We start from the raw sequence: 70,064 nt of genomic DNA, 5'->3' as shown, positions 1-70,064 counted from the left end.
CCCAAAATAGATGCACAACCACTGAACCTGTGGTTGGGTTTAAGCTCATCCCTCTCTCCATGGAAAGAGTCACATTTATTATACATAGAACTTAGAGGCATGGAAGTGGGGGGCAAAAAAAAAAAATGGGTCTAGCTAGTTAAATCTGCCAATACCAGGAGGCTTTCCTTTGTAATCTACATCATGCCTTGGCTCGGGTAAAGGTTTTTCATAGTCACAAGCATCAACTTCTATAAGCTTCCTCGTTTTTATTTGGATTTTAACCTTCAAAATGCACAAGGTATAGGTTAGCAAGAAAATGTGATATGTGATTAGGCACATTAACTAAGATACACATAGTAGCTTCTTAACTACGTTTACCTTCTAAAATCTTAATTTGCATAGAATTAATTCTGGTCTTATTTGGAGATAGAATAATTATTTTCCTTTCTGTTTTCAGTAAAATCTTATTCTAATATCAGATTATCAGTTTACCTCAATAATACATCACAATTACTATGATGAAAATCAAGGAGTTCTTTTATTTAGTTATGAAATGTTTCAAATGCTTCTGAAAATTCCTGCACTCATTAGACCATTTGTATCTACTAGCATTGCACGGGTAATTTTCTTTATTATTGATCATCTTTAAATACTTTGTTGACAACCCTATTGATAGGATAATGCATTGGATTATACTTTTGAAATGTGAGACTAAATTTAAATGTAAACTAAAGTACAAACATTTCATTTGTTGATAAACTTCTCATGACTCAAATTTTTTTTGTTTTTATTAATTGTTTCTTTGGCAATTACACGAACAGAACCAAAAATACCGGTTTCCACTAAATCAAAGTTGCACCATAATTTCTAATAAGATTGCTATTGTTATAACTTGAATAATGAAAATTATGCTTACCACCAAACCAAGAGGAAACACTAGCAAACCTATTTCTATTTTCAATTTGATTTCACAATCAATCACTTGCCAAACATATTTATATATTAGTGCAAAATCATAGTAATAGTAAGAGTAACTATTTGAGGGAATCAAATATTCCTTGATATTCATTACAATTGTCATTCATAGGCTCAAATCGTCAAGGACCTCAGGCAAAGAAGATTGCAAGACTACCTGAGTGGCTCTTGAATTAGACATTGAAATGTATTTTGAAGTAGCCAGTCTTTTTCTTTTTCTTTTTTTTTTTTTGTTCAAAATTTCAAATCCCTCCCAATTGTTTAAAATATAAATGTTAGTCAAGGAAAGTGTGGGGTCCAATAATTGATGGGTCAGGCCCACTTGCTGATGGAGAGTTCAAAGGCCTAAGCCGAAAAAGGTCATGGCCCGAGCTCAAGAATAATAAGGCCCAATTGGCCCGGAGAAGCAGCCGAGGACAGTGCAGTCCTCGGCTGACCCAAAGATCCACCAAGAAGAGGGGCAAAACGGTAAAGGGACATGCTTGAAGGGAAATCTAAAATATCTAGGAAAGGCTGCCTTTACCATCTTCCCCATGCATATCTCTGCGCCTAACAGAGCCTTATCCTTTAACTTTATTAACCACTCCCAACAACTTTGGGTTGGGATTGACAGGATAAGTATCAGTCTTGGAAATGTCGACCCTACACGTGGACGAAGGAAAATGAACGCAGACTAGTATAAAAGAAAAAATAAATAATATAGAGGGGGGGCTGGGACGACTGGCCAGAAAAGAAAAGGCTCCCAGTCTACCTCCAGAAGAAAAAGGCTCCCAGTCTACCTCCAGAAGAAAAGGGCTCCCAGTCTACCTCCAGAAGAAAGGCTCCAAGGATGAAAGCGCTTAAATCACATATGAACACCACCAGAACCACCACTGGGTAACTAAGGCCTAGCCTTTCGAATCCACTCTCTACAAATGATATTGTTTGGGTCCTTTCACGTGCGAACCCAACTCTACTGTGGTTCGTCACGAAACGTGTCCCTACAATTGGCGCCGTCTGTGGGAAAGGCTTGCGCGTTAGCTCGAGCGGTGGTGAAGTTGAGCTTCTGTCGAACAAGGGTCTATGAGGGTGCCTTTATGACCGGCGACACATTGTTGCTATTCCAACATAAGTTCCCACTAGGGGCTACGTCTCACAGTGTCAATGGCATGGGCAAGTCTAGGGGCTTCAAACATCAGGCTGGCTTCCCCCACCTTGTTCGAGGAGCTAAACCTTCGGAAGATAAATAAATAAAGAACAATACAAGTTTTGGACAGAACCAAGGCCTTGTATGGTCCTCGGACCCAAGCCTCTGGGGAAACCAACAACTTACAAAGACAATACAAGTTTTGGACAGAACCAAGGCCTTGTATGGTCCTCGGACCCAAGCCTCTGGGGAAACCAACTACTTACAAAGACAATACAAGTTTTGGACAGAATCAAGGCCTTGTATGGTCCTCGAACCCAAGCCTCTGGGGAAACCAACTACTTACAAAGAGAATACAAGTTTTGGACAGAACCAAGGCCTTGCATGGTCCTCGGACCCAAGCCTCTGGGGAAACCAACTACTTACAAAGACAATACAAGTTTTGGACAGAACCAAGGCCTTGTATGGTCCTCGGACCCAAGCCTCTGGGGAAACCAACTACTTACAAAGACAATACAAGTTTTGGACAGAACCAAGGCCTTGTATGGTCCTCGGACCCAAGCCTCTGGGGAAACCAACTACTTACAAAGACAATACAAGTTTTGGACAGAACCAAGGCCTTGTATGGTCCTCGGACCCAAGCCTCTGGGGAAACCAACTACTTAAAAAGACAATACAAGTTTTGGACAGAACCAAGGCCTTGTATGGTCCTCGGATCCAAGCCTCTGGGGAAACCAACTACTTACAAAGACAATACAAGTTTTGGACAGAACCAAGGCCTTGTATGGTCCTCGAACCCAAACCTCTGGGAAAACCAACTACTTACAAAGACAATACAAGTTTTGGACAGAATCAAGGCCTTGTATGGTCCTCGGACCCAAGCCTCTGGGGAAACCAACTACTTACAAAGACAATACAAGTTTTGGACAGAACCAAGGCCTTGTATGGTCCTCGGACCCAAGCCTCTGGGGAAACCAACTACTTACAAAGACAATACGAGTTTTGGACAGAACTAAGGCCTTGTATGGTCCTCGGACCCAAGCCTCTGGGGAAACCAACTACTTATAAAGGAAAAACTATGTTACATGGATTCTCTAGTTTGCCCTCGGATCCTCAACACTAAAGGGACCAGTACGGAATGGAGTAACGTGTTTCCAAAAGCATAATCGAAGTCATGCAATGCTCGGTCACTCCCTCGGTGAATTATTTAGAATTTGTCGTTCTCAGACAGTGTTCTCGCACTTATTACAGAACGTTCAACCGTTATCTCGGTTAGTTTCCTAAGTTTAACTTACTATGAGGTATTATTATTATGCCTGATAGTGTCGGTAAATTAGAATTAGTTGGATTGTGTTTCAAGAGTTCTTGCTTTAAATACCGCCGAGGAGAAACACACATGGAGCACACCCATTCACAAAGTAGTGTTGTCAAAGGAACAGTATTCAAAACAAGCAAAGAAATTTCCATTTTTTTTTACTAAAACAAAGAAATAGTACAGCGTACAATGAAAAGCTGGAATCAGTTTGTGTCAAAGCTCACTACATAACCAAAAAGAAATGAAGATACAAGAGAATAAGATAAAGCCGAGGAAGTAGATCAGAGGAGAGGTTGGCTACAGCTCCAAGACCTTGTTCTTCCTCAATGCTTTCTCATGCCCACAACTCAAACAGCAAAAGAGACCCAACTTGAGCCTGACACCGCTGAAGGAAAGGTGCAGGGAGTTGGAAGTTGAGGGGCTTTCTCTAAATATTTGCCCGCCACAAGGCAGAGGCGCTGATGACGGAGAATCTTTCTTCTGACACACCAAAATTCTGGCATGAACAGAACCTGCTTCGGATTTTGACTAAAAGGGGGAGAGACATCCTTTCCCCTCGATCGAAATGGAGTATTCTCTTGAACTTATGCTTCCTGTGCCCATACCTCACTATTTTGAGTCTCATGAGGGCACGGCGCTTCCGTGGCGGAGAGAGTTCCTTCTTCCCAACCCTCGCCTCAAACATGTTGTGCTAAGGGAGGACAGCACTGAGTATAGGAGCTGTGATTTGGGAGAAAACTAAAGAATTGGTGCGAAGGTGAAGTAACTTGCTCTCCCATTTATTTAAAGAGATAAGGTGGTGGCATTTAATTCTCGCAGCGTCCCAAGGAACGCTACAGACAAGATGGCTTTGGCTCAATCTCCAACGCCACCTGCAACCAGGGGATTAAAGGAGTCTCTGGAAGGTGCACCTCGAACATTGGGACGCCAAAAAGTACTGCGTAACCAAAAACTACATAAATACCCTTTAAGTTGTGGGCCAAGTGAATTCGCGGCCCAGGCCTGTTCTGCATGGGGGCCCAGGGGCAATGGCCCACGCCGAGGAATAACCGTTGCCGAGGAAAACTTCCTGCTCGGCACCTCGTGAAATATCTGAGGAAAGGGAGAAACTGAACCCAAAAAGTTTTGGACAGAGCCTAGGACTTGCATGGTCCTCGGACTCAAGCCTATGGGGAAACCAAGTACTGAGAAAAAATCTAAGTTTTAGACAGAACCCAGGCGTTACGAAGTCCTCGGACTCAAGCCTTTTGGGAAACCGACTACTCGAATGGGGAAGATTCTCGGCTCAAATACTGTAAAGGTTAAAGCCAGTGTGTCAAGAAGATGGCGAAACGACCCAACTTTCATTAACCTAAGGAAACTGTCCATTTGGCGAGTGACATGTCCTCGGATAGTTACTTCCTACACCGTATCGAGCACTTAGTCCTCATCTTGGCTAATTTTAAGGTGAGTTTCGTTCCTCACTGGTCGCCTTTGCTATTTTAAATAATTTTATTAAAGTTATGGTGACACCTTTTTATTAGCAAACATTTTAGCCTTAGTTATCATTGATTCAAATGCTATATTATGGTGCCGAGCAGCGTTTGTAAACTCGTAAAAACATAAAAACATAACATGCGAAATAAGGTAACATCAACTTTTATTAATATGAAAAATTATTACAACGTACAAAGAAGGGCTTAAACAAGCCTATACAAAAGATGAACTGCCAAAGCAACAATAGCATCCGCAATACAGATAAGTAAACAGTCAGGTGTCTTTTAAACTCGCCTTCAAAGTCTCTCCAATCTCTGCCTCAGTACTGCTCATATCAGGAGAAGAACCTTCTTAGGAAAAAGATGAAGGAGAAGGAAGAAGAATTGAAACACATGGAAGCACTTCAGCAAGCTCTTGTCATCAAGGAGCGCAAAGGAAGAAGAGGATGGAGGAGATGAATGAGGAAGATGGAGGACATGAGCAGAAGATGGAGGACATGAATGAGGAAGATGGAGGACATGAGTAAAAGAAGGAGGAGAAGAAGAGGGAAGAGATGAAAAGAAAGAAAAATGAGCAAAAGAGGGAGAAGGAAAAGCACCAGGATGGATCTGGTGGTGGAAAGAAGAAGAAAGAGAGGCAGAAGGAGGCGCCAGTGAACGAAGAGAGGAAGAAGCAGGGGCACTTAGTCCCTGCCCCAGTCTTGACTCCTAACACACTGGAGCCATGTTAGATATGCTCATGGCAGAGCAGAGGGTGGTGATAATGGATGTCTTTGACTCGGTCACACCGAAAGTGAGATATGACGAGTCCCTGCTTCGGATTTTAGCTAAAAGGAAGGGGAGACAAATCTTGAGTCTCCGCCATCCTTGCCCTGACCGAGCCATCTCGAACTTTATTAGGACATGGTGTTTTTGGGAATGAAGTGGTTTGTTCATGGCTGACTACTGTGGTGAACTTTCTATCGAATAAGGTATAACCAAAGAGAAGAAGTGGACTCTGGGAGGAATCTGAGGGACTCAGGTATGAGAAAGTAAGCTTTTATCTTCTCTCTTTATATAGGGGACGAGGAAAAGAGTACGTAATACGTTCAGATCTCCAAGGAAATCTGCAAACATGAATGCGTCCATTTCATTCCCCCACGCCATCAAAAACCGTTGAATCTGGGAGGCCTCGTAAAGGGAAGACATTAAAGACGCGCTTCAGATAACCAAACGGTATAAACGCATCGTGCGCAAATCAAGGGAAACGTCTTGTAGGCCGGTACATTCCCTGGGCAGGTGAAGAGTCGCCAGCACCAGTCAAGGGATGAATTAAATGAGCCATAATAAAGGCTCGGTATTACCAAAACCCCCCTCTCCAACCATGATGTCGGACAGCAGGGTTTTGAGGGGCTATTGTGGGGTCCAATAATTGATGGGCCAGGCCCACTTGCTGATGGAGAGTTCAAAGGCCTAAGCCGAAAAAGGTCATAGCCCGAGCTCAAGAATAATAAGGCCCAATTGGCCCGGAGAAGCAGCCGAGGACAGTGCAGTCCTCGGCTGACCCAAAGATCCACCAAGAAGAGGGGCAAAACGGTAAAGGGACATGCTTGAAGGGAAATCTAAAATATCTAGGAAAAGCTGCCTTTACCATCTTCCCCATGCATATCTCTGCACCTAACAGAGCCTTATCCTTTAACTTTATTAACCACTCCCAACAACTTTGGGTTGGGATTGACAGGATAAGTATCAGTCTTGGAAATGTCGACCCTACACGTGGACGAAGGAAAATGAACGCAGACTAGTATAAAAGAAAAAATAAATAATATAGAGGGGGGGCTGGGACGACTGGCCAGAAAAGAAAAGGCTCCCAGTCTACCTCCAGAAGAAAAAGGCTCCCAGTCTACCTCCAGAAGAAAAGGGCTCCCAGTCTACCTCCAGAAGAAAGGCTCCAAGGATGAAAGCGCTTAAATCACATATGAACACCACCAGAACCACCACTGGGTAACTAAGGCCTAGCCTTTCGAATCCACTCTCTACAAATGATATTGTTTGGGTCCTTTCACGTGCGAACCCAACTCTACTGTGGTTCGTCGCGAAACGTGTCCCTACAGAAAGAATATATGTTAAAGAATATCTCCACGCCCAATCTTTTTAGTTGTGGTTACTTATTAATTATACATGTTATTCTTTAAAGTTAACTCGGTTTTATATATATAAGATATCATAGATATTAGATATGCATTAGGATCCTGATTTATGGATCTCTTGGTTTGAGAAATAAAAATAGGATAGAACCATTTCTTCTAGTTCTATTTCAAATATGATAAATTTTGGTTGATTGTACATTTCATTATATACATTATAGCTCTATGATTAAGAGTGAAATTATGTGGCAATGCTTATTATACCAAATAGGACTTCATAGTTTATACAGCAGACTTGTATTTTGCATGCATGCAATTAACTTAGTTTGTAGGATTCACACCACCCATGAAGCCTTTGACTCCGCCTAGCTACAGGAGAGTAAAAAAGATAATATTAGTTACCTAAGCTGAATATTCTTTTTTTTTTAATAATGAATATTTACATATTTGAGTAGCACACAATGTGAACTTGTTGACCTGAAGGCATATAAATAAAGAGGATGATGAAGATGAGAACAAAAATTCTGATCTTAGAACTCATGGTGGATGTTTTGGTATTTAGTGTTAGAATGAATCTGATAGATAAGGGAAGTCTGCTTTCATTATAGGTATGACGTGATGAATTCATGAAAATTTTCATGGTGCAGTCTAATCAAAAGCTTTGTAGAATGAGAAAATGATGCAAAAGCAGTACCCATTAGCAATTATCCACACAAAGTCAACTAAACAAACTTATTGTAACATTGAAACCTAAATTGACTTTTATTTTATTAAAAGCAACTCTTAATTTGGATGGAAGTTGAAAGTTCAAATAATGTGTAAAACACCTATGAACATTTAGAACCCCAATTTACAAATTACCAACACAAGCTTATAAACAAACAATGTATGTGCGGAATATGAAAATAAGCTAAAATAGAATTGGTAAAACAATCTAAACCGAAATTAATCACAATCACAGCAGTAATTAAAAGGTAAAGATTAAGGGAAGAGAGATGCAAATACAAAGACAACACAGCAATGTGTTATCGAAAAAGAAACCGAAGTCCTCGGCGAAAAACCTCTCCTCCGCCGCCCTCCAAGCGGTCAATAATCCACTAGAGAATAAAGTTGGAATACATGAATAGCAGAAGATCCTCTAAGCCTAATCTACTCAGTGCACCTAAGCCCTCTAAGCTTCTTGCTCCAACATGGTTACACCAAACCTTGTCTTCTCTAGCTTACTGGATCTCACAATCACCCATTGCATCAACCAAAATGAATTGGTCCCTTCCGAACTGCTTTCCAAGTACCAAAATACCCTCTCACAGATATGGGTATGGTGAGATAAGGATTTGGCTAATGTACCTCTCAATAATGTATCAATGGAAAGGGTGAGAGTAGAGGAATTTGGAGAATCAAATGATGAAAATTGTGGATGAGTCAATCTTGTTTTTCTCTAGGGTTTCTCTCTCAAAATTTTCTCTGGAAGCTCTCTACATTTCGTGGGTATAAGGGTATTTATAGTAGGGTGTGTATGGAATGCGAAAAGTCAATTACAACCAAACAGGATGTTCTGGCGACTCGATCTCACGACTGGAACGAGTTGCAAGTTTGAGTCGCGAGCTAACTGCCTAACCAGACTGGAAGTTTTGTCTTATAGTGCAACAGCTGGCGTGACCTTTCAACTCCCCTGCATGCTTTACACGTGTGCCAGCTTTGGCGACTTGCCAGTTGCGAGATCCAATTGCGAGGCTCTTCTTAAGTGCACACTCTTGAGCTTTTCTTCATACTCTCTCACACACTACCCTTACATGATTCCCACCTAAATACAGGGTTTTTAAATGATGAATTACAAACAAATTTGACACGGAATAAAGCCAACTAATGATTGAATAAATTTAACCTTACAGAAGTATAATAGTCAATGCTTGCATGGCCTAAGCTTTGCATATTATATGCATACACGTCTCACAACTCAACCATATCTTAGCTTTAAATCACAATACAGAGTCAAGAGAATCATTATCATAAACATGAGCTATTGGCACAATGCAAGTTTCAATCCATCTTTAATTGCTAATTGCATGGTGCTTTCATGTTTGAACATATTAGTACTATTACTGTGAATGTAATGAAATGTGGTATCAAATCTGAAAGCATGAAATCAGAGATGATGGATATTACATTTTAAAATTTTATTACGTACATCAAATTCAATAGTCTAATCTCACATATATAATATTACTCTAGTATGTATCTGTTGGTTTAATTTTTTAGACCACAAAAACACCGGTTAACCAATATTAAGGCTAAGTTATTAATTAATTCAATGATACACTGCCTCTAATTAACATGAAATAACTAATATTGTGCAATCAAAAATAAATAGCAATGGAGAAAAATAAACAAACAATTAATATGATGACCCCAAGGAAATTCAATAGAACAACATTTCCAAAGTAAAAATCACTAGGAGGGTTTGACCTTACCAACTCCAAAGTAAACAAATCCATTAATTGAATCAAGGTTTATACAAGATAAAATTACCCAACACTAAATTGACTAGTAGTACTTATTGACATTACCTAATATAGCTCTAAATCCATGAACTTCTTCAGTTATGGGAGTTTGTAGTACGCAAACCTCCATCCATGACTTTAAGTACCCACTGGAAGATTCTAGTCTAGCACTCACTCTTCTAGATTTTGAGCAACTACACACAACGGTTCTTAATAAAGCTTCAATCTTGAACATTGTAGTGACTTTTGCGAGCAGGAGACACAAAACCTTGATATCTACAATTAGAAGCTCTCTCAAAAGTCTCATTTACTTGCTCTAGGATTTTCTTATATATCATAAGCTTGGATGCACAAAACCCTAGCGACTTTATGGGCTAAATGGACTAAATTTATGTTTTTTTTTCTATTTCATGTTAATCAATCCAATCTAAGCTCGATCGATTGGAAGCTTCTCTTTTCAATCAATCAACAGTTGTCGAAAGCTATTGAACTTCAAAAACTGGGAAATTGAAAAGTGGAAAGTGGGTTGCTGTCATGTCTATAAAAACTCACTTCTAAAACAAATACAAGACACATTTTATTCATGGTTTGCCAACCTAATTTCTAAACTCAATAGTATCTATATATTTGGTTTTTATTATAGAAAAAGTTTAAGCAATCATTAGAGCATTAGTATCGGTAATGCTAAAAAGTCATATTACTATTTTTAGCACTACCAATACTTAAAAGCATACTACAATAGTGGTGCCATAACAAAAATTTTTAAGCTTCTTGCTACAGTGCACAGCCATCTATAAGCTGTGCACTGTAGCAAAAAAGTTAAAGCAAAAAATTGTATTTTATTATACTCCCACTCTCTCTTTCTCCCTTGCATGCTCTCATCTTCTTCTTCTTCTTTTTTCTTTCTTTTTTTCTTTTCCTCTTTCTCTCTTGCACGCTTTTTTTTTTTTTTTTTTCTTGCCTCTTTCTCCCTTGCATGCTATTTTTCAGCTAATGACTCTCTGCTCTCTTCAGTTTTCAGATTTATCGTGTTGGGTTGTTTTATGGGTTTTGCAAATTGGAATTTTGTGAATTTTTTTGAATTTTTTTTTGCAAATTTATGTGTCAAGTGTGTTCAGATGGGAAGAAAAATAGAAGGCCAAACTCACTATAGTAGTAGTTGTGATGGTTGTTTATTGTAGTAGATATATTATTTTATTGTGTTGAAAGCTAAAATAAAACCACTAATGTTGGGTGTTTTATAAAATGAGAAGGTAAAATAAATAAAGTAGTTTATGTGGTGCCAAATAATTAAATTTATAGATCCACCAATGTGGATGCTCATATAGATTAATATACCATTCAAAGTGATGTCAATAGATAAGTAAAGCATCTTTATTATTATTTATTGGGCATGTGAAAACCTTATTAAAACCCTTTAATAGCAAACACATCACATGCACAACGATTAGCCCTTCAAATTGGGTGTGATGTATTTGTCCAAGTGATGTGTGTTATTGGAGGGGACTGACGACATTAGCTTGAGAGTCTAGACACTTTATATATATATATATATATATGAATTTTTTTTGTTAATTTGACGGAGAAATACCAAAGAAGAGGATAAAGTGCTCTTAAAAAACAAGGAGAGGCAGAGGGGGCATTGTAAGTTTGTAACCTACTAAACTAGGGAGACATTACATCTGTCAGTCTAATACTAATGGAGGGAAAGTACAACTTTTCCTAGATTTCTCACCTAAATCAAAGACACTAAAAGCTTAAGCCAACATAACTTTTTTCAATTAATTGGAGAAGAAAAATAGTTTGGAAACTCTGAAACTACTTAATGCAACTGTTAAGTGACTTAAATACAAGCCCTACATCTTCCTAGACATCTTGAGGTTGCTAGTTCACTGAACAATAGATGTTTAGCAAAACCCTGTCATTTTGTTTGAAAAACTTTAACGATTATATCAGATGGCATACATCTTTCTTGTTTTGTGTCAAACTATAAATCAAAACATCACAAATTAAGCTAATCTTAGCTTTCCCTTCAAGAGGCCATGCTACAAAATGATAAAGCATGCTGGATAAGTGCAACATCCGATAGTCAAACACTAGGTAAGTGCACATGATGTTTGCTGTTCATTTTGCAAGCTTACATAGTCCTTACAGCAGTATTTTTCCTACCTTTGATTCTCCTTTTTTATCTTTTTCTAATGTCCTATTGTATGGTAAGGAACAAAGCTCACCTCTTACATATGGGAGGGCTTCAAGAGAATAACAATGTTTGGCTCCAAGCATATTACACGGCAATTTATAAAACTATTTATATATATTATCTATACAAGTCACGTGACTCATTAACAAAGTTATGTAACTAAAACTACACATAAATTGTCTCTTTAATCGTCAAATCATGGGTTAAAGTAACATAAACTCCAAACATGTTCAGAGCCAAACTTTTTCCTCAAGAGAATGGAATTGAAGACTCATCCACCCTCTTAACTTTGTTGGCTTTTAAATCATACTCTAGGGACTGTGCAGTCACATCATCACACAAAAATCACAGAACCTTATACAAAGTTGACCATCCAACTTTCCCATTTCTTTCCTTAAAAAAAATGTTAACGAATCCAGCTTAATACACCACTGAGCCTCCTATATGTACTAGGCGCAACACTATCACCTTTAGTGGCTATAAGCAGCGCAAGTTATTGTGGGCTGTCCCATTCGGGATAATTTAACTGTGCAAGGGAATTAATTTTAATTCAAAAAATCTAGGACTCAGCTAGCTGAGCTTGTCAAGCTTTTTGTTCTTGCTATGGAGATAGATGATCACGCAGACCCTGTGAAACTTTGTAGACCGACTTTACTCAATTAGGAAAGTTTATTTTCATTGGCTTATTGGGCTTAAAAAAAAAGTTTGACAGAAGTATAGATGTACCTAAAATTGAAAAATAAAACTTTAAAGTAGTTTATACATAAGCTAAACAAGCAGAAACCTGACTGAAGAATTAGCCATTATCTGAGAACTTTTATATGATGTAGTTGAGAAAGAATATAAAGGTTGTACTCTACACATGGAAATTGGAAGGCATGCCCAACTTCCTATCCATTGAAAATGCTAGGTGACCTAACTAAGGTCACATAAAATGAGTTTCTGTCCGAAACGCAACATACATCTTGATGGGAAAAGGCAAATATGCCTTGATGATTTAGAAAATGTTGTGCAATCTAATCAGTCTTCATGATATTCTATAATTGGTCAAGTGCTGTGCTATGTACCTATCACATCTATCAAGTTGAAGTATGCCACCACAAGGTAGTATGTAGCCTGTGTTCATGGCTGAATGTGATGCTGTTACAGAGTTCAGACATACATGATCACATATTCACATTCATTGGAAAAAGTAACAAAGATAATTTAGATCAGCATGCTTTGTCTGTATGTCTTGATTATGAACCCTAAGCTTATCTGCAATAGGTTGTGTAATACCATTATATATATGATATATGTAATCAAAAGGGTATAAGACCTCAAAGTTCTAAAGGCCAAGAGTAGTGTCATTTCTGTGAGACCAAAGGGTAGATTATTGCTCTGAAAAGGACCAACTGGGGAAGTGGAGTATTATTTGGTTGAATTACTACTAGCAAATTGACATTACACTCAGTCAAATCTGCCTTAGATATTAAACTCATTTTATACCAAAAAGGCACAAAACTTTCAGATATGGTAAAAGGAAAAAATACTCCAAGATTGGTTAAAGGGTAACTAAAATTCACAGCCCTTAGTAGAAGTGAATCCTTCTTAATTGGTTTCTCCAACCGTCTACATGAAATGAGCTGAAACAGAATTGCATGCCAGGAGAACACAAAACTTTTTATCCTAGAAGTTATTTTCCTTAGTAGCAATATTCAATTAACTGGATAACACATTTCAGGATTGTTTGTCATTCAACTTGACAGCATCACATTATTGAAAGTAACAAAGATTACCACAAATTGTACCCAAGAAGCATAAGTTGACAATAATTAGCCCACCGTTTTAAAAATATGGGAAGGCAATGTATTATGATACACTAAAATAACTCTTTCAGAAAAAGAAAAAAAAAAGGGGAAAAAATAATTAAAAAATTAGGCATTACTACACATTTCACAACAGGAGATCAGAGAGGTCATCGAATTATGTATAAGGTATTCACATCAATTGTTGGTAAAAATATTTTCTTTTTCTGCCTTGATGGTGCAAACAGATGAAGCCGTTCAAGAATATGCAAAAGCCAAACCAACTTTCGTAGCATCCAACATAGAAGACAGGTTTATATCACCTCCTGAACTTAGGTTGGCACGAAAAATATTGGCATCAGACATTTGCCTCACAAAACGAGAAAAACGAACCCAGTTCTGATATTCAAACATGTTTTTGTCCATCCTCATAAAGTTAAATGAGAAGGAGGGCTTCTCTAGACCATTTGAATAAAACTTCGACATCTTTAGCACCTGTTGAAACGAATCATCATCCAAACTGGTTGCAAAGTTTTCACCTTCTAGGGATATATCACAAACCCTAGCAGCCAATAGAAGCTGTCTTAGAAAACCTTCTGGGCTACCGGCCGGGTTCATCTGTCTTTCTAACTCATCTTGCATTTCAAAACATGTGCAGCACATGGCAAACCCATACCTACCAAACATGCGAGCAATTGGTAGATATCCATCTCTAGTTGAAGTATTGTAATAGCCAGCTGTTAACTCTGATGGATGGGATTCTGTACCATAATGCCAATGGATACCAGCCACTTTTGCTGATGTATTAACTTCAGTACCCCTGAAAACAGTTTCAGCTTCCCTACATATCCTGTCTCCATGTAGCAGCAGCATTCCCGAGTACCATTCAAGAAAAAATTGACCATATGGTCTGGTCCAAGACCCATCATTGCTTCTGAAAAACTCAGTGTGTTCAGGATTTTGCATTAAGTTACCTGCACCTATGGGACCCCCATCTCCCCATTCACGCATCCCTATCTCTCGAGCACAAGCATTCAAAGATGCAAGCATATACTAGCAGGAGCAATTTGAGAAAAAGAAAAAGAAGCAGGGGAATCAAATCAATACAACAGATGAAAAAATAATAGAAAAAATTACATTTTAAAGCCTATGAGTTTAGGAGTTTGACAAAATAAACCCTATAGTTTCAAAAGTAACACATTACACGTGAGGTTCTAAATTAACAAATTAAACCTAAATCCTTTTAAGTGGAATGGCATTGGGTTTATGAGCCGAGTGTATAATTTGTTACTTTTTCAAACCTCAAGGTTTAATTTATTACTTTTGAAACTATAGGGTTAAAAGTGTAAGATTTTCAAACTAATATTAAAGAACAACTGTGTAAAGAAAGACCAAGCTTGTAAATAAAGCTGAAGTTTCTACCTACCTTATCATAGCACTGAAACTCTCCAAGTTCACGTGAGCGCCAAGCCCATGTTAGCTTCTGTGTAGGGCATGAAGGGTATCTTAGTTCACCAGCAGGACCCATCCCAACTTGAATTCCCTGAAAAATGAACAGCCAATACATTGAGCACCTAATTTAATATCAAGGGGCATCTATGACTATGCCAAACTTCACGGCATCATCTTACTGTTATGACAACCCCAAGAAATGGCCTAAATGTGTCTCTGAAGTTCCTCATAAAATCTGTATATGCTTGGATTGGCGATCGCCCCCGCAAAACAGGAAGAATATCACATCCAAGTGAAATATATTCCATGTTCCTTCTTCCAAATCTGTCAGAATACGCTAAATCTGGATCTTTGTCAATCGCTTGAAGCACCCATAGAGGAAGAGGAATCCTATAATTTTATATGGACAACTTTCAGAGTTAGCAACCACAAACAACAGCTTTTGAATAAAAACATCAACAAAGACCCAACATAAAACTTAAAGCAGATTAACTCCTATTTCAGACTAAACATCAAATAGGATCAACCGCAAAATATTACATGGAAAAATGACTAACTAGATTTATAATTTTGACACCTACTGTCAAATAGAAGTCATGCTTTAAGGATTTCCTCTCACTCTAAAAGACTAACAACAAAAACATGGAGACGTCAAATAAAAAACTATTTGCATTTATAGCGGCATTAAATTTTGAACATGCATAGAGAAATCTCCAATTACCAAATTAGATTAACCAAAAGTAAAACTGTAAAAGCCAAAAAGTTCCATATCGACGATATGCCCCCATAACCAGCAATATTTATCTCATGCATTGGATATATGCATTTATCCTCTAATAATGTGTGGGCTCCACAACAGTGAGAGACCCACGCACCATGAGAGTGTAAAATGCATATATCCGATGCATGAGATACTTTTTCCGTAACAAGAGGTAAGACAGCCCTTCAAATATTTTTAAGTATTTACATCATCCAGCTTGACAGCTAAATCAATGCATCTGGGTTCTTAAATTAACACAACACCTCAAAAGTCTCTAGTAATAAAAGCAATCAGTGTCCGGCAGGCCTTAAACGTGTCATTTGATTTCACGAAAATTAAAAAGCAGTGCAGAAAGTAAGAACCACACTAGGAAATTGTTTATATATCAGAAATCAGCATGATCCCATGTATTACTCCAGCAAGCCATCCAATACAAAAAAAATTATGACAGGTCCTGTTAATGGATGCCCTTATGGACCATTAAGGTAGAATTTTATTAGCTTTTGCTATTTTCCAATACAGGTAGGAACCTTTTGAAGCTTCCTTAATGAGTGCAGGCACCCATTTACAAACGCCAAATATGGCATAAGCTCAAAAAGTCATGGGGAAAAAATTACTTTTTGTATTAGCTGTACTACCAGGTATCTAATACTAATTTTCTGGATTTTTAGAATATCCAGAACGACCCACAATTCGAAACCTTCATGAGAACCACTATATCTAAATTAGTTCTCAAATCTCAACAATGTATATTTCTCAGGCATTCTCTCCTTGGAATCATTCGATGCAGAAGAAAATAACTTACAAAGATTAAGTTTTTAAACATTTAAAGCACACATTAATCAATGGGGGCACATTGCAATAATAAATTCATAATCGAAACACGAAAAATAAATTTTAATTACAAAAAAAATAAAATAAAATAAAAAATATCAGAGAGAGTTTAGACTGACCAGTGAGGATCGTCAGGCCCAGTGGCACACTGATGAAAGGCCATGACAGCACGGACCTTCAAACCGCACCGTTTCGCTAAGGCAACGAGATCCAAATACCCTTGCCAATTGTAAACCCTAGGTTCATCTCTCTCCACTAGTCCCCACCAGACCTCGACGACGACGCCTTCGACACCGGCGGCTGATAGAGCTTTGAACGACTGCGCCATGACCTTGAGACGCCGGACTTGGCCGCCGGTACTAACGGAGTCGACTGGGAGAGTGACGAACACCGGCGCTCCTAGCCTCCGGCGTTGTGGCGAGGAGAATTTGTGGTAGAGCTCATACTGGATGTGTTCGCTTCCGCCTCCGTTGTCCGGAGAGAAGGAGCCGCCGGCGCCGGAGGGTTTGGAGGAGTTGAGACGCGCAGAGATGGCGAGTCGACGAGCTAGGGGAGGGTGAGGTTGGAGTCGGCGAGTGAAGGAAATGGAAAAAGGGGAACGAGTGGGGGAGCGAGTTGACTCGGTCCGAGTGCAGCAGAAGGAAGCTGAGAAGCTTGGCGTTGAAGGAGATGCGATCGCCATTCAATGAATTTCACTGTTGGTTAGGGCTCTTTCCAAATATAAATAAATTTCGTATTTGTCACAAACATGAGAGAGGAAATGACTCAATGAGGAATGAGGATACAGTGGAAGAAAGGGAGAGAGAGAAACTGGGATCACGATTCGATTGGAAGATCTGGGACTTTTTTTTTTTGTGTATGTGGTGGGGTCCATGGAATTTTACGGTCTGGATTAGATGATTAAGTGTGGGGAGATGGGTTAAAGAGCCGTACAAGCAAAGCTGGATGCTTCGAGGATTGACTTTGACAGATGCAAATGCAATGGCCAATGAATTGTGCGTTTGACTCTGTTTTTGTTTAATTTGATCTCTCGAAGTGAAAAAGAGTGCCAATGAGAATGATTGTGAATCTATAAATGATTTATATATATATATAATTCAATAGTTAGAATAAATGGATTAAACTTTAAACAATTTCATTAAAAACATTAAAAAATATCAATTAAACAAGAAGCATCTTTTTAATGGTTATTATTACTATTTAGAAGGAACTACACTATTGGTTCTTGAAATTTGTCTTATGTGCGCAATTAGTCCCTTAAGTTTGAAACGAACATAATTGATCTCTCAAATTATAAAACTGAGTTGTATTAATCATTTTACTAACTAGCATTAGTGATGTTACTTACATAGCTAACAAAATAATAACTTGACATTTCTTTTTAATGATATAGCATATTTTTAATTAAGAAATTAAAAAATTTAGTTTCCACGTTAGATGAAATTTAAATAATATTGACCCATTAAAAACAAATTTGATTTTTGTTTAACAAAGACACGACAGCGAGAGAGAGAGCGAGAAGGGGAAGAGAGAGATTGACAGCCACAAGAGAGAAAAGGGGAGGGAGTGAAGAAAAACCCAAGCCTAGCCGCCGTCAATGGAGACCCAATCCTTAGCTGCCACTGGCAATAGCCCAAGCCTTAGCTATCGCCGGCGACAGCCCTACTTCTCTCGCACAACCACTGAACCATTGCCGCCTCCCTGCTTCTCTCAAACAATTGGCTTATTTGCTTTATAGAATTGGCTTATTTGTAGGAAACCAAATAGAGGAAAGAATTGGCTTATTTGCTTTATTGAGGGCATTTAGGGTCTTGTTGCTGAACATTTTTGTCATTAATCATCTAGGAATAAGTAGCTCTTGATTTCCCGAAGTCCTAGGAGCTATGTGTTCAAACTCGTGCTTATTCATAAGCTGTTGACAAAATCAGATTATTATTTCTTTTTTGGGTTTAATATGATCACTTTGCTTAGTAGTTGATGGTGTCATGTTTAAAATTCGTAATTTTGTAATTAATTAGATGAGTTGGGATGTGGTGGATAGTGTGCATTACTTACATTCTTTAATTCTTATCCTCCTTTCTCTTCTTGCAGTAACTTGTATTTTGTCTCTCCAGATTTCATAACAACCCAAATTAATTAAGGGTGGGATTTTTTTATGGGGGTGCATAAGGGAGGGATTTTTTATTTGGTCCACAAGGGAGGGATTTAGGTGTGAAAGGAATTGCTGTTGGTTTATAATTTCTCTTTCTCTATTCTGAAACAATTCAGTTTTGTGTTCTGGGATTCAAGCATAAATGGTAAGGGTATAAGGTTGTGTTGATGCCACTTGGGAAGTTGGAGAGAAGAGGGGGGGGGGAGTCTATGAAAATGCTTTGTCGGTTCCATTAGGAATTAGTATATTACTCAAACTATTTAAGTTGTCTTGTTTTCTATGGCCCAATGAGCTCATTCATAGATAAATAAATTATTTTCTTCAATGTCCTCAGGATCTTTACCCCAATACTGACCTACATGTTTTACCATCTAGTATAGTTACACGGTATAATTCTAAGGATGATATGCTACATACCAATTTGTAAGTAATTGCACTACGGGTTGAAGATTGTATTCCACTTGTGTTTTGTCTGAGATCAACTAAGCCAGGTGTAGTAAAATTAACTTTTATTCTTAAATGTAAGCATGAGTGCAACTTAATTATCATTCAATACAGCAAAAGTTGCTCTCATTTTGGTAATGGAGGCTTCACATTCGGGTTCAAGTTTTAACTATCTCCACCTCCACTAATTCTTGCAATCCCCTTGGGCACCGGATTTCTCCCTTTACTGCTGTCTCATCTATCGTAGCCTTTGCTATTGCTACCATCTTTCTGTACCTCCACAGCTACAACCAAGTCTGCAACTCATGATGGCTTGGTTATGGTCCACCTTGCACCAATCAAACTACACAAGACTCTCACACTCAACCTGCTTAATATCATCATCATAGTCACTGATATTGAAATCTATATTTATATCAGCTTCCACTCCTCAAAACTTGATCGCAGCCCAATCACCCGTGATCGAAAAAACCCGAATTGCCATAACATTCCCACAAGTTCATTTTATCCAAAATAGTAAAAACTACAACCATTGCAATCAAAATAATCAGAAACAGTTCATTTTTATATACCTATCAGCAGCATGAGCAGTGTCAAATCCTCCTACAAAAACCAAAAACACCCAAATTATCATATTCCAACTCTCATATTAATCAAAAATCCAAAACAATAAAAATTAATAATCCTTACCCAAAAACACTTGCTTTCCTCAATCCCTAAAAAAAAAAATATCATTGCCTCAAAATTCAGACAGAGAAAAAAATAACCACCAAAACTGTTGATGATGCCGAAAAATACCACCAGTGAGTCACACGTTCCTCGTACGTCGCCAATGGTACCTGCACAACGAAAAGGAAGAACCTAGCGGGGAGTACTGGTGTGGTACCGGCCAAACACCCTCCGAAGGTCAAGTTAGAACTATTCTCACTGCTCTAGAGTGCTAGAGAGGGTAAATTATGCGTACCTTGGTTTGTGAGGGAGTATGGTTTTTATAGTAGTAGGGTTCTCCCCCTTTTCCTTGGAGTAAAAGTCTTTTCCTTATAGGAGTCCTCTTGGGCGTATTTTGCGAGATTCTTTCCATATAGGAATCCTTAGATTTCGTGAGGCGTGGGGAGCAAGTTGTTTACTTACACACGCAAACGTGGCGATCATGCATCTCATGGCTGACACCGTCAGTATTCGTTGTTCCGTCAGATTAGGCACCGTCAGCTTCAGGATGTCCAGCGTCACGGTACTCTACATGTGGAGCTTCTTCACTCTATTTCACCGTCAGCCCTTCAAGAATGCCGACGGCAAAAACCATCCCGTCACCCATGTCCAAAACTTGTACCGTCGCTTTTGTCCACATTTTATCCACATCACTTGCCCCCTACTCCATGACTCCGTCAGTCTCCATACTGACGGGTTATGGAGTTGTTTTCCAGAGAGGCTGGGATATCATTCACCTGGATTTGTATTTAATGCTTCGGACACGTGGCTCGTTCCTATTGGCTCTACTTCTAATGAGGCGTCGCTTCGTCTTCCGCGCCCTTTTTTCCATATATAAGCAGCACCTCCCCTTCATTTTCCACTATTTCAACCCTGCTGATCCTTTGGAGAGAGAGACCGTTGCTCGCATTCCGTCAGTTTTTTTTGGTCCGTTAGCCCAAACGTCACTGTCATTAGAGCCATCCAGAAAGTCATCATACTGGTAAGTTTTCATCTCCACTTCTTTCTTCTCTCTCTTTTTTTTTTATTTTTGCCTCATTAGCGAGAACGTCAGTCTAGGTACTTAGATTGGATCCGTCACTTGTAGGTAGTCAGATGTCAAGTGACGCGTCTTGTGAGGAGTCGTCAGTCCGCGAAGGAGCGGGCTACGACGAGACTTATGGTTCTGGAGATGAGTCAGACTTTTCCCTTCCGTCAGAGAGAGAGACGTCGACACAATCTCCTGACGTTGATGAGAGTTTGGCTGAGGGAGATGAGGAAAGAGGGGATGGAGATGTTGGGGATGAAATGGATGTTGACGAAGAGGAGAGCGACGGGGATGAGGGATCCAGTGAAGGAACTTCAGAGGGTCCCGGAGATAACCGTCCCTTCATTCTTCCTGAGGATTGGGCCATCAATAAATTTTCACCTAGGATGAGTGGTAAAGTTTTTAGGGAGTTACGTGTTCGTTATCAAATCCCAGACCACATCCCAATCCGTCTCCCTAGAGAGGACGAGAGGTGTTTCTCTGGGAGGACAGCTAACGTTGGCATGTATGATGCCATGTTTGCTGCGGGACTTAGGTTACCCTTGACGGCCCTACACCGTCAACTTGCAGACTTCCTAGGCATATCTGTCACCCAAATTGCCCCTAACGCCTGGAGGACTTTTATAGGAGCTGAGATCCTATGGGGCAATCTTAGTGGGGGACACCGTCAGCTTACGCTAGACGAATTCTTTTATTGCTATAGGCCCCATCATATCGCCTCGTCCAAGGGGACATATCATTTCAACGCTAGGGAGAAAGGGTTACGGCTTGTATCGGACATGCCAGATTCAAATAGGAACTGGAAGAGTAGGTACTTTTTTGTGGAAGGGACGGATTGGGTCTGCCGTCAGGAAGAGTGGGTGACGATGCCTCGCGGCTATTTTGACAACACCTGGGCCTTTGTCAAGGACTCAGGTTGATCCCGTCAACTATGTTCCTTCTGTTTCTTTTTGAAGTGACGTTACTGACACTTGCTTTTTGTTTCTTTCAGCTTATACCCGTCCACACATAACTGACGAGCAGGAGGAGTTTATCCAACGGATTTTGGAAATCCCTTTGGAAGATCGTAAGTGCAGGGACTTGATCACCCTTGACACCCTTCATTTATATTGTGGGGGTCCAGAACCGTCAGTGGCAGCTCGAAGGTTGGAAGAATTTGCACGCCGACGTGAGTAAGCTTTTATTCATCCCGTCAATTTCATTCCCCCGTCACTTGTCCCTAACAGTCTTCTTCGTATTGTAGAAATGGAATCTGCGAAGTAAAGGATAAGGGCTGCCGCAGCTCGTCAGAAGGAGGAGAGAAAAAATAAGGATGCAGGAGGAGAGGCCTCGTCAACCCCAAAGGCCGTCGCTAAGGTGACGAAGAGGAAGCCTGACGGGGGTGACAGCCATCCCACAAAAAAGGTTGCTGTCACTCCTGGGGACAAACCACTGAAGGAGAAGTCCCCTCTTAAGCCTAGCCATGGCGCGGGCAAGGGGGTGATGACCTCTACCGGTCCCGTCAGCGAGGGCCCCTGCCGTCTCCTGACTCACAAGGACTATGCCGTCGGGGAGGTTGAGTCCCTAATAAAACCGACGGACATTGAACCTTGCGACCAGGTGGGGACGGAGGACCTAGGGGCGTCAGCCCTCTTCGACCTCACCAGGGTATGTTTACTACAATTTTGTTTGGGGAAGCTTTGCTTTGCTTTGGTATATTTTTCAACTGACGGATATGTTTTCTTAGGCCTTGGTGCGCGTCAAGGCCCTGCAAGACCGTTGTGCGGCGAAGGAGGGGGTCGTCACCCGAGTTCGTAAGCATAATACGAACTTGTTGAATCAGTAAGCTCAATACAAGGAAGCCGTCCGTATCCTCAACAAGGAGCTGCAGGAGGTTAAGGAAAAACTGACGGAGGTCAGCGGTCAGAATGACAAGCTCCAGGGAGAGGTGACGGCTCTAGGGGAGAAGTTACAGACTGCAGAGACTGACGCGATTAGAGACTTCAAAGCGTCGCAGTCTTTTATTGACTCATGTGCTCAATATTACGGCACTGGGTTCGATGATTGCCTTTGGCAGGTCGCATCGGCCTTCCCGGAGCTGGACTTGTCTGGGATTACCATGGATGATAAAGACGGCGGCTCTCCTCAGCCCGACCCTACTCCGGAGCATGACGGCAGTGTAGTCCTGGCACAGCCTGCTGCTAATCCTGCAGCTTCTGATTCTCCAGCCGTGATTGTGGATGTTGAAGACCATCAGGCTGACGGCGACCCTGCTGCTTAGTTTTTATGCTGCATTGTAGCTATGTACAAAACAGTTGCTTTTTAAATATTTGGAAAACAGTTGTAATTTTAAACAATGTTTAAGTGCCCTTTTGGTTTTCTTCGTTTATGTACAGTTGCGTATGTGTTTAATTTCCGTAGCTTTTATATCTCTCTATTGATGATGACCTTAGACGAAATTTTGGTAAAAATTCCCATCTGCTTGGAATACGTCAGTTCTTTGAACTGTTGGAAACCCTCGTTGGCACGACATCGTGCCTAGTCTCCGAGCCCCGTCAGTTTCGTGACCGTCAGTTTACAGCTCTTGGTTGGTCGCACCTTTTTAAAGTCGTCAATCTCTTCAGATCGTCAGTTTTTTAGCTTTAGCCTTTCCAGACCTTCATTTTCTCGATCTTAGCCTTGATGACTTTGAGATCTTTTTTGGTCCGTCAGTTTTTAGGTGTTGATGTCTTTGACATCTTTGTTGGTCCGTCAGTTTTGAGGACCTTGTCCATATAATGGTTGCTCCATCTTATTGGACTGTCGGCTTTTTAGCTTTTATCCTTTTCGGACCGTCATTTTCTCGGCCTTAGCCTTGATGTCTTTGACACCTTTTTTGGTCCGTCAGTTTTTAGGCGTTGATGTCTTTGACATCTTTGTTGGTCCGTCAGTTTTGAGGACCTTGTCCATATGATGGTTGCTTCATCTTATTGGACCGTCAGCTTTTTAGCTTTTAGCCTTTTCGGACCATCATTTTCTCAGCCTTAGCCTTGATGTCTTTTGACACCTTTTTTGGTCCGTTAGTTTTTGGGCCTTGATGTCTTTGACATCTTTGTTGATCCGTCAGTTTTAGTCCGTGTGTTATGGACTTAGTCGTTTTGGGATGTGAAATTAGTGGACCGTAGAAAAAATAGATACTCCAGCAATTTCTGAATAAACTCCTCTTATTGCCATGCATTTAAATAAAAGTAATTAAAACCGAATCCTGCCCTTCGGGCTAAAAAGTATTTATTGCAAAAAAACTAAAGTAAATGATAAATCTGAGGAGTAAAACTAAAGTTTGCTGGAATAAAAAATAGGTTGGTCTTCATGCTGCCGCTCCTATTGGTAATACTTTCGTAGGTGCTCGGTGTTCCATGGGTGTGGTAGCTTCTGTCCTTCCAATGTTTCCAGGTGGTAAGTACCTTTTCTCTGCCACGACGTTACTCGGTAAGGTCCTTCCTAATTGGGGCTGAGTTTTCCTTGAGTAGGGTCCCTAGTGGTGCTCATGACCTTTCTAAGAACAAGGTCTCCAACTTGGAAGTCTCTATGTCGAACTCGAGAGTTGTAATGTTTGGCCATGCGGTCCTGGTACCTAGCGAGCCTTTGTTCTGCTGCTGCTCTGATTTCGTCCACTAGGTCGAGCTGTAGTCACATGGCCTCGTCGTTTTTGTTCTCATCATGGTTGTGCATCCTGTAGCTTGTGAGTCCAACTTCGGCCGGGATGACTGCTTCGCCTCCGTACGTCAGTCGGAACGGTGTCTCTCCTATGGGTGTTCTTGCCGTCGTCCTGTATGCCCATAGTATACTTGGCAATTCTTCGGGCCATATACCCTTTGCCCCCTCGAGCCGAGTCTTGATAATCTTGAGCAGGGATCGGTTCGTGACTTCGACCTGTCCATTAGCTTGAGGGTGGGCGGGGGAGGAGTAGTGGTTCTTTATTCCTAACTGTGAGCAAAAATCCCGGAAGGGATCGTTGTCAAATTGTCTCCCGTTGTCTGAGACAAAGACTCTAGGAATGCCAAACCTGCATATGATGCATCTCCAGACAAAGCTCCGCACGTTCTTTTCTGTAATCGTTGCCAAAGCTTCAGCTTCCACCCATTTTGTGAAATAGTCAATGCCAACTACCAGGAATTTCAGCTGTCGTACGGCTGTAGGGAATGGTCCCATAATATCTAACCCCCACTGTGCGAACGGCCATGGGGCCGTCATCGGGGTCAGCTCTTCGGTTGGTCGTCTAATAATATTGCCGAACTTTTAGCATTTGTCGCAGGCCCTGACATAGGCTTCGGCGTCCTTCTGCATGGTGGGCCAATAGTACCCTGCTCGCACAAGCTTGTGTACCAACGATCTAGACCTTGAGTGGTTTCCGCAGATTCCTTCATGTACCTCTCTCATGACGTAATCTGCCTCTTCCGTACCCAAGCATCTCAGATATGGTCGGGAGAAACCTCTTTTATACAGGACGTCTTTTATCAGGACAAACCTCGCCGCCTGGACTTTAAGTTTCCTTGCGGCTTCCTTTTCGTCTGGTAAGACTCCATTTTTTAGGTATGAAACTAACGGTGTTGTCCAGCTACTGTTGGAGCATATTTCCTGCATGTTGCTGAGATCTATTAGCGGGGAAAGCTGTATGAAAGAGAGTACATTACCAGGGATGACCATTTGTTAAGCTGAAGCGGCCTTCGCGAGACGGTCGGCTCGCTTGTTTTCTTCTCTGGGAATTTGGACGACTTTGGCTTCTAGGTCACCCACTCTCGCCCTTACTTCATCAAGGTACCTCTTCATCTTTTCGCCCTTGCACTCGTAGTCTCCATTTATTTGGTTGGTGATGACCGGTGAATCGCAGTAGATGACTAGCCTCGTGGCTCCTGCTGCTTTGGCGAGGTCGAGCCCTGCTATCAGAGCCTCATACTCTGATTCATTGTTGGTGGCAGGGAAGTCGAGACGGACCATACATTCAATGGTGTCTCCTTCGGGCGATAGTAGCACAATGCCGGCCCCTGCGGCTTGCCTGTTGGACGATCCGTCCGTATATATGCTCCATTGAGGGGACTCTGCTGCCCCCTTGTCTTCGTCATGAGTGAACTCAGCTATAAAGTCGGCGACGATCTGTCCTTTGATGGCGGTCCGTGGGCGATACTGAATGTCAAATTCGCTCAGCTCTATTGCCCATAACGCCAACCGTCCCGCGGCCTCGGGGCTGCTCATTGCCCGCCGTAAGGGCTTGTTAGTCAGGACGTTTACCGTATGAGCTTGGAAGTACGGTTTGAGCTTACGGGCTGCCGTAACTAATGCGAAGGCAAGTTTTTCCATGGGCGGGTATCTTTCTTCAGCATCGTGAAGCGCTCGGCTTGCGTAGTACACGGGTTTTTGCACTTTCTCTTCTTCTCTGACCAAGGCCGCGCTAACGGCTGCGGGGGAGACAGCTAGATTGAGAAAAAGCTCTTCTCCTGGCTACGTCGAGCTCAGCAATGGTGGGGAGGAGAGGTAAGTCTTCAATTCTTCGAAGGCTTGCTGGCATTCGCCAGTCCACTCGAAGGATTTCTTCAATGTTCGGAAGAAGGGCAAACATTTGTCCGTCGCCTTTGACACGAACCTATTTAGTGCCGCTATCTTTCCATTGAGGCTTTGCACCTCCTTCACATTTCTTGGTGGTGCCATATCCATAATGGCCCTGATCTTGTCCGGGTTTGCCTCGATTCCCCTTTGAGATACCATGAATCCCAAGAATTGTCCTGCTGTTACTCCAAAGGCACATTTTCCTGGATTGAGCTTCATGTTGTAGGAGCGAAATGTGTCGAATGTTTCTTTGAGATCTCCTAGATGATCTTCCTCCCTCCGGCTTTTGACTAGCATGTCGTCCACGTAGACCTGGACATTCCTCACAATCTGTTGCGCGAACATTTTGTTCATGAGCCTTTGGTACGTTGCGCCTGCGTTCTTCAGGCCGAAGGGCATGACCTTGTAACAGAAGAGGCCTTGGCTGGTCACGAACGACGTTTTCTCCTAGTCGGCTTCATGCATTCGAATTTAGTTGTACCCCGATAAAGCATCCATGAAGCTCAGCAACTGGTGTCGGGCCGTAGAGTCTACTAGGACATCAACCCTCGGGAGGGGGTAGCTATCCTTGGGGCAGGCCTTGTTAAGGTCGGTAAAGTCCACACACATCCGCCATTTCTCGCTCGCTTTTTTGACCATTACTACATTTGCTAACTAGTCGGGATAGTATACTTCCCTAATGAAACTCGCTTCCTGTAGCTTTCTGACTTCCTCTGCTATGGCTCGGTCTCGCTCGGGGGCAAACACCCTCTTCTTTTGTCTGATAGGTGGAAAGGCGGGCGATACATTCAACCTGTGCACCATGACTGAAGGATCTATTCCCGGCATATCTTCATGACCCCATGCGAATACGTCTCGATTGCATCTGAGGAAGGTTATGAGCTCCTGACGGACCGTGGGGTTAGCGAGCGTTCCAATTTTGGTCGTCCGGCCAGGATCGGAACTGTCAAGGGGTATCTCTTCTAACTTCTCAACCGGCTCTGTTACCGTCCGATGCTCTTCTATACTTAAGGCCTGAACCTGATCCCCCATTTCCACCATGGCTATGTAGCATTCGCGCGCGGCCATCTGACTCCCGCGCAGCTCCCCTACTCCGTAGTCAGTTGGGAACTTTATCATCAGGTGGTAGGTGGAAGTTACCGCCTTCCATGAGTTGAGCATGGGTCGCCCGAGGATAGCATTGTAGGCTAAAGAGCAGTCAACTACCAAGAATGTCACGTCCCTGGCTATCTGTTGAGGCTAATCACCCACAATTACGGATAATGTGACCGCGCCCAGTGGGAATACTCGGCTCCCGCCGAAGCCAACAAGCGGGGCACTTGTTGGGATTAGTCGCTCCCTGTCGATCCTCATCTGCTAGAACGCTGTGTAGTACAAGACATCTGCTGAACTGCCATTGTCGATCAGCACCCGGTGCATATTGTAGTCTCCTACACGCAAGCTGACGACGAGTGCATCGTCATGTGGATGGTGAAGGCGTCGCGTGTCTTCTTCTAAGAATCCGATTACGGGACCTTCTCTCCGTGCTATCTTCGGCGCGACTCCCGTCAGCTGAACATTTTGTACCATCCGAAGATAGGTCTTGCGGGCCTTCTTGGATGACCCGGCGGCAGCCGTTCCTCCTACGATCATCCTTATATCCCCGATCGGGGGCCTCGGTCGCTCATTGTCCCGTCGGGGGCATTGGTCTTATGCGGGGGGGTCCGCTTTCTCCTTACTAACGAATCTCTGCAGCTTTCCTTGTCTGATAAGGGCCTCAATCTGCTGCTTGAGGTCATAGCAATCAGCCGTGTCGTGGTCGTGGTCGCGGTGGAATCAACAATACTTGTCCCGGGAACGTTTGTTGGGGTCACTTTTCAGCTTTCCCGGGAACGTCAGAGCCTCTTCGTCCTTAATTTGCATAAGGACTTGATCTATCGGGGCTGTTAGCGGAGTGAAGCTCGTGAACCTTCCCCCCAGGGGCTTAGGGCGTCTTTCGTCCCTTCGGTCTCCTGTTCTTGCCTTCTTTCGACCTTGGTCCTGCCGATTGTCTACCTGCCTTTCTCTTTTCCTGGGCCTCTCTTCCCTAGCTAACAGCGCATCTTCGGTGTTCATATACTTTGTGGCGCAATAAAGTACTTCCGACATGGTTTTTGGGTCGTTTTTGTATAAGGAAAACAGAAACTTGCCCTTCTTCAAGCCATTCGTGAATGCCGCAACAAGTATCTTATCGTCGGCTTCGTCGATCGAGAGTGCCTCTTTGTTGAAGCGGGAGATGTAGGCTCTTAGAGTTTCATCTTCTCGCTGCTTCATACTCATCAAGCAAGCCGTAGACTTCTTGTATCGATGGCCTCCAATGAAGTGTGCGGTAAACTGAGCGTTGAGTTATTTGAAGGTGCTGATGGAGTTTGGTGTCAGTCGGCTGAACCAAATTCTCGCTGCGCCCTTCAGCGTTGTGGGGAAGGCCCTACACATGATGGCGTCCGCTACTCCTTGAAGGTGCATTAGGGTCTTGAAGGTCTCCAGGTGGTCCAGTGGGTCCCTGACCCCGTCATAACTGTCTATCTGTGGCATGCGGAACTTACTTGGTAAAGGGTAGGAGTTGACGGTGGCGGTGAACGGCGAGTCAGTTCGGTTGACAAGGTCGTCAAGGTCGCTTGATACTCGTCCCTTGAGAGCATTCATCATAACCTCCATTTGTTCCTTCATGGCTTGCATCTCCGCGATAACAAGTGGCGGAGTGGTTTCTGCGAGGGAGGGGATGCTTGTGTTCTGTCGTTCTGGTTTGCTCGGGGCGTTGCTAGCCTGGGGTCCTTCCTGGTTTCTTCTGTCGGCGCTGGTTCCTTCTTGATCTACTCCTTGGTTGTTGGGAGCTGCATTTTTCTATTTCAGTTGCTCTTCTAGGTCGTGGTTTTGTTTGGTGAGGCGCTCCACGATAGTGGCGAGTGTCCTCACCTGTCTTTCAAGCGCAGTCGTAGGGGCTTCTTCTTCTTGAACGTCGTTGGTGGTCGCCATTGAGCGAGTGAGTACCATGTAACTCTTTTGTCTAGGAAGCGAGAATGTGCTACGATTCCCACAGACGGCGCCAACTGATGACGCCGAAAAATACCACCAGTGAGTCACACGTTCCTCGTACGTCGCCAATGGTACCTGCACAACGAAAAGGAAGAACCTAGCAGGGAGTACCGGTGTGGTACCGGCCAAACACCCTCCGAAGGTCAAGTTAGAACTATTCTCACTGCTCTAGAGTGCTAGAGAGGGTAAATTATGCGTACCTTGGTTTGTGAGGGAGTATGGTTTTTATAGTAGTAGGGTTCTCCCCCTTTTCCTTAGAATAAAAGTCTTTTCCTTATAGGAGTCCTCTTGGGTGTATTTTGCGGGATTCTTTCCATATAGGAATCCTTAGATTTCGTGAGGCGTGGGGAGCAAGTTGTTTACTTACACACGCAAACGTGGCGATCACGCATCTCATGGCTGACACCGTCAGTATTCGTTGTTCCGTCAGATTAGGCACCGTCAGCTTCAGGACGTCCAGCGTCACGGTACTCTACATGTGGAGCTTCTTCACTCTATTTCACCGTCAGCCCTTCAAGAATGCCGACGGCAAAAACCATCCCGTCACCCATGTCCAAAACTTGTACCGTCGCTTTTGTCCACATTTTATCCTCATCAACTGTAAAAATTTTGTAATGAAATTACTAATAATCAGAGTTTAAAAGTAACAAAATTACAAACCAAATATGCGATTCCCATCGACTAGTTCTTCGATAAAACATAACGCCTTGATACTGTGAGCTTCAAGACTTTTTCCACGTTGGCTCTTCTTGACCAGAGGTTTCTGTTGCTGCTAAGGCACGATCCTCTGCTCCGCAGCTTTGCCGAAAGTCGAAGTGAGATCCAACCACCCCGCCACGACAGAAACTCCTCCGTCTCCGGCCACCAAATACAATTGTATCGTCCAGTTGTTGCGAATACTGTAGTCGTCCTCATCTTCTTCTTCTTCTTCTTCTTCATCATCTCCTCCATGATCGATATCGAGCTCTTTGTCTTTGCTTTGAAAGATAATGGCAGACTTGGAACTGTTCAATCTCTCTCTCGTGGGTTTGTGAATCAGATTGTAAATGAGTTTAATTGGGTACTGGGTTAGGATTAAGACTTGAATTAGAATGGATCCTTTTTTTTTTTAATGTGTAAATTCTTTTTTTTAATTTTTTAATAAAAAACATGCCACATCATTAAAAAAAAATACAAAAGTCATTGTTTCGTTATCCACGTAAATAACACCACTAACTACAGTTAGTAAAAAGATCAGTACAATTCAGTTTTAAAACTTGAGAAAATAAGGGACTAATTGCGCACACAAGAAATAAACTTGAGGGATCAATAGTATAATTTTGCCTAGTATTTAGGAATTGTAATTAAAATTTTATTGGATGCTATTATTATTGATTTATGAGAATTTGGGAAGGAAGCAATGTTGTTAGAGAATCTATCACACGTTCCATTGTTATACTTTCATTTGTTTAAAAATAGACATAATCTATTTTAAAGTAGACTTTTAAAATTTCTCTCAAAAAAATAAAAAATAGACATTTAAAATGATACACTTTTTGTACAAAAATTAGATCTCATCTCTACCATAAAGTATGGATCTTTTCTCAATCTCATAAACAAATAGCTAAGGATAATGGTCAAGGATATTATAGGGAGGAACCATACAAGCTAAAAACCTTTAAAATAGTTTATTATTATTATTATTTCTCTTTTTTTCCTCGAATAGTTTATTGATTAAAACGACAATTGAAGAAGCAAAACATAATGTGGGCATCGCAAATTAAAATCGTGCGACCAACAACGGGATTTCATTCTACGTGGGGTATACTTTACAAGGTTGAAAAGGAAGAACCAGAAACTACACCACAAAGTCAACACCAGAAAAGGGAATGAAACAACAGTCTCAACCCCAAAACTATTCATCTGTCAGTCCCTCTTTCTTCTTTTCTTTTCTTTTCTTTTTTGTTTTTTTTTGGGGGGGGGGGGGGGGGGGGGGTTGAGGTGGGGGGGACAGATAAACACATACAACAGCAGTCAGATAATAAGATCCAAGGGGGAAGAGACATTACAGAATTAACGTTCAGCAATACACAAAAGAAACTTCAAAATTAGAAAACTGCAAAGCTATACAAGAAGAATAGCCACAATAAGGCATAAAAAGAGCATATAAAAAGCATGCTATTGATCATTGACTAAATAATAAAAAGGTACAGTAAATATAATGATGATAAAATATGACTAATGCATGATATGAATGTCCTAATATTATGTTGTTTGTCACCAATCCCACATAATGAGCAAGTATACATGAGTACAAAAGGCAAGAGACCGAACTCTATGAAAATTGACATGTAACAGTGCCATGCTTTCAGACACCAAATTTCGGTGTGGGGAAGAAAGGAAAAAGAAGGCCAAAAGATTAAAAAATGCAGGCTTTTACATTGCTGCTAAATTACCCCCAACCCAATGCTTCAGCACCATCGACTCCCAACAAATGGAACTGCTATCACTAGCACATTAGACGCATCAGGGAGCAATGGAGTCTCCTATTTCTCATTCCTCCCATACCATTGACTTCCTTTTTAACTTAGTAATAGTTCAACTTTTTTCTGCCAAGCTAGCAGAAATGTATGGGTCATCACCGACTTCTTCCATGGCAATGCAAAACTAAAATGAACAATTGAAAAAAAAAAAAAAAAAAAAAAAAAAAAACCGACTCCGAGCTGCTGAGGGAAACACTGACAGCCGACCGACCAAACATCTGCGCCCAAAAATGGTGACGACCTGACTCATTGTATGCAATCCCAGACCCCACTCAACACACCCAAATGCATGCAAAGAAGAAGAGTATATGAAGCAGTTGCCTCAAAAAGAAATGGCTCGACTGATGGCCAACTTGGCCCATTCGGCAGATTCCCTTATCAAATGGTCATCTGATGATAAACATTCACTTAGAAAGTCTTTGCTTGACACAGATTGCTGAATCAAGGGACCTGCATTACTACCCAGGGTATCAGCTAGATCTCCAAGGACCCCAATTGCCGTCTTAGACACCGCATCATCCCTAAAAGAAAACAAATAAGGAGGTAAGAAACTAATAATTGAGATTAAAAAAATAAAGAAGAAAAAATTAATAAACAAGTCAGTAAAGATTCCATCATAACTTACATGTCCTTCTCCATATACAAACTATCCAAGAACTGAAGAACATGAGGTGCAAAAGGCATCAATAGCTGGGTCTTCGAAGAACCCTTAAATCCCTGAAAGATCCCTGAGTATGCCTCTAGAATTCCATTTCTCAGAGAATTGGTGTACTCCAACATGTCGTCATCAGCACCAGAAATATGGGCAGATAGTTCTGCTGCACTTTGAAGCATGGGCATAGCATATATTAAGTACTTCTCAAAGTTTTCTCCAATTGCCAAAGCAATGTCACCAAAGCATGAAAATATTGGGGGCTTTACAGATCGGTGCAACTGGTTGCTTGACAAATCCTTGAGAAGCTGGGTCATTATTCCATCACAGTAAGGCAATATCTTATCCTCCAGCGCTCTGCATATATCCCCAACTACACCAACTGTTATGGCACAAACCTGGTAATCCTCGAAATTTTGAAGACCCATTTCCAAATACCTATAAAATTCTGGCATGTATTTTACAAAATCGGCACTTGTTGCATAGGCAAGAGCTCCAATGGCAAGCATAGCCTCCTCATGAGCTGTGGCACTTCGAGAAGCAAATACTCTTAAGAAAAGGGCCATCATCTGGTCAGCATACTGCATGAAGACATATTTCGATTGCTCGGATGACCCCAGTTTCTGTATGATGACCTGCAAGCAACCACAGAGCAAACCTTGTAATTCATTCTGCTTCTCTCTCTCATCAGATGAAAGCTTCTGTGCCTCAAGAGTTTGGTGGAGCTCCATCATAATGACAGGAATTAGTTGCAGCACCATTGAAGCTGTCTCATCAGTAGAACACCTCACAACTTCGTTTAAAGTCTCATAGGCTGCAGTGCGGAGGCGTGATTCTCCAGCATCTTCTCGGTGAGTCACAGTGAGAAGAGCTTGAACAATTTCCTGGAAGAATGGAGTTAGTGGAGAAGATGAAGATCCCGCATCCTCATAACCCTGGGCCAAGAAATAGAGAGCACCACAGGCTTTCTCCGCAACATTTGGTACATCTTTCATGCTCTGAAGCAGAACATTAATAATCTGTTGAATATTTGCCTGGGTAATTATGGGGGTCTCCAAAGCTGACCCATGCAGAAATTCAAACATTCTTCCAAGAGTCCAAGCAGTAGTGTCCTTCACATGGTTATTTGGATCATTCATAAGGGCAGTGAGCATGAAGTTCAAGGCAATGTTAACAAGTGGTATGAGCTTGTCTGGGGATGGACCTTCCAGAATGGAACCAAAAGCATAAGTAGCAGCCTCCCTTTGCCTCCAATCTGGTTTTGTTATATTCTCTTCAATAAATGGCATTACAAGTGGGACAACATCATCTCCAACCGTTCGTGCAACCAAACCCAGGCATGTGCCTCCAGCCATTGCAATGTTCCAAGCCCCTTCATCTTGATCTTGATCCTCATCCTGCTTAAGTAGCGTCTCTAATAACATGGGGACAAGAACAGGGAGCGCCTGCTTAACAAAGTAAAAGCAGGGAACATCAGAATCCCCAGTAAAGTCACCTCCATATTCTTCTAAAATATCTATCTCCTCGTCACATATTGAACTCCAGAACTCAATGGCTTGAAGAGCGACTGGCTCCTCATCTTCCTTAACAGCCTTTGCAGTGATGTTAAAGATATCTTGTATGTAAGGAGCCAACTTCTCATAGTAGGTTGAAGATATGGCAACCAAACACTCAAAAGCAGCTTGTCGAATCCTCAACTCCGGAGAAAGGGTAGCTTCACAAACAACTCTCATTATGTAATCACGTTCCATATCATTGGAAAAGTTTGCCTGAGCAAAACCTAAAGCATTGTACAAAGCTCGAGTAGCGGCAAGCCTAACATCATTGTTACTCTCGGAAGAGTTCATACCCTGAACTACAGCAGTAAGAATCTTGTTTACATGATCCTGTTCTACCGCATCTGGGGAGACTTCTTCACAAATGTACCCAAGAGTTTCCAGTGTTGCCTGCCTGGTATTAGCCGGAAGCTGGTGAATATTAGACAAGAGCAACCCTATCAGTTCAGGCCACTGTTTATGTGGTAACTCAATACCTGCAACCTTTGCAACAACTTGTGATGCAGTTGATCGAGCATCCAGAGCAGGAGAAGAGAGAGTCTTTAACAAGCATGCCTTGATCTGAGTCTTCACAGAGGGGTCCAATGACAACCATCTTTGCACAAGCTCAAGTTTCCTATGTTGTTCTTTGGCATCCAAGGCATTCTTCAGAATCAAGCCTGCTAATTTACGACTCTCAACGGGCTTATCATCATTTGACAATTCCCCAGCAAGAGAAAACAAGAAACTTGGAAGATTTTGCTCTTGAAATTGTTTTAGATTTTCTTCTGCCTGCTTGCGCACAGTGCCATCTACTGCTTGTGCATTTAAAAGAACTTGAGTCACCTCCATTGCCATTTGAATCTGGGATCAACAAATTAAACCCACTAATTAGACAAGAGATAATTTATATGTTAATGTATCCAACACCACCCTTAGACATACAATCAAAAAAACAAAAAATAACCCACATTTGATGTAACTCACCAAGTTGCTTTAAATCATAAGAGTAACAATGTGTTTGGAAGTTTGGCGGGAGAGGAAATTAAAGGATAAGGTAGGAGAGGGGAGAGGAGGAGAATGATTACCCCTTCCCCAGTTCCCCTTGTTTGAATATTTTAAAAAATAAATTGGGGAAGGAGAATAGATATCAATCCCCTTAGTTTGGATGTTTTAAAAATTAAGTATGGGGAGGAAAGGAAAGGGGAATGGTCATATACGTTGACTGTTGTAACTATATTTTGCTAATTTTAAAGAGATTGATATAAATTGAAATAATAAGGGAAAAAACTGACAGTTTAAATTTTTTTTTTTGATATAAATGGAACCCCGTCCCTCTCCTCCCCTTCCAAATTGTCCCAATTTGGGGGAATTAAAAATGAGGGTTTGGAGGGTTAAGATACTCCTCCCCTTGTTTGAGTATTTTAAAAATTAAATCGGGGAAGGGGAATAGATACCACTCCCCATAGTTTGGATGTTTTAAAAATTAAGTATGGGGAGGAAAGGAAAGGGGAATGGTCATATACGTTGACTATTGGAACTATATTTTGCTAATTTTAAAGAGATTGATATAAATTGAAATCATAAGGGAAAAAACTAACAGTTTAAATTTTTTTTGATATAAATGGAACCCCGTCCCTCTCCTCCCCTTCCAAATTGTCCCAATTTGGGGGAATTAAAAATGAGGGTTTGGAGGGTTAAGATACTCCTCCCCTTGTTTGAGTATTTTAAAAATTAAATCGGGGAAGGGGAATAGATACCACTCCCCATAGTTTGGATGTTTTAAAAATTAAGTATGATGAGGAAAGAAAAGGGGAATGGTCATATAAGTTGACTATTGCAACTATATTTTTCTAATTTTAAAGAGATTGATATAAATTGAAATCATAAGGGAAAATTGACAGTTTAAATTTTTTTAAATATAAATGGAACCCCTTCCCTCTCCTCCCCCTCCAAATTGTCCCAATTTGGGGGAACTAAAAATGAGAATTTGGAGGGTTAAGATACCCCTTCAAATCCTCTCAAAACCTTCCCCTTCTCGATTTAAAAAACAACCAAACAAGGTTCATTAAACCCTCCCCAATCACTTTCCTCTACTCCCCTCTCCTCCCCCTCCATTCAAAGTGTAAATCTACTTAATATATAATATGAAAGTCCACAAATTATCATTATGAAGAAATAAAAAGGCAAAATATTGAGACACTTAAAGATCATTCAAGTAAAAAAAAAAGGTGCTCTTTGGTTTCAATCGTCACAAAAATTTACTCAACAGACCAATGGGAAGAAAATTAATGCAAAAATAACAGCACACCAATCAGCTGTCATTACAAGCCCTAAGTTACTATCAACTGCTCATCACAATCAGAAAGAAAGCTAACCCATCCAGCAAATCATCATCACGATCAATATTACTAAACCCTAAATCCACTATTCTGTTTGTTTACTACAAAAACAACAATATCCAAGCATTAGTACCAAAATTTTGGGGTCAGCTATGGATCCTCAAGAGACTCGTTAGGTTGGCCACATGAATTCTTTTCTATCATTCTATTATATCCAAATCCATACTCTCTCTTTGTTTAGTAGGAAAATTAATAAGATACAAAAGGAAAAATAACATCTTCTATGTCATTCTCAGTATTTCCAAAGGTAAAAGATATGGATCCTCAACAGGCTAATCAAGTCGGCCCCATATATTCATTTCGGTCATTCTATTATATCCGAACTCATACTCTCTGTTTGTTTACTAAGAAAAATTAATAAGATTCTAAGGAAAAATATCATCTTTTGACATTCGCAATATTTCCAAAAGTTAAAGCACTCTGCTAAGTAAGCAAGCACTAATTTTCTCAACTCCACGAATCCAGACATATCTGATAAACACTTACAGAATCGATTACATTCGATATTAAGCTCCGAGGCCCCAAACCAAAAAATCGGATATCTAAACGTTTATCAAATCGGGAATTACCCGTGTTTTCTCGGCAACCAAACAAGAGTAAAACGAAATTCGAGAAATCTAAATTCGAAGTGAGTACTAAAACACTGACTAAGTTGTTCTGATCACCAAAAAAAAGGAACTCAATGCAAAACCCTAGAGATAAATCCTAGATCAGATCAGGGATTTGAAAGTGAAAAATCGGTGCTCAGACACAGTGAGATATATAGGATTGAAGAAAAGTGCTTACCGAGTTGGCGAGTTGACTCGGAGACTGAGCGAGCGAGCGAGTGATCAAAAATCCGATTATCGAAACGAAGAAGACGAAGAAGAAAGAAGAAAGAAGAAAGAAAGAAGCGGCGAGTCTGAAACCCTAGCAGAGAGTATGGGCAAAAGGCAGAGACGCCAATGTAAAGCTGGGATTTACAAAAATAAACTATATCTCTCTGATTTTCTAATTGGTCCTCAGGTGAGTCCACGCTATTTTTTCAGCGCGTGGGAGCGTGGTGTCAATTGGGTGTTGTGATTGGTTCTTGTTGCGGGTCCAGAAGCGGCTTTTCGGGGGGGTTTGATTTGAAGATAGAGCGTGTGATTGGTTGGAGATTTCACTCGCTGTGTGCGTGTGAGTGGCCGTGGTTCGTCCGAGTATTATTATCGCCGTTATCATTACAGTTGTTCATTTATTTTCTATGGGTTTGATATGCTGTAAGCCTATAATTACTGTTTTTTCCTTTTTCGCTGTGTTTTTCTATTTTTCTCACTAGTTTGTAGCCTCTTGAATGTTTTTTAAATTCAGTACCGTTAGTCAATCTATCTTACACAAAAATAAATAAAATAAAAAATTCCCTTTCCTTGTTACCTCGTATCATGTATGATGTTGTTGCAATTAGGGATGTAGACTAGGCAGTGCAACCTATGTAATTGGATTTGGATAGTAAATAAACCAGATTATTTATAAATAGTTTGAATTTGATTTAAGAAAAATCTTGTCTATGTTTGTTTGTTTATAAAACAAGCTAAGTTCAAGCCTAAAATTTAAGCTTGATTATTAAACGAGTCAAGCTCAACATAATAATGTGATTGTGCATTCTCAAAAAAAAAAACAATAATAATAAGGCACAAATGCAAAACTCACCCTCTAAGTTTCATCACTTTTCATTTCAGTCCTCTAAGTTTGAGTTTTGTCATTTCAATCCTTTAAGTTTCATTTATTCTCAATCAAGTTCTCTCTTAACAATCTGTTAAATACTGTCGTTATCTACATTAAAAACATCGTTTTGTCATTTTTAAAAATTTTAATTTTAATTTTAATTTATTATTTTAAGAAAACGTTAATTTCAACAAAAAAAAAAAAAAAACCCAGAAATTATAGTAAGAAACAACGAACATCATTGAAGAACAAAATTGAATCTCTGCCCCATACCCCAGCCCAATACCGAGAGATTGAAAAAGAGAACGGGAGATACCATAAAATCTCACCGAAATTGAAAATCATGAAACCCATTTTGTTGCTTTCAAAGAGATGAACTTAACACCCAAAATTGAAAATCATGAAACCCATTTTCCAAAATGTAAATTAGTTGCTTTTAAAGAGCTGAACTAAACACCCAAAAATTGGGTTTTGAAAATAAAAAGGCAAAGCAGTTCCAAATAACAAAGTGGGGAAAGAAAGAATAGTAAACCGTTACCGGATCTCTTGGTCCTCACGCTCCCACTCCTCGTCGCCGGTGCGTCGGTTTCCAAGGCCCAGGCTGACGTCGTGGGCACAGAGCTGTGGTGCGTGGTGAAGAACAACGCGGAGGAGGCTACGTTGCAGACAGCGTTGGACTAGGCCTGCGAGCCCTGTGCCGCCGACTACAACCCAATATAGCAAGGCAGGCCCTGCTACGACGCAAGCAACATAATGGTTACGGCGTCGTATGCGTTCAACGACTATTCTTTGAACCCTAGTTAGTCCCAAAAACTTTCCTTCTTTTTATTTTCTTTTCTTTTTTCTAATTGGGAATTTGAATGTTTGGAAGGTTATTATATCTGATTTTTGTAAAACCTTTGTCTTTTTTTCTTTTTCTTTGTCCTGTTAACACCCAGAGATCCGACAGCCGAGAACTCCGTCGATGAATTCCAAGGAATCGGTGACGATCTTCGAGAGTGGTTTTGCATTTCGAGTATAGTACAATGTAATATCCCTGTTTTTTAAGGGAGGGAATTTATGATATCCGGGATTGAATTCCGGTGAGATTTTGTAGTATCTCCGTTCTCTTTCTCAATCTTTCGGTATTGGGCTGGGGTATGGGGGTGGGATTCAATTTTGTTCTTCAATGATGTTCGTCGTTTCTTAGTATAATTTCTAGGTTTTTTTTTTTTTTTAATTAACGTTTCTTAAAATAATAAATTAAAATTAAAATTTTTAAAAATGACAAAACGGGCATTTTTAATGTAGATAACGGCAACATTTAACAGATTATTAAGGGAGGACTTGATTGAGAATAAATGAAACTTAGAGGACTGAAATAACAAAACTCAAACTTAGAGGACTGAAATGAAAAGTGATGAAACTTAGAGGGTGAGTTTTGTATTTTTGCCTAATAATAATAATAATGTGATTGTGATCACAAAGGCTTGATTTAACTATATATAATATTATATTTTTATATATATATTTGTTTAAGTATATATTTATATCCTACTAAAAAAAAAAAAAACTATATATTTATATAAACTTGAAATTGGATTGTATAAGTTTTTCAATAAATTCATAAGATATTCAATCATTATTTGTAACTTATTGATGATATAAACAATCTATTCGTATTTAAATTTCATATAATTTTGAAGTAGTAAAACATTTTAGTCATGGTTTCATAATATATAAGAAAATAATAAATTACTCAAGTAGCTCATGAACAAGCTTGAGCTTGCTCGACAAGAAAATTATTCAAGCTTCAACATATAATCTTGTTTGGTAATGAGCTTGAGCTTGACTCGTGTTTGAAAAAAAAAAATTAAATGAACAAACTTGAACTTTTAATACTTAGCTCGACTTGTTTACAAACCTAAATTATACTATTTTGTTATGTAATTCTCAAAAACTCCTATTAAGCTGCACGACAATGTTGGTCAATTGACCGTATCTAGTAAATTTTGTTATGTTGAGTGCAACCTTGGTCGATTTGGATCGATCATACGAATGTTGACGTCATTAACTTGAGGGACACCTATAAAATAAAGTCAAACGCGAAGATGCAGCATTAATCGAGATCCTTAATGTCGTAAATCTTGTTGAAGGCAAGGACGACCAGGGGTGAGAGATGGCGAGGTAAAATCTAGTAAGGTTAAATCAATGGGATTGAGAGATGGGATGGAATGAGTTGGTAAGGCCATTGGGTTCAACTTTGAAGGTTTCGCCAATGCTAATTACTTTTTCTCAACGTCTATACAATACTTAGGTATTGTTTCTTAGGATCCCCTCTTAAAATTCTACCATGTGACTTTTTTCTCATAAAATGGAAGTGTATTTTTTAGTTAAGTAGCCATATAGCAAAATTTTAAGAATAAAACCTAAGAAACAACACCTAAATTATCGTACGTAAATTTTGTCTATTTATAAAACCCCTATTTGTTATTTTTTTATATACTCCCTTTCAAAAATCATTCACACTTGTTTCTTCCTATCTTTGTTGCGACATTATTGGAGACTTATACTAAAGTTTTGTCATTGAAAGTGAAAAGTGAGATACTATTTCAGTGATGGTTTTGTTCATATTTATTTTTTTTACTCATTTAAATTATTTGATTATGAACAATTTTTAAAAAATTTACTGTAATTTTTTAAAAATATCACACTATGGATCTGTTTGAATACAACTTATTTTTGCTGAAACTGAAAATTGAAAACTGAAAACACTGTAGTAAAATAATTTTTAAATGTATGAATAGTATCGTAGTACCCGTGAACAGTGCATGAACAGTGCTCTTTGTCTCCTGCACAGTGAATCCATGTGATATTATTGTTCACACGCAAAAAAAAAAAAAAAAAAAAAAAAAGTGGAAAATGCAAACATATTTAAAAAAACGTAAATCCAAATGCTCACTATATTTTTACCTAATTTAATTTATAGTTACTTAAAAAAAAAACTGTTGAAAAACTCAAATTATATTATATTATTGTGCAGTAATTTTAACTGATGGTTTGGCAATGCCTACAATGGTACAAAAGCAATTGACATGTGTACGGTAACTGTTTAGCTCAAAAAAGTGTACGGTATTTGCAAATCTATAATCGTAATCTTTTTTTTTTTTTCCGTAGTAGTCTAAATCATAATCATTGTCCTATTTATGACAACAGACTTTTCTTTTTATCTTTGGTTGGAGATTTCAACGATCAAATGAAATACAAGCATAATAAAAAAATTGGCAAATTAACGTAAATGTACTTTTAGCCTTATACATTTTGATTTTTTTTCATTTTTATCTCTACATTTTAATTTTATCATTTTTAATTCTTAAACCAATTAATATGGGACATTTAAGTCCTTGAAGTACCATTCCATCACCAAACTAACAGAAAAGCTAACGGGGCTGACAGATCAATTAAAATTATTTAAAAAAAACAAAAATAAAAAATTATCCTTTTAATTCTTTTTTTTTTTTTTTTTCGTTAACCTTAATTTTTTTTCTTTTTCTTTTTCTTTTAACCTCATCAATGATCAGACCCAAACTCTAAACTCTCTCTATCTGTAATTCTCTCTTTCTCTCTTCACCCTCGACGAAATCTCTCTCATAACCAAACTCTCTCAAAATCTCATCACCGCCGATCTGCCAACTCTCTCAAATCCCAGTGATGAGGTCGTCGCCGTCGAACTCGTTCATCCGTCGATCTGCCAAACTCTAATCTAACCCAAACTCTCTCTAATCTCAGTGATGAGGTCGCCTTTTCTGGTGATTATGGAAAATGGGAAATGACATTTAAGATTTGGTGGGGTGGTAACTTGTTTTTTGTGGCTTGTTTTTTGGATCGGTGGTTGGGTCCGCTGATGATTTTGGTTTGGGTTGTGATTTGGGTTTCGTTTGTGTTTGATCTCTATTTGTGATCTGGGTCTGTGTTTGTGTTTGATCTCTGTTTCTTTTTCTTTTCTTTTTTTTTTTTTTTTTTTTTGTGTTGTTGTAATTTGGGTTTCGTTTGTGTTTGATCTCTATTGGTGATCTGGGTCTGTGTTTGTGTTTAATCTCTGTTTCTTTTTCTTCTTTTTTTCATTTGTGTTGTTGTGATCTGGGTCTGTGTTTGATCTCTATTTGTGATCTAGGTCTGTGTTTGTGTTTGATCTCTGTTTCTTTTTTCTTTTCTTTTTTTTCGTTTGTGTTGTTGTGATCTGGGTTTCGTTTGTGTTTGATCTCTATTGGCGATCTAGGTCTATGTTTGTGTTTAATTTCTGTTTCTTTTTCTTATTTTTTTTTTTTCGTTTGTGTTGTTGTGATTTGGATTTATGTTTGATCTCTATGTGTGATCTAGGTCTGTGTTTGTGTTTGATCTCTGCTTTTTTTTTTTTTCTTTTGTGTTGTTGTGATCTGGGTTTGAGTTCTTCGTTGCTAGGTTTGATTAGGAAGAACACGAAGAACAAGTTGTAATAGTCTTATGAAAATTAATAATGATAAGTAATAATTTTTTTTAATTAAATTAGATTTAAGGTTTTTTTTAAACTTAATTTCTTTTTTTATATAAATTTTCTGGCGTGGCTTTGTTTAAAAAATTTTAAATGCTGATGTGTCATGTAAAATAATGATTTTATTTAATTGATCCGTCAGCCACATCAGCTTTCCTGTTAGTTTGGTGACAGAATGGTGCATCAAGGACTTAAATGTCCCGCGTTAATTGGTTTAGGGACTAAAAGTGATAAAAATAAAATGTAGGGACTAAAATGGAAAAAAGTCAAAATGTATGGACTAAAAGTGCATATACGCCTAAAAAATTTGGGGCAGTTTGGGTCCAGTGCTTTCAGTGCACTGGACCCATTGAGATTGTGACATATATTTAAAAATAGACACGTGTTATAATCTTAACGGGTCTAGTGTCACTGGATACTGGACCTAATCCAAACCCAAAAATTTGCATATTCAATGTAATGTAAATGGCTTTGATAATGAATTACTAGTACTAAACTTGAAAAACACAATAATCATCATTTGCCTACATAATGATTAATAAGCATAATTAAAAAAAAAAAAAAATATATATATATATATATATATATATATATATATATATATTGTGGAAGGAAGAAATTAGCCTTAGCTTAATGAGTTGCCCATAATCACAATTAATTTTATTATGGGCTTAATACAATCCGCAATAGGAGATTTGAACAAAGAACAGATAATTCTTAACTTTATAAAATTGTGTCAAAGACTTTATTCATACGATTATTTCTCTTAAATTTCTCACTAAGTGTTTCGCTCTTCTCTTTTTCTGCTTTCTATCTTTATCTTTCACTGTCCATAAAAAATCCGCTTTGTTTATCTGTCTTCTTTCTTTTTATGTCCTTCCTCTTTCTTCTTCTTTATCCTTATCCTTTGCTTAATTCTCTTCATTTTCTTCTCTAGCATGTGCCATTGTAGGTGTTGTCATGGTATAGTTGGGCAGCCTTCTATCCTTTTAGACTCTTCTTTTCTTAAGGTTATGATGAACAAAGACTTTTGGAGCCTTTTGTTTCTGATAAGTTATATGTTTCATTAAATGCAACTGTGTCAAGTGGGTTGTTGTGGATTCATCAGGAAGTTCCTGAAGGACATCCTCGGACATTTTGTGTATACCCAGGCAGGATGTCTTTGATAGCTCGGAACACAGATTGGCGTGGGCAATGTGATCAATAGGCTTTTACCTTGGGCAACTCTAGTGGTTTACTCATGCTCGAGCCCAGGGTAATGGGTCCTATTAGGTTGGATTCCGAGGTTTGAGATCTTGAGGGTGTTTATGATAACTTCTTGTTTTACCTTTGATCCGTACTATAGGGTATAAGTCTTCATAATGAGGCCTCATATCTTGAAGCAATATGTTTTGGGCCCGTTCTAATCTAAGGCCCAGTACTTACTTAGGTTTTTATGTGCCACTTCTATACGTACACACACACACACACACACACACACACACATATATATATGCATACTTTCATTGTTTGCCAACATCATACATGTCTTTTTTTTCTTCTTCTTCTTTTTTTCCCCCCCCCCCCTTTTTTGCTATGAGATAAAACTCTATTTTAATCGGACCTAATTGTAAAAATCATGCTTTCTTGAATCTCAACCCTTATCCTCCACACTCTATCAATACTTATACTTGTAGAGTGATTATTGCGTCATGGGTGCGTGATGGTATTATACATGTCCTTTATTTCGATTAAAGATGCATAGAAATAAATTAAACAATGGTTATTGGTAAAGTTACTTAAATTTAAGATACATTGTGATGGTGAACTAAGAATTGGTCCAACTCCAAACTTGTCCATAAGAGTCGTCTAGGCCAAAAAGATAAGAAGAGCTATACTTAGCAAAACGGTCGTCCTATAAGCCTATGGGTCGTCCATGAAGGAAGTGCCAGGACGACCCCCCACACTTGGGAAAATTCCCTATAGATTTATCTTAATGAACTAGTAAACTGAACCACGTGTTATTATTTCAACGCATGAGTAAGATCCTGGTTCACCACTATAACCTCCCCTTCAGTACTTAACTTCCAACAACAGTTATAGAAGAAAGAAATAAAATATTATAACTCCTATAGTGGTTGTGGAAGTTAACTTTGAATCCTTTGACCTCCTCAAATACAAGAGAAGTTGCAAGACAAATAAGCACTCATTCACATCAAATGAAGGTGAGTTTCTAATAATTCCCAAAAAGATGGAACTTCAGAATTTAAAAGAGAAACTAACTTAAACATCGAAGGGTTCTTAGTCAGTTACCCTTGATCTCCTTTGATCGTTTGTTTTTCTTTTCAGGACTTCCAAGCAATTACTAGATCATCGAAACCTGAAGCATTAAGTCTAATGATTTTCTATGCATCATCACATTGCATGTAGAGTATAAAACTATACATGAAGAAATTGTTTCATTGTCTAATAATTTAAATTCAAGCTCAACAATAAGTTGAGCTTGTACTGTACACTTTGAAACCAACCAAGCATTCTTTCAATTTAAAACCATTTTCCATCACAATGTGAAACCAATCCAATTTTTTATTGTTAATAATTCCAAAACTCATCATTTAATTTGATCTAAGATTCAGAAAAAAAATTATTGACAACACTGTCATCTAAAAACAATAGTCATACATTTTAAATATATTTCATAATAAGTGGATTTTAATAATTTGATTGTTAAATGTAGGAGCACTAGCATTGGGGTGTAAACACACCCCAGTTGCTATTTTACAACCAAAATCACTAAGAACATGCTCCATCCGGGTTGGCATAGGTAAAAAAGTATACAACTCGTGAATAGTAAGTTTCTATATTTACAACCCATTGTTCACGGGTTGTAAACTTAAAATTTAATATTTTATTCTCTCTCTCCCTTTTTTCTCTCTTCTCTGACTCTCCCCCACGCTTCTCTGTCTATCTCGCCCTCCCTCTCTTTTCTATTCGCCACTTTCACATTGTGTTTGGTTGGGTGGATTTTAGGAGGGATGGAAAATGTAAGAAGGAAAATGGAGTGGAAAACTAAGTTTTCCTTTGTTTGGGAATAAGAAGAAAACAGGGGGAGTGGAAAACTAGGGAGAAAATTTTCTCCCTGGGCCCACAAATTTTTTCCTCACAAATCGGGAGGAAAAGCAATGGGGGAAAATTGCACTAAGGCAGTTTTACAGTAATGCCCTCCCAAATTTTTTTTCAATGTGACCCGAATGTTCTTTTTTTTTTTTTTTTTTTTCATGTGACCTGAAACGTTCTTTTTTTTTTTTTCTTTTTTTTCACGTGACCTGAACGTTCTTTTTTTTTTTTCAACGTGACCCGAACGTTTTTTTTTTTTCAACGTGACTTGATCTAATTTTTACATTATAATAATAATAAAATAATAATAATTTATATATATGATGTGATAAATTTAATATTATGTAATAAGTACAAATAAATCTATTTCTTACATATTATGTAACAAGGGTGTGAGTACACAACTCGCACCAATCGGTTTTTGTCCGCTTTAGGGAGCCAGTCCCTCACGGTTTTGTCCCCGGCCCCGAGTGTGGTCTTTTGGGATTTTCACCTTCTTTGAGGCTTGATACCCTTAGTCCCACATCGGTTGGAGAACCCTCCCACTCAAGGTTTATAAGCTTCTGGAGCAACCATGAGTGTACCACTACTACAACTATTGGGTCAAAAAAACAAAACAGGAGCTAGAGGGAAGATTGAAAGAGGGTGTAAGAAGATTATGAAAATTGGTTTACAAAATATACAACTAAGAAGAGATAAAAGATTACAAGAAAATAAGGAATGGAACACAGAACTAAATACAGCAAACTTAAGGATATTATTAGACTTAACAACTTTTTTACATTGGATATGCTGGTGGACATCTTACAGGGATTGTTTCTTCTTTTCTTCACTCTGCCCTTTTACAAAGCCCTTTGGGGGCTATTTATAAGGAAAAACTCTTACAGAAATATCTTACAAGTAGAGTACAATAATGCTTGAAGAGAGAGTAGGGGCTGGCTCCATGTTGACACCTGGCTGAAGGGGCAGAAGCCTCAGTTTGGCTTGATTAGGCTGTAAAGCAGGTGTATGGTAGGGGTCCTTACTGCAGAAATGGACAGCTGGGAAGATCACTGTAAGGCATGCTGTAAGGATAAGGATGAAACGTCTGAAGACGTTTCTAGGGTTTTTTTATTTTATTTTATATATATATATTAGGAAAGTCTAGTCCCATCCGTCTCTTCCTTGGAACCATTCTTCATCTACATCAGCAATTATATCTGGATCATTGTTATGGTAATAGGGATCATCATACCCCTCAAGTGGGTTTGGCATTTCCCAATGGTCTGCATGTGGTAATTGCTTTCTACAGGTTTCTGGATCCATGGGTACTGCTTGAGATAAAATCCCTTTATTTAGAGATTCTGTCAGTGTGAGAGCATAGTAACAGGATACCCAAGATGGGTCTCGATGTGTGTGCAAAGTGCCATCTGGATTGGTAAGCCACTGTATTTCTGCAAGGTTGAAAAGTCCTTCTGTACGAACATCATTTTTGGAGTTAAGCTTAACAATCAAAGTTGCTGAAGTAATCTTGCTTGCAAATCTTGGATGTTCTGTGGAAGGATATTTTATCCATTCTCCATCATAGGCATCATTTTTCAAAATGTTAAACCAGAATTTATGAAAATATCTATTTTCACGTGGGAAAATATATTTGTAAAATTCTGGTTCAAAATGGATACACAAATGATACTCATTAAGTAAGTACCACATGTAGAGATAATGTGCAACCGTCCAGTTTGTTATCCAGAAGGCAAAAGGGGTTTTCCATGGTTGGTCAATATCAGGAAAAATAGCAAGGAAGTGGGGTTGGTGATTTCTGAGATAGTTATGGAGGATTCTGATAATTCTTTTGGCTCTGGCTTGAAGGGTTAAGGTCTTTATTTGGTCTTTTATTTCTAGAGGGAGATTTTCTATCATGTTAAGGATATCACTAGGAATTACAGGAGAAGGATTTGATGATGAGGAAGGATCTGTAACAGGGTATACACATAAGGGGGAAGGAAGAATTGTGGTATTGAGGATTGGAGGCTTTCTGGAAAGATAATCAGTGATAAGGTTATCTCTTCCTTTGATGTGCTTGACTTGGAAGGACCACTGTGAAAACCAATTTGACCATCTGAGTAACTGGGGGTGTGGAAGCATTTTCCTTTTGAACTGAAGCATTTTGGGAAAGGAAGACATATCCATTTCTACCAGGAAGTGATGCCCAAGAAGATGAAACTGGAATTTTTCAATTCCATGTTTGACTGCAAGAATCACCTTAAAAGTAGAGTGGTAGTGTAATTCTGAAGGTTTAAATGCACCACTTTTATACCCACAAATATTTCTTTTACCATCAAGTTCTTCAAACAGAGCTGCTACCCAATACTCATCACTTGCATCTGTTTGCAAAATCCATTTACCTGTTCCTGGGATTTGCAAAGGAGGAAGCTGTTCTGCCAATTTTTTCAACTGTTGGACTGCTTCTGTATGGACAGAATCCCATTCTGGGGGAGATTTTTTCAGCAGTTGGGCTAGCGAATTTCTATACTTGGAGATTTTAGGAATAAAATCTGACATGTAATTAACAATTCCAAGAAACTGCTGTATCTGTTTAGCACTTGTGAGCCTATCTGGGAATTGACCAAGAGAGGCAACTATGTGAGGTTGTAGTACATACTTTCCATCTGAAATATTTACCCCCAAGAAATCTATAGAGGATTGTCCAATGATCATCTTCTTTTCCGAGAGCATGATCCCTTGTGATTTCACTAAATTATAGAATTCAGCGAGCAACTTCTCATGGGATTCTTCATCCTTGGAAAATAGGAGAATATCATCGACGTAAATCAATGCATTGTTCAGGAGTGGCTGGAACAACGTTACCATTGCCTTTTGGAATTGGGATGGAGCATTTTTAAGACCGAAGGGCATAACAGTTCATTGATAGTGGTGATCAGGGATACAAAATGCTGTTTTGTATCTTTCTTCTGGGTGGATTCCCAATTGCCAAAATCCTGCTTTCAGATCAAACTTTGAAAAAAATTTTGCACTTGAAAGATGTTGAAAGAGTGCACTTTTGTTTGGCAGGGGGAATTTATCATCTGTAAGGAAGTGATTGAGATCCTGATAATTAATCACCAATCTGAGTTTTCCTCTGACTTGTTCAGAATGCTTATTAACATAAAAGGCTTCACATGCCCATGGAGAAGTTGTTGGTTCAATAAGGCCTTCAGAAAGGAGGGTGGCAAGCTCTTGTTTGGCTAAGGTTAAATGTTCAAGATTCATTCCCCGATGACTGGCTTTTGTGGGATTAACATCTTCATTTTTCTTGAAGGGAAGGGATATGAAAAAGTTGGGGTTTTTCCACAGAGGATTTGAATTCTTAAGAAGGAATTCAAAGTGGGTATTTGCACAACAGTCATGGATAATCTGAAGTTTTAAAGACTGAAAGGGGTCAACTGTGAACAGATGAGGAACTTGGGTCCATGTGAGAAGGTGTTGCTTGTGCATGAGTCCTTTTGAGGACCATCTAAGGTTAGGAATTTGGCGTAGGAGATCAAATCCTATGAAAAGGTCTCTACCTGTGAGAGGGGATCCAAGGACTTGGTGTCTAATGATAAGAGTCGGAAAAATTCTGATGAACAGAGGTTTGCTTTTCAAAGTGATAAGGAATGTTTTACCATTTGCCGCTCTGAACATTTGATTATGGGGTAGCCAACATTCTGTAGGCAAAATTTTGGGGTGGAGAATTGTGGCTGCTGCTCCCGTATCAAACAGGGCTATTACTGGGATAGGTCTGGAGTAGGTGTCTAGGAGGATGTGTACCTGGGCTATAGGGGTGGGATTGGTTAAAGGAGCTATAATAGGCTGGGATGTATAGATGGTCTGGATTTCTGGTTCTGAGTCTTCATCATTGTCTAGATCTGTATCTTCCTCTGAAGTGGAATAAGCCATGACAACCAAAGCTTGAGGGGAATACTCATCATCCAACGAGAAAAGTGATTCTACGTCAGAAAATGGAGTATCCTCTGCATGGATCTGGGCTTGTTCAAGAAGCTTGGCTGCTTTCTCCTTCTTTGGGCAATTTTTTGCAAAATGTCCCGGTCTTCTACATACAAAGCAGACTTTTGAAGTTTTTCCTTTAAACTGCTTTCGTCAAAGAAACTTCCAATTTTTCTTTTTTGAAAATCTTTTCTTGGAACTTGCATAATGTTTTTTCTTCCAGGAGTATTTCTTGAAATGATCTCTTCTTTTTGTTGAACGAGAACAATTCTTGTCATAACACTTTATCTGCAAATCTTTTCTTTTGCAATTATCTCTGAGCTTGCTATGAACTTTGTCTATTTCTGAAAGAAATTTTCTCTGATTGCAGAGTTTTTCAAGGGCTATGAGAGCATGCTGATAAATTTCTCCCAAGGAGGCTTGTTGCAAAGTTATTTTCTGAAGATTCATCATGCGAAGTGTCTCGTCCCCTAATGGTTCTGGGAGAGAATTGAGGAAGGTATGCTTGGCATTGACATCGTCCATACCATTGAAAGAGTAATATCTTCTAGACATCTTGTCAAAATGTTTCTCCAAATCTTTTCTTTGAAATGAGCAACATTTCATCAGCAAGAATTCTTCTCGTGCTACCTCCTTATAATGAGTTGGTGCGCCCAAAAATTCATTATGGACAATTGTAAAGAAATCCTCCAATGTATTACATTAGGCTGCTTGTCTCTGTCTGTATTCTCCCAAATTGATCCACCACTCTTGTAATCTTCCTGTAATCCTTGCAACAAACTTAGCAATAATCTGTGAAACAGTGGCATTTGGAGTTTGAAGTTCAACTATGCACCAGGAGTACATATTAAAAAACTCATCATGCCATTTAGAGGGAGGAACATTATCAAGGGTAAACAAATGTTTTGAATCTGTAGTTGGTGAGTAAGACAATCTGGTTTGGTGATCTGGGACAAAAGGTGGTGGAGAAAAGATTGGTGGCGGAGATGGAGGCCTTTGGGGACGGAGAACATCATCTTCCTCTTCTTCTTTTGGATCAGTCATGAATATTTCCTCCAAACCAAGACCAGACAAGTCTAAGTCTGAGTCTTCTATTATAGGAAGCACAAAGGGTTCTTTGGGATCTTCAAGGGTGAGAGTTCTAAGAAATGAAGAAATTGGGTTTGGGGGATCAGGATTTATGGCTAACATATTCATGTCTGGGGGTTTTGAAGAGGCTCCTATGGTTGGATCTGGAGGTTGGTATAATGGTTCTTTGTCCCTTTTTATTGGGGAGGACTCATTTTGTGTTTTATTTTGGGACTCTGGTAAGGTAGAATATGTGATGGCCGGAAAGATTCCACTTGGTTTGAAGGGATTGTAGTCAGGATGTGTTATAACCAGTGGCTGGAGATTTTGGTAAGGAGAAGTTGGTGAAAATGGGGAGGTCGGTGGTACTGTCAAGTCTTTGTATAGTGATTGTCGTGGCTGGAAAGGTGTTTTGACATGTATGGGAGGAGTGAGAGTGGGTTCTTTCTGGGATCTTTCCATAGATTGAAGTTGTAGCAGCAACTGCTTCCTTTCTTTTTCTTTTTGTCCAATGAGAGGAAAAGAAACAGACAAGTCTTTGACTGTGGATGTAATTGTGGCCAACTCCTGTTCAATAGTTTTAATCTTTTTCTTCAAGTCTTGGACCAAAGCGTTTGAGGCTGAGAAGGTGTGAGTAACCACCTCTGCCATCTTTTGCTGATTATCAAGTATCTTTGAGAGGACTTTATTTTGAGCCACAACATTTTCTGCTTGCCAGTTTAAGGCTGCTTCTGCAGAAGAGACTTGTTTTTTGGTTCCATCTGGATTGGTTCCAACTGGGTTTTTGATTTTCCAGATATGTTTGGTATTGGTTTGGGGATGATCAAAACTTTCTAGTGGAGGAAAGTTCTGAGAATAGGAAGGTGAGGCTTGGTCAAACATGTAACAAGATGGTGGGTTATGTATTTGAGCAGTAGGGAGTGACTGGTATTTTGGTATTTGTGGAAGGACATTTTGGTAATATGGGATCAATGAAGGTTTCTGGTGCTGGTTTAGATTTTCTTTGCAAGAAGGGAAGGAGGGAAGGGTTTGTTTTCTGGTTCTAGGGTAAAGAACATAATAGTCAAATTTTCCAGATGGTTCTCTAAGAAGGTCAACTTCTGGATCTCCTGCCTCATATCTTTCTTTAAGTTTTTGCTGGAAAGATTTCTTCTTTCTTTGCGAAGGATCTGCCTCAAACATCTCTTCTTCTTGGCAATCAATACAATCACAAACATCCCACCAGATGTGTCCAGTGGATGATTTTCCTTCATAGCAAGGCTTCCCATCTTCCCGAAATCCTTGGATCTCAAGGCCATCTTCTTTAACATACGAGACTGGTTGGAGCATAGCAATCTGTGTTGGAAAGACTGTTACATCTTTCTTTTCTGAAGGAGCTGTCAAGAATTTTGTCTCTACTTCCCCATTCTCTTTTCTGATAAAAAGAGGAGTCTTTGATTGAATTGGTTTAGCCGCCTGATGAAGCATCTCATATTTCGTAATCCATGACTCTAGAAAAAGAGAAGTCATCTGCTCTCTATTGAGTTGTCTTGGAACAAACGTACACATAGGCGTCATTCCAGGATCCACTTGAATTAATAAGGCATCATTAGATTGAGCCATATCCGGAACCGCCATGTCGAAAGCATGATTCTGTAGTCTATAGGCAAGCTAGTAGTGAAGGGTGGCAGCAAATGTGTCTTGCACCTGGGAGGCTCCTGTAATTTGGACCTGTACCTTAAGAGCATCACAAAGATGGGGATCTTTAAGGGACATATTAAAATTAGGGAAAAGTGTAACAAAGACTGTTCCCGCATTTAGAGTGGTTTGAACTGTCCCTATAACTGCATTTTGATATTCCAAGAATCTGGAATCAAGAAGTGAAATTCTAGAGACTACTGGGAGTCCTTTTCTTCCATGGAAAGTCAATGCCAACCTAACTGCTCCAAAATGAAGATGGGTATATCCTTGTTTCTGCCATGGGATTATAAACTCTCTAGGAAGGGTAAGGGTAATGAAGTTTTCTGTTTCACTTGCTGGGATGTTATACTGGTCAAACTTAGAGGCTTGGACATATTCTTTTACTGTAGAAGGTTGAGAAGGGCCTAGAAGTTTTTTTATGGATTTTTTAAAAGAGACTTGGGGTTTATCAAATGCTGTATAAGGATTTACAATGGGAAAGTCAGTAATAGGGATTTTACTATCTTCAGGAACATGGGAAATCTCATACAAGTAATCTAACCTATTTGCAGTGGATTTTCGAAGGGAAAGATCAAAAGTAGGTTTAGTGGTATCAATGACTTCTGAAGATGAACTTGCCATGATAGTTTCTTTCAGATAGAATTGTTTACCAAAGACCTAACAGGACTAAGATGCCAATTTTAGGCTGAAACGTCCACAAGGTTACTATTGGAGAAGCAGATTCTTTAAAATCTTTAAGTGCAAATCCTGCTTTCAGATCAAACTTTGAAAAAAAATTTGGACTTGAAAGATGGAAAAGAAGATGATCATTGGACAATCCTCTATAGATTTCTTGGGGGTAAATATTTCAGATGGAAAGTATGTACTACAACCTCACATAGCTGCATCTCTTGGTCAATTCCCAGATAGGCTCACAAGTGCTAAACAGATACAACAGTTTCTTGGAATTGTTAATTACATGTCAGATTTTATTCCTAAAATCTCCAAGTATAGAAATTCTCTAGCCCAATTGCTGAAAAAATCTCCCCCAGAATGGGATTCTGTCCATATAGAAGCAGTCCAACAGTTGAAAAAATTGGCAGAACAACTTCCTCCTTTGCAAATCCCAGGAACAGGTAAACGGATTTTGCAAACAGATGCAAGTGATGAGTATTGGGCAGCAGCTCTGTTTGAAGAACTTGATGGTAAAAGAAATATTTGTGGGTATAAAAGTGGTGCATTTAAACCTTCAGAATTACACTACCACTCTACTTTTAAGGAGATTCTTGCAGTCAAACATGGAATTGAAAAATTCCAGTTTCATCTTCTTGGGCATCACTTCCTGGTAGAAATGGATATGTCTTCCTTTCCCAAAATGCTTCAGTTCAAAAGGAAAATGCTTCCACACCCCCAGTTACTCAGATGGTCAAATTGGTTTTCACAGTGGTCCTTCCAAGTCAAGCACATCAAAGGAAGAGATAACCTTATCACTGATTATCTTTCCAGAAAGCCTCCAATCCTCAATACCACAATTCTTCCTTCCCCCTTATGTGTATACCCTGTTACAAATCCTTCCTCATCATCAAATCCTTCTCCTGCAATTCCTAGTGATATCCTTAACATGATAGAGAATCTCCCTCTAGAAATAAAAGACCAAATAAAGACCTTGACCCTTCAAGCCAGAGCCAAAAGAATTATCAGAATCCTCCATAATTATCTCAGAAATCACCAACCCCACTTCCTTGCTATTTTTCCTGATATTGACCAACCATGGAAAACCTCGTTTGCCTTCTGGATAACAAACTGGACGGTTGCACATTATCTCTACATGTGGTACTTACTTAATGAGTATCATTTGTGTATCCATTTTGAACCAGAATTTTACAAATATATTTTCCCACGTGAAAATAGATATTTTCATAAATTCTGGTTTAACATTTTGAAAAATGATGCCTATGATGGAGAATGGATAAAATATCCTTCCACAGAACATCCAAGATTTGCAAGCAAGATTACTTCAGCAACTTTGATTGTTAAGCTTAACTCCAAAAATGATGTTCGTACAGAAAGACTTTTCAACCCTACAGAAATACAGTGGCTTACTAATCCAGATGGCACTTTGCACACACATCGAGACCCATCTTGGGTATCCTGTTACTATGCTCTCACACTGATAGAATCTCTAAATAAAGGGATTTTATCTCAAGTAGTACCCATGGATCCAGAAACCTGTAGAAAGCAATTACCACATGCAGACCATTGGGAAATGCCAAACCCTCTTGAGGGGTATGATGATCCCTATTACCATAACAATGATCCAGATATAATTGCTGATGTAGATGAAGAATGGTTCCAAGGAAGAGACGGATGGGACTAGACTTTCCTAATATATATATATATATAAAAACCCTAGAAACGTCTTCAGACGTTTCATCCTTATCCTTACAGCATGCCTTACAGTGATCTTCCCAGCTATCCATTTCTGCAGTAAGGACCCCTACCATACACCTGCTTCACAGCCTAATCAAGCCAAACTGAGGCTTCTGCCCCTTCAGCCAAGTGTCAACATGGAGCCAGCCCCTATTCTCTCTTCAAGCATTATTGTACTCTACTTGTAAGATATTTCTGTAAGAGTTTTTCCTTATAAATAGCCCCCAAAGGGCTTTGTAAAAGGGCAGAGTGAAGAAAAGAAGAAAGAATCCCTGTAAGATGTCCACCAGCATATCCAATGTAAAAAGGTTGTTAAGTCTAATAATATCCTTAAGTTTGCTGTATTTAGTTCTGTGTTCCATTCCTTATTTTCATGTAATCTTTTATCTCTTCTTAGTGTAGTAGTGGTACACTCATGGTTGCTCCAGAAGCTTATAAACCATGAGTGGGAGGGTTCTCCAACCGATGTGGGACTAAGGGTGTCAAGCCTCAAAGAAGGTGAAAATCCCAAAAAGACCACACTCGGGGCCGGGGACAAAACCGTGAGGGACTGGCTCCCCAAAGCGGATAAAAACCGATTGGTGCGAGTTGTGTACTCACAAAGGGTATAATAGTCAATTTATATAAATTATATTTTTCATCATTCCCTTTTTCTCTCCAACCAAACAAAAGAGTTTTCCACCTTCCCACTTTTCTACCCCTCCAACCAAACACATAAGAGGGAAAACGAAATATTTTCCATCCTCCCACAATTTTCCATCCTCCTACTTTTCCACTCCTCCATCCAAACGGACCCTCAGACTCTCTTATTCCTTTTCTCTTCTTTCTTTCTATCATTATCTCTTTTTCCTTTCTCTTCTCTTTGGATCAGCATTGGATTTGTGTAGTGGGTTTGTGTGGTGGTGGGTTTGTGTGTTTTGTGGTGATGGTGGTGGTATGGGTTGCAGATGGGTTTTGCATGGGGGTTGTGGCTGCGGCTGGGGTTGGGGTGGTGGAGGCTTGAAGGCGACAGCGACTGTGGGTCGAGAATCGTGGGTCGTGGGTTGTTTTAGTGGATTGTGGGTGTCAATTCCTGGATTGTGGGTCGTGGTTAGGTTGTTTCAGTGGTGATGAATAGAGGTGGGTTTTGCTTTGGTGGTGGTTGTTGGCTTGTTTCTTCGGTGGTGGGTGTTGGGTACTTGGGTCGAGTTGTGGGTGTTGGTTCAGTGGTGGATTTGTGGTTCAGCGGTGGCTGGTGTACCAATGGTGGCAGTGGGTGGTTTAGTGGTGGCCGGTTGCATTTTGTTGGGTTTCAGTTGTTGGCTTGTTGCGTTTTGCGTTTTTCATTTTGCATTTTGAATCATGTGGGTTTCAGTTGTTGTGTTTTGTGTAGAGAGAGAGAGGGGTAGAGATCCACGTGGTGGAAATTAGCAGAGCTTATAAGCTTCGACCATGAAGATTTGGCCGTGAAAGGAATAGAGAGCTATGATGGTTGAGAAAGAGAGAGAAATGGCATGGGAGAGGAGAGAGGGTAGATAGTTTTATGTTTATTTTATTATTTAGTTTATATTATTTTATTAGGTTGTATGTAAAAATAGAAACTAGGATGTGGGATGAGTTGTAAAATGAGATGGTAAAATAGATAAAGTAGATTTTGAGGATGTAAAATAAACACTATTTTACATCCTCGGATGCTAATGCTCTAAAACATGATAAAAAATCAATCTATCACAATTAGGGGTATTTGCGGTGCGATTCAATGAGGTTTTGGGTGGTGCAGTTTGGCCAAAATTATAACCACACCATACCGCATCTTAGTTTTGCAATCATAGGTGTGGTGCGATGCAATGTGGTATGGTGTACAAGGTGCTGTTTGAATAGTTTTGGTCTAGTATATTGGTCACACACTCCCACAGATTCACCTTCTCTTTTTGTTCTAAAAAAAAAGCAAACAACTCAAATCAGAAACAGAATCACAATATATCATCTCATCCATAAAGCTTCAAATCAATGTCAAAATAAAAACCTTAATAAACACAAAAATCACAAAAAGATATGATTGAAGTAGATCTAACCTTAGATTTTGAAAGGCTTTAGCTTTCCCACCTCTTTTCCTCTTCCTACACCACATCCAATCCAAAAATATATATGTATATACTTAAACTAAAATTAACATACATAACATAGTAATCAAAAAAGAGAGAGGAGTGTGTGAGACTTAAAAGAAATAAGCCTGAGAAAGATTGAACAGCTTAACTTTGAGATTGAGGGAGAGATCGTGAAAGTGATATACACTAATAGTTTGATTTAGATACAAACAAATTGAAACATTGACAATAATAAGCACCACATTAAGAAATAAAAACAAAATATATAAAGAGGTCAATAAATTACCATATTTTATTACTGTAGAGTTCTGATTTGTGGCCCAAACCCAAAGTGTATGGGATCTCGACCCAATGAACCCAATACAATAAATTTGTAGAGAGTGGGTCAAAGAATTAGGCCTTAATGAGTTGAACAACGGCTAATATGGAATTAAGTGACAATCAAGCACAAATAAGAGGTATTGATATCAATGGACTCTCAGTCCGAGGAGGTCATAATATATTGATCACAGTTGGATATAGAGACAATTTAGATTGTTACAGTGTTCCCTCTTTATTTTTTTCGATCCCTTCTCCATGAAGAGTCTTTCATCTTATATATCCTCCTTTGGACCATCTTCACGCTACACTTGTTGATCATCCGAACCCTTACTTGAGTACCTGTCCCATCAGACATCCCCTCTGGTTTTCTATGAGTTGTGGTAGCCAAGGTAGTACTGTTCAGAAGTCTTCTCCACATGAATGCGGCCAGAAAAGTAGCTGCAGTGCATTTAATGTGGTGGTGGCAACTTTCCCTTAGATATTTTTAGCTTTCCTTTCTTCTCGTATGTTCATGAAGCATGTCTCTATCATTGGAGCTTCTTGGAGGATTACTCTAATAGATAAAGTACATATTATGAACTACATTCATCATATCCGAGGAGTAATTCCTCCTCGGACAACCTCTCATTTGTTCCCTATCTTTGAGACTTTAATTGGGAACGTTTAACAACTATTTGCTCTTCCTCGGACCTATCAATGTCCTCGGACAAGGCCCAAGGCCCAATATACTATTTTTAGCCCTTGCCCCTACAATTACTATGATGGAACAATAATTTGCACATATATATTTATTTCACCTTTTGTTCTTAAAATTTAAAAAGTTTGTTTTTTGTTGATAAACTATTGAAAATGTAAAAAAGTTATTTTTTCATCCATAAACTAAAGTTGTCAACTCTGTTCTAGTTATGATTTCAGTTGACATAATAGAATGGAATATCGTAGTATTGGTCTATTCAAACATACTGTTTTGGGGTTATTATTATTATTATTACAAAATAAATATATCTAAATCTTCATCACATATTGTCATACCATATCCAATTATTACTTCAAAATCAATTAATATATATTTATAATATTATTATTACATATCATGTCATATATGAGATTATGAGTGAATGAAAAAAAAAATCTTAATAATTAAAAAAAAAAAAACTCATATGTGAGTAAAAGTTAAAAAAAAAATCTTAATGAAAATAATAATAAAATTTCATATGTGGGTAAAATAATGAAACAAATAGGTTTAGGAAACAAAATAATGATTTGTTTACATACTAGCCAAAATCATAATATAGATCAAAATTTAGTGGAATGAATTGAAATGAGCGGAATGAACTGGAGTTTAGAATGAGATGGAATAGAGGAGTGATTCATACCAGTTCACTAACCATGATAGAATTTTTCGACCATTTCAAGTGAAACATAACTAAATTAATAACAATGCCCTAAACTATTAATAAAATATCTTTAAAGCGTTTAATGATGATTTTTTTTTCTTTTTTTTTTAAGTTTAGGAACAAAAAATGAAATTCGTAATTTTAAGGACTAAAATAATATTTTTGCATATATATATATATATATATATATGTATATTTGTATTTATGTATATAAATTTTTTGAAAACCCACATATTTCGCATCATTATTGTAAAATAATTTTTTTATGTCATATCAATTGAAACCAATTACTATTTACCCAACAAATAAATGAACAAGAAACAAGGGTGGCGCTGCTCTTTGTTTAGGGGGTTCAAACGAACCCTGACTTCAAAAAAAAAAAAAAAATTTATATATATTTAATATTCTTTTTGTTAGTTTAATACATTAATTTTTTTCCTACAAATATTTTTGCACACTTTGACTTTAATCTTATACATCCTTATTACAAGTGTTTCTGACTCTAAAGTAAGAGTAAGTGTTTGTGAATTGTAAGCGTCACTCTTTATTATAAATTTTTATTATATGTGTATAAGTGTATCTAATATTGATTGTGTGCATTACTTTTTTTTAGGCAAAAATGCAAAACTGACCCTCTAACTTTCACTCTTTTTCATTTTAGTCCTCTAACTTCCAGTTTTGTCAATTTAGTTCCCTAAGTTTCAATTTTTGTCAATGCAGGATTCTGTTAAACCCTAGTTATGAGTTGCCATTAATGTCACTGAAACGACGCCGTTTTCCTTTTTCTTTTTCTTTTTTAATTTCAGAATTAAAAGAAAAAAAAGAAAAATCAATAAAAAAAAGGAAAAAAAAGAAAGAAAACATTTAAGGGGAATGACGTCGTCATTCCCTTCCCTTGAAATCGTCATCAACATCGTCCAAGAACTCTAAGGCCACATATCACACACCTCAACACCAACTCTGCCACCCTCACTCTTCTATCAACTCCCTTCACATTTATGCTACGAGACACTGGGACATTCCCAGGACTTATACCAACACCCAAATAGCTCATTCTTAATTCCCAACACACACACACACTTTCAAAAGTCTAGAAAACACAAAAGAGAAATTAGAGACAACCCTCAAACTCACACAAGGCCACCCAAGCACTTACTCACAACCGCCAACAATAATCTCCACTTCTTTAATACACAAAAGGGTAGACGCAACCTTTATTTATTTATTTTTTCAATTGCTCAATATTTGGTGATGGGGATTAGTGCAAGCCTATGAGGTGTGCCAAGTGGTCAAAGCTAGAGGCAGCAGAAATGCATGACCTTTGTATGGAGAAAGGGTACCTCATCGTTTTATAAGTAGGCAAAAAATCAAAACTGAGGACCTCATCTTCCTCATCAATATCGGACTCGTCATCGTCCTTGAAGCCCTGGAAATTGAGCTCAAAATCGTCGTCAACGTCGATCACAGGCCTCGAGAAACTCCTTCCCGATGTGGGGTTTTTCTAATCTCCCCAAAGATAGTCCGCCATGAGCCACCAAGACCTGACCGGTGCTATGAAGTCGGTTTTGATTTCAGGGGAAGGGGGAATGACATCGTTCCCCTTAAATGTGTTTTTTTTTTTTTTTTTTCCTTTTCTTTTAATTCCAAAATAATAAAAAAATTAAAAAAGGAAAATGACGTCGTTTTAGTGACATTAATAGCAGTCCATAACTAGGGTTTAACGGAATCCTGCATTGACAAAAATTGAAAGTTAGAAAACTAAATTGACAAAATTGAAAGTTAGAGGACTGAAATGAAAAAAAAGTGAAAGTTAGAGGGTCAGTTTAGCATTTTTGCCTTTTTTTATAATGTCATTTGTGTGAATAATGATGTGTATGTGGATGTTTGTATGTACAATATAAATATAATTTAATAATTAGGAAATAAAGAGGATTTGTTACATGAGTGTGTATGGTTATCATGTTCTAATAACTTTTTGTCGTAAAGTTAGAAAAATTCAAGAAAAAATTGCAAAGTTAGCGATTATTTAAGCATTTGATTGGTTAAGTAAACATGTAGTGAATTATTTTATGTATGAATAAGTGTGGTTGTGTGTGTCAATAATTAATATAGAGCCAATGAGTTGAGTTTAGTCATTTAGTTTAAAATATTTTTATAAAAACAATGACAAATATATAATATTAATTGCATAAAAATAAAAATTTAGACTAACTTTTTTTTTTTTTTTGATACAAGATAGAATTCTACTCTAACCTAATCTAAGTGTATATGTGTGTGAAGCTCCCTCCTGGAGACTTGAACCCCAGCCCTTGCCCCCTACACTCCATAAACACTTATACTTGTGGAGTGACCATCGCACCAAGGGAGTGCGGTGGTAAAATTTAAACAAACTTAACAAAAATAAAATGGTCATAGCTACCTATATTGACAATAAATACTCATAATGAATTATCGTGTAACAATTCAAAATTTGAAAACTTGTAGAAGGAAATTGTAAAAATTCATGTTTTTTTTTTTTTTTTTTTTTGTCTATAACTTGATATATTCAAGTTCTTTATTTATTAATTTTTTTAATTTAAATTTCTTAATGACCCTCTAAATAGAATTCCTGAAGTTGCCATTGACAAGAAATGAGGGAAAAGTACACAAAACCATTGTAGTCTTTCCGCAAAATACAAAACCTTTTGAAGTTTTGAGCAATATACTTAAATTCTTTTGGTATTGTTATATATGTAAACCGTCAAATATCCATGAAAATAGTGGTGAATTGCTCATATGATAACACTTGTACATATTTATAATTGTATTTTACACTTGGACTTTTGTGTTACACTTAGATTTTTGTTTTTTTGAGAATGACATTACAGATCTATCTACTACTACTACTACTAATAATAATAATAATAAATTCATGGGATTAAGTGTTGCATATTGTTAATGCATAAAACTATCCATATTAGATAAATTGATACACTCAAAACTTCAAGCAAATTTCATTTTGTACAGGAAACCACACATTGGCGGATCCAGGAATTTTTTTCAGGGTATTTCTTAAAAAGCATAAATTATATAATCTAATAAAAAAAATTCATATATTGACAACAACAATAATAAAAAAAACACGCAAATATATAAAGTTTACAATTATCTTCTATGAGTTTTTATATTTTGAAATCCTTGCATGATAGTTTCATTATCAATATTACAACTTATATCTCTTTTAATGTATATAACCAAACAATCATTTATCCACTGAATGTAGAACAAATTATGAAATAAAATTTAATTTTATTAGCATAAAAAAGTTGAAGATATTTCCAAATTTTTTTTGAAGGATAAACAAATAAAAAATTTTAAATTATTATATATAAAAAAAAAAATTCAGGGACCACCCTGCCGCCCCTAAAACCACAGGGTTTTTTTTTTTTTTTTTTTTTTTTTTTTTTTTTTTTTTTGTGAGCGTCTATTTATTTATTTATTTATTTTTAAATAAAAAAAAATGTCGTTGAACGGAGGGGCACATTAAAGCCTAGCGATTCAGGATTGTCGTTCATTTAAAAACCCAAAACGGCAGTCGTACAATATCCAAAAAAGGCATATCAGAATATCTATCAGCATCATCTGAAGAAAAAGAGGAAAGAAAGAAACTACGCTGGGTTTGGTGTAGTGTGGGACACACACATCAGAAAATCAACGGCTGATATCATCCCAACACAAGAACAAATCTGATTGGACAATGGAACCCGTCCTCAAAATCTTATTGGTCCACGTCACCCCCGATGACATGTTCCCAATAATTGATGACTCACACTAACCAATGCGTGCACTCGAAAATTCGATAGAAGCGGAGAGTTGCGCTAAACCCAGTCTATATATAAAGGGCTCGGACCCTCAGGCACGCGCGGTTCTATTAAGAGAACAAAGTCTTAGCCAAAGCCAATCTCCGAAACCCATTTCAAACTCTTATATAACATTTTCACACAGCTCCACTTTGAATCTCACAGAGAAAAAACACAGAGAAAGCGAGAGCGAGAGAGAGAGAGAAAAAGAGAAGAGTTGTTTGACGCGACGAAATGGCTGGCTCGTGGAGAGCACGCGGGACTCTTGTTGTACTAGCAATCGTTTTCTTTGGTAAATGATCTTTCTTTCTTTTTTTCTTCTCCATGGCTTAGATCTGATTCTCTTTACTGGTTTGCGATTTTGTGACTGAAAATGCGGTAGATCTGGCTTTGATTTGGTCGTTTTTGTTGTGTTTGAGCGAACTTAATTGTTAATTCTAGCTCGAAAGCTTTATTTTTATTGTAGTGACTAGTATTAGATCTGATCGGAGTTTAGTGGATTTTTGTGCGTATTAGATCCGAAGTTATATCGCTATGATCTTGGAAAGCGTAGCATTTGAAATTTTGGTTTGAATATGCATGTATGAAGAAAATGTGTGCTTGAATTTTTTATTTTTTTTTATTTTACTAATTTTTAAAATTTTCAGAATTTTTGTACTTTGTGATTAGTGAATATTAGTTTGTAATCACTTACCAAAAAGAGAAAAAGAAAATTAATTTATGGAGAAATTGGATGGGACTGAGATTGATTAGGATTGTTAATCAAGCTTAGTTTGACGTGTATTGATCAATCAAGAGAATTAGGAAATGGTGATAGAGTTATTATAGCAATGGTATTAGTATTGAGAATTCAATCCTTTAATCAATATCTTCTCAGGATTGATCGGGTAAAAGACGTGATGATCTTATGGATGACTTATGAATTTTAAATAAAAGCACATGTAGCCAATGAGCTTTGGCTCAAATGTCATTTTCGTCGTGGGTTCTGAATCCACCAAATGCATGTAATTTACGTGAATAAATACAAGCACGTGTGATTTAATATTGTGCCATGTATGTGTTTGAGTGATATGTGCTTGTGTCATGAAATGGTTATTTCTTGCTTTGATTTTTGTTGTGATTGAAAGTTATGGTTGAAAAATGTTGGAATGTGTATTTAAATTGGTAATTAACAATGTTGCTTGGGGCATAACAGGATGTCTCTTTGCAATTTCCATTGCAAAAGAGGAAGCCACCAAGTTGGGAACAGTTATTGGCATTGATCTTGGCACAACTTATTCGTGTGTTGGTGTTTACAAGAACGGCCATGTTGAAATCATAGCCAATGACCAAGGTAACCGTATCACCCCATCGTGGGTTGCTTTCACCGACAGCGAAAGACTGATCGGTGAGGCTGCAAAGAACCAGGCAGCTGTTAACCCCGAGAGGACCATCTTTGACGTCAAGAGACTTATCGGAAGAAAGTAATGCATCTTTTACTCGTTGGTTTACCATTGTTTGAGTCGGTAAGGAATCATTGTGTAGTAACTGATATTTTCCCCTCCTTGACAGGTTTGAGGACAAGGAGGTTCAAAAGGACATGAAACTTGTTCCATACAAGATTGTGAACAAGGATGGAAAGCCTTACATTCAGGTACGGATCAAGGATGGTGAGACCAAGGTTTTCAGCCCTGAGGAGATCAGTGCTATGATTCTGACTAAGATGAAGGAAACAGCTGAAGCATTCCTTGGGAAGAAAATCAAGGATGCCGTGGTCACAGTTCCTGGTGAGTAATGCTTAATTGTAACCTAGCACTTTCCCCAATTACCATGTAGAATTTATGATTTTGACACTCTGGTTAATTTTAGCTTTACTCATTGGTATTTTGTGTTCAATATGCAGCATACTTTAACGATGCCCAGAGGCAGGCTACCAAGGATGCAGGTGTTATTGCTGGATTGAATGTTGCCAGAATTATCAATGAACCAACTGCAGCCGCTATCGCATATGGTTTGGACAAGAAGGGTGGTGAGAAGAACATCCTTGTCTTTGACCTTGGTGGTGGGACATTCGATGTCAGTATCTTGACAATTGATAATGGTGTTTTTGAGGTTCTTGCCACCAATGGAGACACTCATCTTGGAGGTGAGAATGTGCCTTCTTAATCAGTGTTTTATTCTTTTATAAATTTTCATGTGGTAAAACGCATGCACTATATAGGATAAGTATATTATATCTGTTCTTGGATACGTGTATATAGGGTTTTTCTTCGATTTGGTAGTAAATGTGCCTCTCTTAATTTATGTGGAAAATATGATAACTTCAACTGCAAGAAATACGTGGACTTGGAATGAATAACAAAATTCAGAGGGACTGATATTGTGTATAACTAGATGTTGAAATATCTAGAATATTTTTTGGGTGGTGCAAAAGAAGTTCATGTTTTGTGTGAGAAAATAGCCTTGAAATTCTGAAAAGTTTTTATAGTAAGTTGTCTTGTTGCTTTGCTATTATCAGTAGAAGTTGAAATTGTGTGCTAAAAGCAAAGGTTTATTCCCTTGTAGGTGAGGACTTCGATATGAGAATTATGGAGTACTTCATCAAATTGATTAAGAAAAAGCATAACAAGGACATCAGCAAGGACAACAGAGCTCTTGGGAAGCTCAGAAGGGAAGCTGAGCGTGCCAAGAGAGCTCTTAGCAGCCAGCATCAAGTCCGTGTGGAGATTGAATCACTTTTTGATGGTGTTGACTTCTCTGAACCATTGACCCGAGCTCGGTTTGAGGAGCTGAACAATGATTTGTTCAGAAAGACTATGGGACCTGTGAAGAAGGCTATGGATGATGCTGGATTGGAGAAGAATCAGATTGATGAGATTGTTCTTGTTGGTGGAAGCACTAGGATTCCAAAGGTACAACAGCTTCTTAAGGACTACTTTGATGGGAAGGAACCAAACAAGGGTGTGAACCCAGATGAGGCAGTTGCTTATGGTGCTGCTGTACAAGGAAGCATCTTGAGTGGAGAGGGTGGTGAAGAAACCAAAGGTATTATTTTTCATTTTCTGTTAGTATGCTATCAAATATGGTATCTTTTGAAGTGTTATTATACATTGCCAAAGAGACTTTAGATGAACTATATTGGAAGCATTGACAAATATTTCATGTGGTATTCTGGGTGCAGATATCCTTCTCCTGGATGTGGCTCCCCTGACCCTCGGAATTGAAACTGTTGGTGGAGTGATGACCAAATTGATTCCAAGAAATACTGTTATCCCAACAAAGAAATCTCAGGTTTTCACTACTTACCAGGACCAGCAGACTACTGTCTCCATTCAGGTATGGTTCTTTTTATGCTCATTTGCTTGTCTTCCAATTTTTGAAGTTTGGAATATATCACCCCAAATTAAGTGTTGCTCTGTCTAGAACTGGGTAAATCTTATATGAGATGCTCCTGTTTTGATATCAGGTCTTTGAAGGTGAAAGGAGTCTCACAAAGGATTGTAGGAATCTTGGGAAATTTGATCTTTCTGGAATTCCTCCAGCCCCAAGGTTTGCTTTTCTGCCTTTGTTAATCTTACTTTAAAGTATGCCTCAAATGTTTGCCTTGGCTTAACGTTATCTCATTCTTTAACAGGGGAACCCCTCAAATTGAAGTCACATTTGAAGTTGATGCAAATGGTATCCTAAACGTCAAGGCAGAAGACAAGGGCACTGGTAAATCAGAGAAGATCACCATCACAAACGACAAGGGTCGCCTGAGTCAGGAGGAGATTGACCGTATGGTTCGTGAAGCAGAGGAGTTTGCTGAAGAAGACAAGAAGGTGAAGGAAAGGATTGATGCTCGTAACAGCCTGGAGACCTATGTCTACAACATGAAAAACCAGGTCAGCGACAAAGACAAGCTTGCTGACAAGCTTGAGGAAGATGAAAAGGAAAAAATTGAAACCGCTGTGAAGGATGCCCTTGAATGGCTTGATGACAACCAGAGTGCCGAGAAAGAGGACTACGATGAGAAGCTCAAAGAAGTGGAAGCCGTTTGTAACCCAATCATTACCGCTGTTTATCAGAGGTCAGGTGGTGCCCCAGGAGGTGAGTCAGAATCAGCGGAGGATGATGATTCACATGATGAGCTTTAGACATCTTTAATTTCATTTTAGTACTGCTGAGGAAGCGGGAATGAGAAACTGAGATTGAGGATATAGAATTAGAACAATGAGACATTTACTGTAATTTTTCTGGTGGTGGGAAGTTGAGGGGGGAAGAACGAAATTTTCCCCTACTTCGCTTGTTTTTTGAGGTGAAGATACTTTCAGGTCTTTCGGTATTAGTAATTTTACTTGTATTTGTTTCTTTTTATGTTAAAAGCAACCTTTTCTAAGTCTTCTACTTGTGATTTCTCGTGCCTATGGTTTTTGGGACAGATATCAGTTGAATCATTCTCGGACCTCATTAATTTGGGTCTGGCTATATATGCAATCAATCTATCCAAGTTGGGCCAAACGGTTTATGAAGGACAAGGAAAAGATAAGATTAAAAAAAAAAAAAAAAAAAAAAAGAACAAAGGACCAGAACAAGGTCTAGAAAGCTTTGGTTGCTACTCTGCTGTCTGCATCTCTCTACCTGATGACCTGCAAGAAAACTCATTTCTCCGCAGAGCACTGAAAAACTGCAGTAAACTGCAATCTAATGGATAACTTAGTCGTATTTGAGGCGACTACTCTCCTAGAAATTATAGGGAAAGAGAGTCTATCTGGGATTAAAGTTCTGCTTTCCTCTTATTTCACTTTATGCTCTTAAATACAAGATGGATTGGAATTCAAATACAAGAGATAACCCAAATCCTATCTAACAGAGCCTATCGCAAGATAGCTCCTTAACCTAATTCATAATTCAATCACAATCCTAATTCAAATAACAATCAATAATAATTCAAACGATAACATCTAAACTGGAGGCAATATCCTTATCTTCTTATGATTCTTATCTCTAGCCACTTTCTGCAACTATTTCACCACTTGACTGCACGTGATTCCCATTTGGCTCCACGTGATCTTGAGACATATCAAAAACCCTCATAACCTCCATGAAAATTCTAGAGATGAATTATGCCTTAGTTTTTACCCCAGCAATGGTTGCAACCAGTTGTGTCAGATTCTTTTTTTCTACACACCAATAAGAATAGTCTCCCATGGACAAACTTCAGACCACTATGGCTTGTTATCAAATTGCAATGCGCAAGGAAAGGGTGGCTAATTTTAAATGCCCAGAACCGGTAGATTTCTTGAAGAGATCTCTCAGAAGATAACTGGTAACACATGCAATGTTGGCTGTAGATTCCGGCCGGTGGTAGTGGGGACCTTGAAATTGTGAAGTGACAAGTGAAGTTTTACTTGCTGGTCAGTTTGGAAGAATGTTTTTTTCCGGTGGAAGAGTTTCCATGGAATCTCCTATGTCAATCAGAAGGATTGCATCATTCTCTTGCTAGAGAAGAATCATTCCCATTGTGCTGTGAGGTGTTGATTGAATCTTTCTTTTCTTTTATTTTTTTAATAGAAAAAAAAAAAAAAAAAAAAAAAAAAAAAAAAAAAAAAAAAAAAAGAGCTCACAGGTTTAATCATTGCTCTTGGCTCACTTAAATCCTACTCATGAATGGCTTGGGGACCACCCGCGCCATAATGGGACTTGCTACTACTCGAACCCACAATCTCGAACTCGCAAGGTAATAGGTCACGAAAGCTTCCTACCACTAAGCCAGTTCTGCAGGTGATACTATTGATTAAATATTGTAAGCAAAGTTGAATCATTTTTGCATCTTTTACTCAGTTAAATGCCAAAAATCACCCAGGTCTTACTTTAGCCCTTGATTACATAGCTACATTTGCTCCCAATTCCATCGTTTTTCTATATTTTTGGTAGCAAAGAATTTGGACTAATGTTCACTTTTTTTTTTTTTTGGTAACATACGAATACACTAACATAACTAAGTCCTTAAAACCAACTCGAAAGAGTATCAGAGTTATCAAACACCAACAAAAATAAAACATCAGGAGGAGGTTCCTTATACAAAATAAAATCAGCCACTTGAAAACAGCCTCTCTTGGCAAAAGCATCAACACATCTGTTGGTTTTACAGAAAACATGCTCGAGATTCCAGAAATGGAAATCTTGGTTGATATTCCTACAATCAATTATGACATTCTGGAATAGTAAATTGGGTGAATGCTTATTTTTGAAAAGCAAAACAAGCTCTTGTGCTTTGCGTTTGAAATTTGAGAAAAAGTCAGCTTATTTTCCTTTTTAGCTTATTTTTCTTTCTAAAGTGGGTCTCATTGCTCCAAAAGTCAGCTTATTTTCCTTTTTAGCTTATTTCTTTTTTAAAGTGGGTCTCATTGCTCCAAAAGTCAGCTTTTAACTTCTTTTAACATACTTTCAATAAAAAATTTTCAATTTTAGCAAAATAAGTGGTTCCCAAAAATAAGATGAGTGATTACTAGATCTTTCCCAAGACCAAGACCGTCTAGCAGTGCCCAAATTTCAGCTAATGCTTTGCCAATGGACCTTGAGAAGCCTTTCACCCAATTACCCCAATCATCTTGAATAATTCCTCCACATCCTGCTGGGCCAGTATTCTCATAAAGAATCCATTTAGTTTGAACCAGCCCAGGAAAGGTTTATTCCACTAGACTTGAATGACTGTCCGAGCTAGAGAAGAAAGAGAAGTAGGCAGAATGGCAGAAAACTCCACTGTCTTGCTAATACAAATTTGATGGAGCCCGGGTTTCAGAGCTTTATTGCTAAAAATAATCCCGTTCCTGTGTATCCAAAGGCTTCATAAGCCGGTTAGGAAAACAAAATGCCAGGGAATGGAAGTAGGGACATGAGCAATGGAGCAACAACCATTTCTTTTAAACCAAACCTTCAATGTTCACAGTTCACTAAGTGCTAAAGTAGCCTTTGAGGCTTTGACCATAGCCAAGGCAGGGCTTACAACAGACCTGTTTTGAAGCTGCTAGCTGAATTTGGTTAACTTTTACCCTTTGTTCTTTGTGATATATAGGGAACCAGATACCACTAAACCACAATTCCAGTTGTTAATTACATGAATTTAAATCAGCTCATTCTAGGTTTTTTCAAAGTTTCTTTCATTTGAATCCTGATACCTTTGCAGGATAAGAAAGACTTGGAATTGTTTTATTTAAATCAATGAATAAATGTACAATAGCCTTGAGGTGAGGCAAAATCAATACAACTGTTAGGGGCGGCAATTACCCATGAAAACGCTAACTGGTCACAATTTCATCATGTAAACCAGTGTATCAAGAAATAAAATAGACAAATCTATTTGTACCAATTTAGTTCACAAGAAGGTTGTGTTTGTTTCAATTAAATACCGACATTTGGATTGCCTGAGCCTGCTGCAGCAACTCCCATTCCA

At 38.8% G+C, this 70,064-nt stretch overlaps 4 protein-coding genes and 1 long non-coding RNA gene across 5 annotated transcripts in view; 1 reads left to right on the top strand and 4 right to left on the bottom strand.

Annotated features, from left to right (window-relative positions):
- Positions 1-13,472: 13,472 nt before the first annotated feature.
- Positions 13,473-17,415, bottom strand: LOC126713264 (beta-amylase 1, chloroplastic-like). The gene is made up of 4 exons (XM_050412969.1): positions 16,653-17,415; positions 15,119-15,329; positions 14,914-15,030; positions 13,473-14,540 (listed from the first exon to the last, which is right to left on the bottom strand). The coding sequence occupies exons 1-4, from the start codon at positions 17,213-17,215 to the stop codon at positions 13,746-13,748; spliced, it is 1,686 nt and encodes a 561-aa protein (XP_050268926.1). The 5' UTR covers positions 17,216-17,415; the 3' UTR covers positions 13,473-13,745.
- A 1,762-nt stretch (positions 17,416-19,177) lies between these two features.
- On the bottom strand, positions 19,178-30,657 carry LOC126713265 (uncharacterized). Its single transcript, XR_007651315.1, has 3 exons — positions 30,141-30,657; positions 19,820-19,845; positions 19,178-19,732 (listed from the first exon to the last, which is right to left on the bottom strand). It is a non-coding gene; the product is annotated as an uncharacterized LOC126713265 (long non-coding RNA).
- A 949-nt stretch (positions 30,658-31,606) lies between these two features.
- On the bottom strand, positions 31,607-37,532 carry LOC126713263 (importin subunit beta-1-like). Its single transcript, XM_050412968.1, has 3 exons — positions 37,378-37,532; positions 32,628-35,053; positions 31,607-32,523 (listed from the first exon to the last, which is right to left on the bottom strand). The coding sequence occupies exons 2-3, from the start codon at positions 35,045-35,047 to the stop codon at positions 32,325-32,327; spliced, it is 2,619 nt and encodes an 872-aa protein (XP_050268925.1). The 5' UTR covers positions 35,048-35,053; positions 37,378-37,532; the 3' UTR covers positions 31,607-32,324.
- A 25,175-nt stretch (positions 37,533-62,707) lies between these two features.
- LOC126713262 (endoplasmic reticulum chaperone BiP) lies at positions 62,708-67,007 on the top strand. Its single transcript, XM_050412967.1, has 8 exons — positions 62,708-62,942; positions 63,846-64,113; positions 64,202-64,416; positions 64,533-64,775; positions 65,195-65,674; positions 65,811-65,965; positions 66,096-66,178; positions 66,264-67,007. The coding sequence occupies exons 1-8, from the start codon at positions 62,885-62,887 to the stop codon at positions 66,763-66,765; spliced, it is 2,004 nt and encodes a 667-aa protein (XP_050268924.1). The 5' UTR covers positions 62,708-62,884; the 3' UTR covers positions 66,766-67,007.
- Positions 67,008-69,796: 2,789 nt separating this feature from the next.
- Positions 69,797-70,064, bottom strand: part of LOC126713261 (glutamine-dependent NAD(+) synthetase) — an 8,882-nt gene continuing 8,614 nt past the window's right edge. Inside the window, exon 13 of the mRNA XM_050412966.1 lies at positions 69,797-70,064. This exon is cut by the window's right edge and continues 167 nt beyond it. Within this exon, the coding sequence (XP_050268923.1) occupies positions 70,013-70,064 (52 nt within the window). The 3' untranslated portion in view covers positions 69,797-70,012.

The sequence above is a fragment of the Quercus robur genome, chromosome 2 (assembly GCF_932294415.1).
Source record: "Quercus robur chromosome 2, dhQueRobu3.1, whole genome shotgun sequence".
NCBI lineage: Eukaryota > Viridiplantae > Streptophyta > Magnoliopsida > Fagales > Fagaceae > Quercus > Quercus robur.
Note: the sequence above shows the minus strand (reverse complement) of the source record. Positions and strands in the feature narration are given on the sequence as shown.

Bases quoted from the DNA above. Each gene is read 5' to 3' on its own strand.
- LOC126713264 (XM_050412969.1), bottom strand. From the start codon at position 17,215: ATGGCGATCGCATCTCCTTCAACGCCAAGCTTCTCAGCTTCCTTCTGC. The intron at 15,330-16,652 runs GTCAGTCTAAAC...ATAAAATTATAG, and splicing joins GGGCCTGACGATCCTCACTG to GATTCCTCTTCCTCTATGGG. The intron at 15,031-15,118 runs GTAAGATGATGC...TTCATTTTTCAG, and splicing joins TTCTTGGGGTTGTCATAACA to GGAATTCAAGTTGGGATGGG.
- LOC126713263 (XM_050412968.1), bottom strand. From the start codon at position 35,047: ATGGCAATGGAGGTGACTCAAGTTCTTTTAAATGCACAAGCAGTAGAT. The intron at 32,524-32,627 runs GTAAGTTATGAT...GTTTTCTTTTAG, and splicing joins TTGTATATGGAGAAGGACAT to GGATGATGCGGTGTCTAAGA.
- LOC126713262 (XM_050412967.1), top strand. From the start codon at position 62,885: ATGGCTGGCTCGTGGAGAGCACGCGGGACTCTTGTTGTACTAGCAATC. The intron at 64,776-65,194 runs GTGAGAATGTGC...ATTCCCTTGTAG, and splicing joins TGGAGACACTCATCTTGGAG to GTGAGGACTTCGATATGAGA. The intron at 66,179-66,263 runs GTTTGCTTTTCT...ATTCTTTAACAG, and splicing joins GGAATTCCTCCAGCCCCAAG to GGGAACCCCTCAAATTGAAG.